At 44.0% G+C, this 72,089-nt stretch overlaps 2 protein-coding genes across 2 annotated transcripts; one reads left to right on the top strand and one right to left on the bottom strand.

Moving 5' to 3' along the window:
* The first annotated feature begins 20,827 nt into the window (after positions 1 to 20,827).
* Positions 20,828 to 32,975, top strand: igfbp5b (insulin-like growth factor binding protein 5b). Its single transcript, XM_030111860.1, has 4 exons — positions 20,828 to 21,161; positions 29,452 to 29,678; positions 29,837 to 29,956; positions 30,285 to 32,975. Exons 1-4 carry the CDS (start codon positions 20,828 to 20,830, stop codon positions 30,420 to 30,422), a joined length of 819 nt encoding a protein of 272 aa, XP_029967720.1. The 3' UTR covers positions 30,423 to 32,975.
* A 13,928-nt stretch (positions 32,976 to 46,903) lies between these two features.
* On the bottom strand, positions 46,904 to 66,872 carry igfbp2b (insulin-like growth factor binding protein 2b). The gene is made up of 4 exons (XM_030112049.1): positions 66,515 to 66,872; positions 56,616 to 56,761; positions 51,395 to 51,535; positions 46,904 to 47,062 (listed from the first exon to the last, which is right to left on the bottom strand). The coding sequence occupies exons 1-4, from the start codon at positions 66,870 to 66,872 to the stop codon at positions 46,904 to 46,906; spliced, it is 804 nt and encodes a 267-aa protein (XP_029967909.1).
* Positions 66,873 to 72,089: the final 5,217 nt, after the last annotated feature.

Here is a 72,089-nt window from a genome sequence, read left to right as displayed (position 1 = left end):
GCAGATATATTTAATGACAAGAGATCTTTACAAATATATCCTAAATGATATGAATGTCAAAAATGATCACAGAATCCAGATCAAATATATTTAAAATGCCGACTTCTTGATAAACTTAATGCCATCTGCATCCAGTTTCACTATATTCTAGTCTTTTGTTCATTTTCAGAGGTTTGCGCAGAAGATACAAGAGATGTTTTTGTTTTGTTTGTTTTGATTTTTTTTCGTTTTCCCCAGTTTAGTTAAAACTTGTGGAGCTGATGGCATTGCTTTAATCAAAATAGCACTGCAAACAGAAGGTTTCTGCCCAAAGCGCCGAATGAATGAAAATTTGACAACCACTCATACTAACTCTAAAGTAAAGAAACAAAAAGATCCCTATTCACTCATGTTTACTTGTCTTCAACTTCTCTGCATGATGAAAAGAAACCAAACTGACTTCAGGATAAGTATTTATCACTTGGTATGTTTTTAAGAAAAAGCCAAACAAGTAGAAAGTAGTACAAATAATTGTTTCATGAGAAATCTTGGGCTCCAAGAGACTTTGAGTTCTGTTTCCTACACATTCTGTTGCATTGGCAATATATTTCCACAAGGAACATTTTACTATGATACATCCACCAATGAATAACCCACGTATTTTATTCACTGGGTAAAAAATGTCTGAATAAAAGCTCACATCCATCATCCATGCATGAGAGCAGTTCAACTATTCTTTTATCACAAACATATTCCCCTTAAAAGCAAAAGGTTTTTTTTTTTCAATAATGCGATATGCATGTCCTCATAACTAAAGACATTCAGATGTTACTGTAATGAAACAAACTGGAGACACTGAGGACGACTTGTTTGCATGATTTGATAATGTTTTCCAAACTTGGGATGAGGTCCGAAGGGCTTTTGGCTACTACTGAATACAGTGAGGGACATTACCTCAAGTGTACTAAAAAGGGACCACTTGCATTTGAGCATGATGGACTGGAGATGCAGCAAGAAAAACTGAGTATTATTCTGGCAGCAGATTGAACTATTTATTCATCGTATTATCATTATTAAAAATGAGAACACTTAAATCAGTGAGGTGCATTTTAGGCTAATAAGAACTTTTCTGAACTTTCTCAAGAGTACCACATGTTCTTGGATTACAACTATAATGCGTAATGCTGCTCACATAAGTTGACATGCTTCCACCTTTTTACTGCGTTATCTGATTTAGGAAGGGATGATCCAAACTGTGAAGGAGTGAAGGCAGGTTATATAACGGACGGATCCACAGTTCATCAATGCAGGGCAAAAAATAAGAACTTTTGTTGCATTTTGGGTGTCTGTTTACATGACAACAGAACTCAAAGCCACTGAAAACACAGCTCGAACTGAACTGAACTGTGTTTGACACCGCTGGTGTAGCGGGCCTTCGTCCGCTGTTAGCTGGGACGCCGCCCCACAACAGCAGCAGGATAAATCTGGGGGTTCAGTGTGGCGTCTTTCCCAGTGTGCTTGTATCTTTGTAGAGAAATCCTCAGAAAAGACAGTAAGTGATAGGATAAGTTATTATTTTGTTGAAACAATTAATTTGATATACGTGTCAAAGGAACAAAACATTTTTAAAACATGTGACAACAGTTGCAGAATATACAAAAAAAGCATCAATAATCACAATAATCGAATGAAATGAACTTGTGAATTACTATTGCAACAACACATCACCAGTAGGGTAAAACAAACCTGTCTCACGACGGTCTAAACCCAGCTCACGAACGCTTGGCTGCCACAAGCCAGTTATCCCTGTGGTGGCTTAAAACCCAAAGAGCCAGAGGGATCGTGAGGCCCCGCACGCCTGTGATGCATATCTAAAATGATTCATTTGTGAGTCTCTAAAACTGCATGAATCACCTCTCCGGGAGTCTTCATCACCATGTATTGGTGGATCTCAAACTTTTCTCCCTATTAATCATTATTTATTAAAAGCAAAAATTCAGTTGATCTCATGAAACGATGAGTCGGAATTTCCACTGTTACAGTTTATAGCATCACGTTACATTTATGTGTTTTGTTTGTTTTTGTTTTTTTTTTTAATACATGGCTTTAATTTCAAGTCTAAAAAAGTCTGGATGCTCACTGAAAGACATGGATCTTCAAGTCCTGCTCATTTTCCTGCTCAGCTGTTGGAGCTGATAGAGCTGCACCTACACAGGACTGCTCCGTGGCCCGCCGCTGCCCACCGCAGAAACAGATGTTCTGCAGGTTTCTCCTCCCTGAAAGGCTCCCATTGTTGGGGATTAAAACGGAGCAAGTGTCCACGCCGGGTCAGGGGTCGGGTTGGGCAAAAGGCGCGAGGTTCGCCAAGTCTCGACCTTTTAAATGAGTGCAATGTGATACAATGCATGGGTCAGCAGTCAAACGCTGAAAGCAGGCCCACATGTTGACCCCACCACCTTAAGGCAGCCCCTTTCGCTGGCGTGACGTGTGGCGGACTGAGACTCCGCCGGGATAACAAGCTGCCTCGGGCCTCTGGGTAATCAGGCGCACCGCTGGAGGAAAGCTTGGCGCGTTCTGATCACTTTTCTCATTGGATTTATAACGAAAGAAGAGAATCTTTCCAGGCCTAAACGGCCACTTATAACTCATTTCACTGGTCTAATTTGACAAATAGCGGAGCAGTTCTGCTGTTCTGCTAACAAAGACATGGATTTGCGCATCATTTCATAATGGAACTGGTCTACTTTTATTTCACCTCATCATTTCTCATCATAGACACGTCCTTGGCTTTCACTTCCTTGAAACTGCTTCGCTATTCGAATTCTATAGTTTTCCTCATTGTGATTGCTCACTAAAACCTCCATTCTGACGTGCGCGCTCGCATTAAGCCTGGAACGATATTTGCTGCTAATTAGGGACTCCGAGGTGACGTATGATGAATGCGTTGTGACAAACCTATTGCGTGGGTTTAGGGTGAAGCAGAGCAGATGCACTGCGGAGAGTCCAAAATAGCCCCGCCACACTGGAGGGTTTTTCTGACTTAATAATGTCAACACCAGAGGCCTCGCAAAACCAGATGGAGCCACTTTATTTGTTGGACTGATTGCACCTACTCAAGTTTATCTCCAGCCGTTCACATGGCGGAGAGCGAGCGAAGGCTTGTCTGGTCCAGTCGGATTTGTAATTTATGAAGTGCTTTTTCAAAGCCAGGGTCGCCGCAGAGGTCTCTGCAACAAAGCGCATAAACGCATGATAACAACATCAGAGAACACTGCATAAATTCAAACATATGAGAGCAGATTATCTCCAAACTTCTCTTTCTCTGAGTGGAAACACGTGAAAGAACACATAAGTGAGCTGCAAGAACATCAGCAATGGTTTTGAAATTATTACCATTATTTAAGTGTACAGTGTGTCTGCTACCTGTTTGATAGCTAAACTGTAGTATCTGTTTTAAATCTACCGAAGCTTCTTTGTGTCGGTTCGAGCTGAGTGGCTTTTATTGAGGCTTTGAGGTCACACATGGCAAACAGAAGAGGTGCGACTCAAAACGCGAGCTGTTACTGTAAGTCACGTGATTTCTAAAAATAAAGCTCACGCTCTTCTTTCTTGGCCTCGAAACACTGGAAACCCCAGTGTTTGTGTCTGACAAGGCTGAGTGATTAGGTGACATTTTTGGTCAGCCTAAGCCACATTAAACCCCTGTATTGTTTTATCCATGAGTCAACTGCATTCAGGTGCATCTCTAAATATGAGTACAATAGAGACATTTGTTACACTGTCATATAATTTATGACATTTACGGCATAGGACATAGTGATCGCAACTGAAATCTGAAAACTTTTTGAAACTTTTTAGTTTTATTTATGTTTTGGATAAGTGTATAAACAATTAACCAAAAGGTTTTGCTTTCATCTTGTGAGCATGTGTTTTTAATCTACCCATCCATCCTCTGCACTGTTTAATCCTGCATGCTGTAGATAATCCCAGCTGACTGTAGGTGAGGACAGGATACAGTCTATCAAATGGCAAACAGACTCACGTTCACTCCAAGGGCAAATTATGGTCACCAATTAACCTCTGCACTACCTGAAGAAAACCTATGCACACACAGGTAGAACATGCAAACTCCACACAGAAAATCCCTCTAGCCATTAGCTAACTTTACTCTCAATTGTACCCGATGAAGCTTCCTGACATGAGATGAAACGTTTGTTTCAAACATTTGTTTGTTGTTCTTCCTGTGGATGGTTGGGTTTTCTCAGGGTTCTTTGATTTCCTCCCGCAGCCAAAAGTTTTTGACACTAGCTGAGGGCTGTAAATGGCCTGTAAGTGTGAATGTGAGTGTGCGTGGCCACCACGCTCTGTGTTTGCCCTGTGATGGACTACTGCCCTGTCCAATTCCGGCACGCTTGGTTTGATAAAATGGCACACAAGATGGACGGGTGGATAAAAAGTCAGCTTTGTTACGCTATTAGACACAGAATATCAGTGCCTTGCTCCATCTTACATGAGTGTTTTCGTTGGGTGATTGATGTTGGTGACTTTTAACTCTATTGTGTATCTCTGCCAACCACTGAGTAGCTAAATCACCCTCTTTCTTCACCAGCAATTGTGTTGATTTATCCTTTGGTTTTCCGCAGTGGAGTTTGGGAGGTTTTATTATTGCCAGAAATGGCTTCCCGAGGTTGCCAAAGGTTTAAAGCAGCGATGGTGAACTAAAACATAAACATTTCACTGCTCTAAACCAGCCATTTACTGCTTTTTTTCAAGCAGTCTTTTCAATCTTATAAAAGTTACCCATAATTGGCCAATTGACTTGCTTTTCAGACAGGAATCAATGTCAGAGCCATTTTGGGCAGAAGACCGATAAATAATTATTATTTGACCAGGTTGCCAGCAAGGAATGACACAACGGCATGTCATCTTCTAGGCCTAATCTCTCAGAAACATCCAGAATGCCTTACGACGACTTAAGGAGCAGCAGCTCTATTTACAATTAGCTTGGAAGGTTTGGTTCTTGTCTTTTTCCATCTGCACAACTGTTCCTTATTGACTGTGACTCTAATGTTGCCATTAACAAAGTATGCTTGTGGTCTTGTGCGAGCACTCGGAGACCACTAGCGCTCAGCTCCATCAGCAGCTCATCCAAAGCAACCAGCCCGGAACAGCATTGACCCAATAGGATTATTCCTCAAACCTTCTTCCTGGACAGCAATGCGCTGGCAAAATCCAGACCAAAGAAACACGACACCTTCCCCAAAAAAACCTAAATAATGGTCACTTGACCTCACCGCCAGCATCCGGAGCTTTCAAGGATGTTCGACAAGGTTGAACTGACCTATAGAGGTCATTAAGTCAGAAGACCACAGAACCAGAAGTCTCAAACAAAATACAAGGAAATGATTTTTGAGGCTCCAAGCTAAATTCTTCTGGTGTATTTTGACAATGTTTTCTCAAAAAAACAGCAAGTTCTCCTAATGATGCTTTAATTATGGTGCTGGAAAGACGATATTCTGGTCGAAGAGCAAAGTTTACCTTGTTAGGAAAATCCTTCGTGCTTTGTTCTCTGTATTTGAGAAATGAGATCCATCAGAGTGTTTCTGCCCAAACTAACACAATGGTTCCATCAACGCAGGCAAGCTCATCAAAGCCCTTCTTCTATCATAACTGAGTCTCACAACTTCACTTTAATTGGCTCCATAACAAGAAACCGCTTCCAGGTACATGGGCTCAGAATTCATATACATTTATTCCCCCCCTTTTTTTTTAAGAGAGCAGCTCTGTTGCTGCCAGAAGCTCCCTTGTAAGCTGGTTTTGAAAATGAATGCCTTTATGTTTTGGTTTAGACCCACTGAATAATTTACTATGTAATTACATATCCTGCAAAAGCCTCTGTGTCCACTCAGGCCCATTTGGGAGATTCTCCTGCAGCACTCCAGTCACAAGCAGAACCTTGACCGAATCAAGAATCAAACCCACTCTCTAATCAAAAAAAAACAAAAAAAAAAACAGGAGAACTCACCTCCAGCAAAGTTTTATGTCTCCAGTTTGCTAAATACCATTGAGGCAACAATTTGGGGTGTAATTTCTGATTGGCAGCTATGCCAAAATACAAAAAACCTCTAAGCCACGGGAAAACAGCACTCAGTTTGTGCTGTTCGGGTGCAAAAAACATGTCCCGTCATTATAGTTGGCAAGAGGAAGATGACAATGTGCTGCTGCAGAGACACTGCTGTGACTGAGGGAAATCCCCAGTGATTTAGAAAACCCAAGCAAATACTTTTCAAAAGGCTTTCGCTGTCACACGGCTCTGGGAAGATGGAGACCGTAAAGCATGGCAGATTATAGGTCAGGTGACAGCAACGATCTCTGAGAGAGTTTTTGTGTGTTAAAATATGGTCTGGTCACATTTCAGAGGACCAATATTGAGGTCATTTAAACCTACTCTTTTCTTTGGCTCTGGATGAAAGCTTGCTGTCTCTCATCCGTCATTCATATGAACAACAAAGTTTCCTTCAGTTTATTTTCAGCTCATTATCACTTACGTATATTCACATCAGCTCATTGAATAAAGTGACAAATATAGGCAGTGATTTGACTATTGGCTTGCCAGATGAATCGGATAAAAGTGACAGGTTAGTTTTGATGCTTCATCTTTCCTCTCTCTGCTGAAAACGTCGATTTCCTGTGGCAAGGCTTGGTCAAGGAAGCTTGAGGATGAAAAAGACTGCAGTGGGTGACTAAGATATCCTAAATGCACTGTTGAAACTCCCTTTCCCTGCAGAATCTGCCACTTGCAGTTGCTGGTGGAGTTCACTGACCCAGATCTTCGCAGAAAAGTAGAGCTGAGCGTCATCTGCATAGCAGTGAAATTGTACGTGATATGTATGGAAATCATGGCCAACGTTTTCCACCAGTATCACCTCATAGGGTACTGATTTGCTTATTTGACTCTATAATGTCTTGGTAATCTTCATCATATCAATTTTTCCATTCATCCATCTTCTTTGCGGCGTTGTCTGCATGGGATGACTGGCAGTATTTGGAGCAACGAAGCCCAGACAGCTATGTCCCTTGCAATTTTCTCTAGCTCTTCTGGTTGGAACCCAAACGCCTCCCAAACCAAATTAGTGTCAAAATGGCTCCAGCTCGTAATAGGCTGACCTCGTAGCCTCCTCCCGGTAGGAAGTTGCCAGTAAACCTCAAATGAGAGGCAACTGTGGGACATCCTAACCAGATGCCCAAACCAGCTCGTATTTGAATTTCCCACCAAAATCTCAGTGCAGGCGCTTGTATCTGTGATGTCGGGTCATGAAATATGAAAGTATGATTGCTGCTTTTTCTTTTGGCGTTTTATGCTTTATGTGATTGATGTTCTAAATCAGGGATGACTGCAGTCATGGCCACCCTGAGGTTCCCGCCTCCTCTTCATCGGGCCAAACACACTCACATGTGCAGCCTTTCTTGACTATGTTTTCACTGCAGGGGTGTTTGTTAAAGATCCAGTTATTTTCCACATGGCTGCACTGATGTTTTCATGTTTTAGTGTTTATGTGGTCCAGTATCTGTTTTCTTTTAAAGGATTTTTTGAACAACTTTCAAATAGTGTTTGGTTTTTATTTGTAGATGCTGACTGGTAGAAAAAAACACAGAAGAGACAAATACATGATTCTCACTAGATCAGGATCTCTTTACATTCATACTCAATAGCTATGGTCCAATCACCAATAGTTGTGAGTAAAAATGTGTGCTAAGATCGTTTTAAGGTTCAAACTATTCTACCTCCTCTGTGTTTAATAATACAGCTGATTAAAAATACAGCTGATGCAAGTGTATTGTAAATCACATCCATATTATGTGCATTACTGCTGCTGACTAACACATTTGGACATTTATTTATAGGCTGTAAGGTGGTCTAGTTTTTGCTCATGCAGCCTTGTAAAAATGGGTTTGTGGTTGATTTGTCCGTAAACTGCATAAACCTGCACATACTAGCTGAGTTACCTCAAGAATCAACACTACTAATGCTTGTTCTGATACTTTTCAGGGTGTAAAAAGGTTATTTCTTCCAAGGAATGTGTCTTTCATCGTGCATTAATGTTGTGCAAAGAACATGATGACTTTTTCTTGGAGATTTGTCTACAGATTTTTTCCCAGTTCGAGCCAGATTGAATCATTTCTCTTTCCCTTTACCATAGGAAAGTACATCAAACTTCACTTTCATCCATATATTTATACATAATACGCCATGACAATAACATGCCAACCGATACTACACTGGAACAAATAATATCTCAGATATTACCTTCTGACAATACCAATACCATTTCTCAATGGAGTGCTGTTTTTCTCAGTATCATGCTGTGTACCTCAGTATACTTCCCAGTTCCATGGTAAAACCATAGCTCTTTATGCCACTGTATGTTCAACAGTACTGTGGTATTTTTAATAGTATTATGATACAGTTGACATTGCTATGGTATAATCATTGGCATTATTCTGCATTCCATTGTATAATTGACAGTACAATGGTATTTTGTCCATTATTCGACTGTATATCGTGGCATTTATGACAATTCAAGGTACGTTTCTTAGTATTCTTTTACAGTCCATGACATATTTTATGACAGATATATTTGTGAGTGTTTTATTTTATAATATGATATATTTTGATGAAATATGCCATATACAGTTATGCATTGGACAATAACATGGCATATACCATTATTGTTCTATCTATCATCATGGGTTTGATTACACAATGGCATTTCTTCCACTACTATGCTAGATATGTTAGTATAATAGACATTAGAATGGCATATCTGTTAGTCTTTGTTGTATACTATGACCTATTGGACAGAGAAGTTGTATTATTGATAGAATCTTCCCACATTCTGTGGTATTTTTCACAGGACTGTGGAGTATTTGTAGGTACTTACTGTGGACTATGGTATTTTTGACAGATGGAGTTGTATACAGTGATAGTTTGACGGTGCTATGGAGTCTTTCATTGTATTGTGGTGTATGCTGTCGCATTTTTGACTGTGACGCCATCAGCAGCGTTATATTTTACTATACTGCAGTGATGTTTTACTGTCAAACATAATACATTTGATAGTATTGTGCTGCTTACATGATTTATTTAATACTACCATGGAACACTTGGTAAAATCATGCAGTATATAGTGACATTTGTGGCATGTGGCAAGTAATAGTCATCCCTGACATTAAAGGAATACTCCACCCAAAAAACGATTTGGCCTCATTTTCTACTCACCCTCATGCTGAGAAACACTCTGGAGCACTTTTTTGACGATTCAAATGCAGTTGGAGATGTTTGGGGATTTTCGTGGTCAACAAACAGGGACCGACAGAGCCCGACAGAAAAAATGGTCCATAAAATCCACAAAACGTTCCCATTTTCCTTCATACTGCTCGTCCGCTGTAATCCAAGTGTCCTGAGCGCGTAACGTCCATAATTAATTCTTAACGAGGTAATTTAGTACATTTTAAGAGCCCAAACAGGGCGCTCTCATACAGCTCCATTGCATGTCTGCGCGCGCACCCTGAACTACGGAAGCCGCGGCAGACCAAGCAACACGCTTGTGCCCTTTCAGCAGGACACCGAATTCAAAGCTTTAAAACAGTAGCCAATCACTTTTGTGATTGTCCACAGCTCGGTCACTCACAGCAGAATATAAACAGCGGAACTTCTTCTTCTACGCTTGCAATTTAGAAAAGTAGTCGCTGAAAGCGCGCAAGCGTCTGGCTTGGTCTGCCGCGGCTTCCGTAGTTCAGGGTGCGCGCGCAGACATGCAATGGAGCTGTATGAGAGCGCCCTGTTTGGGCTCTTAAAATGTACTAAATTACCTCGTTAAGAATTAATTATGGACGTTACGCGCTCAGGACACTTGGATTACAGCGGACGAGCAGTATGAAGGAAAATGGGAACGTTTTGTGGATTTTATGGACCATTTTTTCTGTCGGGCTCTGTCGGTCCCTGTTTGTTGACAACGAAAATCCCCAAACATCTCCAACTGCATTTGAAACGTCAAAAAAGTGCTCCAGAGTGTTTCTCAGCATGAGGGTGAGTAGAAAATGAGGCCAAATCGTTTTTTGGGTGGAGTATTCCTTTAACAGTGACATAATTCGACTTCTACTGACCATTAGCAACACAACTGTTCAGGTCAACAGTTTATAGAGTCAGTGACAGCACACTGTCATCTAAAAGGCTGTCGGTGATGATCTTAATGCAGCCCGTGTTCCCATTTTAACTTTAGTCTTTTAACAGGGCTCGTGGTTTGTTTGTCACAGGAACACAGGGTTCCTCTGGATAATCTGACATTCCTGCAGGCTTACGGTTTAACCACCTGTTTTAGTTATTTCAACGTTGTTTCTGAGAAGCGACGCTTCTTGGGTCACTTCAGCTAGAAGGCTCTAAATACCACAGTGCCCACAAGCATTAGTGACAGTTGCTATAGTGTTAAAAACCAAGGTCAGTAATGAGAATAGTGAGCACAGAGCTTGAAAGTAGAAGAAATTCTGCCAAAATCGACATATTGAACGTAAGCCAGATTTCAAATAGCAAATCATAAAATGCTTCCTCGAATTTGAGTAAATCCTTTTGGACCAAAAAACTCCAACAGCGGAATCATTCACCGCTGTAAATCAGAGACATGAAGAAGTGTTGGTCAGTCCGCACGTTTCATGTCCAGACTGAAATATCTCAGCATGTTATGAAGGTATTTATTGCTTTGATGACTGCCAGAAAACTTTCCAAACGTTGAGGTCGTGACCAAACGCTGACTCCCAGACCAGAGCAGTGTTTAGTGTTATGTGCTAATTAGCTAATGTTGCCATGGGAATGTGCTCAACAAAGGTAGTAAACACAGAAAAGGGCATACCTGCTAATCATCAGCATATTAACATCATAAAGCTGTCATGGCGAGCATACTACCACAGCATTTAGCTGAAAGCACATCAATCTGCAGCCTCACAGAGCCACTACAGCGCGTGGTTTGATTGTTGACGATGTTATTGAGACTGCTCTGACTTGTTATGCATCGCAGCTGCAGCCCGGCTCAGCATGCCAGGATCTCTGGTAGGATCTCTGTCGCACCAGTCGGCCTCCATCAACATGCGCGAAAGTTGCACTCCAACCTGTTCCCGGGGATGTGTGGCATACTGCTCACTGACGGATCCCTCAGCTGTCCGGTATCAAGTCCGACACTCAGAGCTGTTTATGGACCATGAGAAGAACATGTTAACAGAACCTGGATAAAAGGATCGCAAACACCTAGCTGCAGGGGGAAGGTTTTTTTTTTTTTATCCCTCTCGACTGTTGATTTTACATCTATGGAATTTTATATAAAAGCAGTTGACATGTTCAGTTGTTCCAATTAATTTTACATGACAGCAACTATAACGTCATTCTGAGTTTTCTGGATTTTTAGTCCCAACATCTCATCACATACCGGTGATTAATGCAATTTCTTTTCTTTTCTGTTTTTTTTTTTCCTTCTTCTTCTTTGCACTCAGTGCTATCTTGAAACGTTGCCAGTGAAAGAATTTAATTTATAGCCAAGGAATTTTGATGTTGATCTTAGTGCAAGACATTCAGGATTACGGCATTAGCTAAATATTGGAGACATTGTTTGGAAGTGTTTAAAGAATGCTTGAGGAGCACTTGATGCAAAAATCCAAACATTTGCAAGTATGATAAGTCCCTTTTCACCCTTTCTGCTGCTTTGCACACACACACATATTTAATAAAAACACACATTTCTTTTGTCACGTTGGTTTCGTCAGATTGGGGCAAAGCGATTCGGAGCCGCACAGGTGGCAAATAGAAATGTAGCCTTAAGCAAATCCTCCTCGGGGGGTGTAGTTCAACAGCAGCAGGGAAGAGAAACCACAAATACATTAGCTTTTAACAAAACCCAGAGTTAGCTATTTCAAGCCAAAGGCTTGGCCGGGGACCAGGCCACAAAGCAGAACCGTTCCCGCAGGCGCCCGAACGCACCTCGGCCCCGGACCCTCCTCGACATCCCCGGCATACGTTTGAGCGAGCGTTGTTTTGGAAATGCTTTAGGCCGACCATACGTTAATAGACTATAAAAAGACTGCCGCTCGTGGAAGGTTTTTACGCCGCCGGCTTATCTCGATCTGCAGAGTTTCCATCACAAGCGCCCAGATAAGCCTTTCGCACCAACTCACGTTACAAGACCGTGCAGGTCTGCCGGCGGTCACATCCAGGCGCTTCCACGCTAATGGAAACCCGCAGGGCGCCCGTCACCGGAGAGCTCCTCAGTGTGCTGTTGACACCGTCGCCATGGCAACACGGTCAGCTACCAGGAGCCGCGGTCCAAGTGGGAACGACCAGAATTTTTCTCACTATTTGGCGATTTTTCTTTTTCTTTTTTTTTTTTTTTTTTTCTGGACACTTCCATTTAAGACATTTGTAAGATTTATTTCCTTCTTTCAGAAGTGACCCGTGTGTTGCTTTCATTGAGCCAAGGCACATATACAGCCGAAAACCACCGACTTTTCTTCACAGTCGCTCTCTAAATGAGTTTTTGTAGAGTAATGTGAATTTCAAATGTTTCAAGGCTGATACCAGCGCTGCTTGTTTTTGTATCAGAGCTGTCGATAGCTCATATTTTGCACCGATATTCAATACGGTTCATTAAGATTTGACCAAATTCATGGCCAGGAGCGTCAATATTTTTACTCTTGACAGCAAAGAAAAGCACAATTCCTACAGTAATGTGATACTGAAGCTGTCCAGCACTGAAGCCCATATAAAATAATTTCAGATTTAGTGGCTTCTGCTTCACAAATCCAAAAACTAACCATGTCCATTAAGCCTGTAAATCAAATCTCCTTATGAGACCAATATATCATGGAACTACATCCATTCCTTTTTTGTTTTCCCTCTCTGACATCTGCACCTCTCCACATCGTGTCACGTCTCGTTTCTGGCACACTTCTGTCACGGTTTTGACCCTGCAGAGTTTTCACTCTGCACTCTGGGAGACACACTGCAGACGCAGCTCGTGAAATGCTAACAATGCTAGCAGGTTCGTAGCTGGAGCCGTGCTGTCTGGCCTCAGCAGATATACACAACAACACCTTTTGCTGTATGTCCTTGGAAATGGGACTGTTTGTATGCCTGGGAGTGTTTGTGTATCACGCGCCGCTCTTGTGTATATGTAAAGTGACGACTTGATGAAGTGGAGCAAGAAAAATTACGAGACTGCCTTCGCCGGAGCGCCTTGTTTTCCATCTAAGGGGGGGAATGCAAGGACATACAACACAAATACACCTGCCCACACACATAACACACACACACGGGTTTGAACTTAAACACATCTATACGCAGTGGGGAAGTAAACGTACACCCCACGCTGACTGAAGAAATGTTCTCTTAACTCCGACACTGAGAGTATTATGCAGATTCTGCTGACTCGGACATAATACCGTCAGTAACGTCGACGGTAAACAATGTGGTCGGTATTGAGTTAAATGAGAAACAGATCTTGCCAAACAATGCAGACTGTGGGCATTATGCTCTTAAGTTTACTAACTACCCAACTGAGAAAGCAAAGACCGTTTTTCTCCTCCTTTCACTTTTCCTTTTTTTTTTTCTTGCTGCATTTAATCTTGGGCTGAAAAATCACACATTAAAGTTAGTATATTCTGCAATTAGTGCAAAATCGAGTTAATTAATCCAGCTGATGGACGACGGTGCATGGTGCATCATCTCAGCCGCTTCTGATTTTTTTGTGCTTATTTGGCACAGATCAGATCTGCTTTTTGGACAGTTTTAGCAGTAATAAGACGCACACATTCAGATATTTTGAGATCAAACACGGGCCTCATTCACATTTGGAAATAAACCTCATACGAGTGGATGTGTGCCAATGCGACCGCCGTGTAAACAGCTTGATCGGATCTCTTCTCAACACGGCGTCTCTACCGTCGTCAAATCTGCGAGCATCCAGGTTATTTTGTTGCATAATAGCAAACACGTGGTCCATTAATGAGAAGCATGGAGACCATCTGACAGGAGAAGATGAGAAATGAGGAGGGAAATCTGGCACAGTGGTCAGTTGAAGAGGTCACATCTTTGGGGAGAGGAGGAAATAATTGCAGCATATGCATAAGATGCAATTATGGCCCTTTTCCTCCTTCTCTGCCTAAAAATCCTGGCAATGTTTGACGAACTTCTCATGCACTGTGACATTAGCATTAAACTTGTCATCATCCTTTTTTTTTTTTTTTTTGGCTTCAGAGTGCTTGGTTCAGAAGTACTGAAGCTTGTAAACAGTTTGCAGGAGCAATGTTTCTGATGTTGTGTAATCAAGAGAATAAGATATGGGTCACTTGATAAAATATGTGTTGGAAAAAAAATCTGATTTTGGCAGCAAATCCAGTCTGGGCATCAAGTCTTGCAGTGTAAATGCAGCCTCACTCTCACACCAAGTCAAACTCTGTGCATCTTTTGACCCAAAACCATTTCAAACTAAGGCCTGAGCGAGCGCTGAAGTCAAGTCACCCGACAAGAAGCCTCCATCGTGAAAACTGCCTCGCACCGGACACCAGAGAGGAAGTGAAGGAGGGGCCGTCCGAAGATCATGTGATGGCAGATGATAAGGAGAGAAATGCAACAGATGGGACAGATGTGGAGCAACAGCTCAGTCATGGCAGAGGATCAGCAGAAGTGGAGGGATCATGTTGCTGCCCGACATGCCACTCGGCGTAATGGGCATGAGCAAAAGTCACAGAAGGAACATGCAAACAGCATGAATGAAGAATCCTCTGCCTTCTTGCTGTGCAGTGACAGAAACAACTGCACTGTGTGGCCATTTACAGAAATTATACATGAAAAATAAATGCAAATATGCTGAAAATGTCATGATTTTTGTTTAAAATATGGGCTTTCAAGTTGAAGCAATGCATGAGCCACTCAGTAAGAACCCAAACTGAACCAGAGCCAGTCTTATCTCTGACGGCGAGCCACCACACCACCATGCAACCTCTCACTAACAACAGTTATTACAAAATATCAATAAAGTGCCAGAAACAGCTCAGGACGAGGGCTTCAGTTTGACGTCAGGGGTGTCAAACATAAGAGTCGTGAGCCAAAAACGGCCCCACAAGAGGCTCCGATGCGGTCTGCCAAACCACCAAGCAAATTGTAAAAATTTCAAAGAAAACATTTTTCTTTTTTCTTTTTTCTTTTCAACAAATTTCTGAAGAGTGGCAGACACAACACAAAACTGAAAGCTGAACTGAGATATTGCTGATGCTGGCGTGAAAGCTCGCTACCGCTTTTAAAGAAATCACCCAAAATTAGGCTCCTTCTTCTCTCACTGCCTTTGTCGTGAACAGAATGACATCTTCATGTCGGCTGAGACATGGTGTGTGAAAGGCATTATATGTGCAATAACTTTGCTTCAGCCGAAGCGCTCCTCCACATTTTCCAGCTCAACTTAGCTCATCTCGCATAAATCCGCTCATCCTGCTGTCTGCTATAGCTTAAGGTCACGTGCTGAAGGGGGTTAATACGGGACATTTTCACCTCATTTTAAATGAAAATGGTAAAATGCGAATCACTGGAAAACTACACTTTTTGAAAAAAAAAAAAAAGGGCTTCCAGATCGCCACATTTACCGATTACCGGAGGAGGTTGGAGTAGTGAGAAGAAAACAGTCACAGTGGAAGAAGGAGCCACAGAAATCCTGGAGTCGAACCGGGACCCTCTCAGTGTGAGGCTCTACCACTGTGTTTTTTTTTTTGTATGAAGCAGAGAAGCGTGCGGGATTTGGACACACCTTTAACTTTTGAAGCTCCATTATTCACCCCAGTGGTAACAGACAGGGGGCATTAATGAGGCTGCACCACTGTTTCAGGGCGACGCTTCATATTCGTGTTCATCATTGTTAGTTTAGAGGTCTCAGAGAGGAAAAAGCCTCTTGAAACAGGTCTGCAGCTCCAAAACGAACTCCTTAAAAGTTCTTAAAAATGATCTGAAGCCACGTCACCTGGGTCGACTCCATTTGGTGCCGAGCACTGAGAATGAAAACGTGTCGGGGCGGTGCCTTGCTTTTAGCTCTGGAGACCTGAAGCAGCAGTGGAGTGGCACGGAATGCTCCAGCAGCCTTTATGGGGTTATTCTTCCATTTCTACCAGATTCAAAACAAATCCTTCAACAAAATGTCATCATTCATCCAAATGAGAATGAGCCCAATGGACGAAATACACTCACAGTCGACAAGTAGGAACTAACCTTTGAAACGCAGGTATATAATTACAATTACACTTCCCAAAAATGGTTGAGACGGTGTACAATTGCGTGCTTTTGAGGTAAAAGAAATGACTTTCAGTGCATGATAAATAAAAGTACCACAGTCAGCATCGTAGATGTATAAAAGGAGCCTCTTAGAGAGACTCCAGGAATAAAAACACAGGACTCTGAAGACGATGAACAGGTTGCTGAGAATGGGAAAACATTGCATCGGGCTTTCTTCACGCTCTGTTACGACTTCTCAGAATCGAACTGTGAAAGTAAATCAGTGAGAGGTAAAACGAGGTTAGCCGGCGTCTTTTAAAATCCCACTCATTTTCAACGCAGACTGGCTGATGCTCTCGTCAGACGGAGACGCGAGGCGCAGGTTAACGGACTATGTTGTCAAACGCATTGATCCAGTAAAAGCCACATACTTCTGTCTGAGAGGCTCCTGGTGGATTAGTGTTGGTGCACTCGCATCCACACCCATCACCGAGGAGTCAACTCACCACAGCTGCATTACAAACATGGGCTGAAAAATGCAAAGTCTCGATGGCTCAAAGACACTCGAATTGTCCCAGTGAAATCAAAAATCTTTGCCCCTGTCCAACTGTGTTCAGCTGAAAACACAACTACCCAAAAATGTAACCGATTTCAATATGATTTCTCTTTCTTGGCTCGCTATTAAGTTAATGTTGCTCAGTGTGAAGCTGTTTTGCTATAAGATTGATGCTTCAAGCGTCTGTTGGTGGTGTGGTGAGGAACTGGTTCTCCACCCGGTGTCTGAAATCCCCTTGAGGGGGCGCCAGAGATCAAATAGGAGTCTGACTCTTTGACCATGAAGCTATAGAAGTCAAATTTGCACATAAAGCACAGTTATCCTCAGAGGTCCTGGAGGAGGCAGTTGGGGGTCCGGTGATGGCATTTTAGCACAGTTTCCTTTCAATTTAACCTTTAAAGACAGTAGATACCAAAGTGCTGCAAATAAATGTTTGATTTTAAGGATTCAGCTGGTGAAATTACATTGAGGTGTTTGAGAAGTCAAAAGTATTTCTGTCGTGTGAATTTAAAAGACAGGTGATTGATGGAAGAATATATGAAGAACTTCTTGACTAGAAAAAACTATGATAAAATATTCTGAAATAGTGCTGTAAATCTTCCCAATACTTTAATGTTCAAGCATGAGCGTGCGCGCGTGTGTGTGTGTGTGTGTGTGTGTGTGTGTGCGAGCTTGCTGTGCTTGGCTTCACTACAATGTTTAGATAAAACAGAGATCCAATAACAGCCTTCATTAGAGGCAATCTGGGAGGGCTCCAGAGACAGAGAAGAAAAAAGGTTGGGAACCTCTGCGCTCAATAATTCTCTTTGATCCAGTGAACTTTAAAAAATGGCAGCAGTTGAGTCTGGTAGATGCAGCCTGGGAAATTGCAGCGTTCGGTGATGAGCCGTCTTTGGCTTCAGCTCATAACACCACCCAAAGAAAATATTCAGTCCTGAGTTTCTGCTCTAACGAAGAAGAAGAAAACGGTGTTGTTATTGTTTCTTTAATTTTGTGTGTGATGCATGGATAGGAGGAGGCTGGGACAGAGGGACGAACAGATGGATTGATGCATGAACAGATCTGTGGGGATTTAGGATTTACATCGGGCAGAGAGGAGAGGAAGGAAGAGCAAGACGGAGCAAGTGAGAAGAACTTTGCGTCTGGGCTGGTGGAGGCGGTGACATGCAGAGCGTGCATCCTGACCGGCAGCTCCTGACGGGAGCGTGTTTTCCTTTGAATTCGTCATCCTCTCCCCGTCCGGCGTCTCATGCCCAGCTGAGATCTGGTGGATGCATCAATAATCCACGCTGCTTTACCTCTTAATCCCATTCATTATCGCTGCTCTGCTTGGGCCAAAGTAGCAGATTTATGCCTAGAGGGGTTTTTTTTTTTTGCAGGGTTTTGCCTGTCCTGTTAGTTTTGGAGGGAACTCTGACTCACCGCAGCTCTTCGGCCTCAGCCAATCACAGCTCGCTTCGAGCCCGGATTGACGTGTAACCACTTCTTTTTTATTTTTCATTTAAATGTCAGAAAGTGTCCCTTTGTGTTGAACTTTTGTCTCACAGACAAGTATTCTGACTCTCAGATGTTTGCAGCTGAAGGCGGAAGATGGGATGTGATAGCAGTGATGGAGGCGTGCAAAGGAAAACCAGCGCAAAAGCCATGGGGGGAAGAGAGAAAAAAAAAAAACTCAGCCTGGATATGTAAACAGTGGTTATGGATGCTTTCAGCGTCTTCTGTAAACCCAGTTTTAAACAATCATGGCTGAAGTGAAGCGCAGAAAACACTAAACATGTGCCACACAAATGCTTGTGGTGAAAACCCATCGAATCTCTGAGCGATTCCAAAGAAAAATTGGAAATACCCATGTGAATTCAGTTTCATAGGAGCCGGATTATGTAATTATCCAGGCACTAATTCTTCATGGAATTACTGAGGAGATGAAGAAATACCTCCGTTTCCCTCTATTTTTAGATGCACGCTAATCCCTAAACTACATATAGTCTGTGGAACTCGACGCAGGGCTGCACAATCACAGAGGAATCAGGGTTAAGAGCAGAGAAAATGCTTCTTTTCTGTGACTTCAAAGGCGCAGCACACACGGGAGTGCATGAGATGTTCTCTTTATCATTGTTAACAGCGCCTTCTAGTGGCCGACTGCTGAACAGGCGTGATAAATCACTTCTGTATGGATTCCCCCCACGCCTGGAAAAAAAAAAAAGAAAAAAAAAAAAGATAAAATGATAGCCACGTTTGGGAAATGACTGTGGCACTTTATCAAGCGAGTGAATGGAGCCGCTGCAGCCTGACGCTCCGCTGGTGAACCGGAGGGGGAGAAAATCTGCAGGGATGGAAAGAACAGCGCCCCGATCTCCAAGAGCGGGCTGATTCAGGGCGCACATGTGCGAGCGAGCGAGCGCGCACGCACGCACACGCGGAAGCAATCAGACGTTATTCTGCGTACAGGCTATAAAATAATAGAGCCCGGTTGCACTTAAGTTGTCAGACTTGTTGCCTCAAATCTTCAATTCATGACACCCCCCCCCCCCCACCCCCTTTCTCTCTGCACTCGCTGTGTGCGCGCGTGCACGTGCGCGTATGTGCAAAAGAGAGAGAGAAGAGGAGAGAGAGATTTCCCTCCTGGCTACATTTGTAACACAAATGGTGTCCAGTGGAGGCAACAGGTGCAGCATTAAGGGCTGACTTACTGACCGCAGTAGGTATCCCTGTTAGTGTGATCTAAACAAAAAGAAGAGGGGACAGGAAGGCTGCAAATAAACGTGTTTTTACTGGAAAAAAAAATCAACCTTTCCTGCCTAAGTGCGAGCGTGATTATCCCGCGCGCAACTTTTCCATTTCCGACTGACTGTGACTGTAAAGCCACACTTGAGGTTTGCACCTATTTTCTTTTTCTTATGGTTTGTTTTGCTCACTTTACATATTCCATTCATCTCGTGATAATGACTCAAAGAGGAGGTCACCGATGATTTCGTGCTTTATGGCCACAGAAGAATCGTGATGTCATGCAAGAAATTTGTTAAGTTAGTTCGTGCGTGTGTGTGTGTGTGTGCGCGCGCTCGTGTGTCATGAATAAAAAAAAAGTTCCCACCCTCAAGGTTTGACTACCAGTTCCAACGATCAGTTTCGAAGCGGTCCTGATCGGTGCCATTTGCGCGCATTTTACGCACGGCTTTCCAAGCCGGAGACAGAATAAAAATGATAAAATGAGAGTCGTTTTTTTTTTTTTTTTTTTAACTGTGTTGCATTTTAATATGTGGAAGTGGTTGTAAATTACAGTTTTCCCGAGCGTCGAGCCGTTTAAATATCTTTGGGAAGCATTTTAATGCCGCAGATCCCGAGACAGGAGAAATGTGCAGGTTTTGACGGGTGCTCGGTTGAAATGTTTTGATGAAGGGTTTTGTGTTGCTTTCTGCTCTTGCCTCTTGCACCTCGGCATCAGTGCAGCCTTCAGGGTGAAAGAGCGATCCGCCTGCTGCTGAAAAAAAAAATGTTTGGCCGCCTGCCAGGCAGTGGAACAAGTGCGCCTCCCCTCCCTGCTGTTTAGCGTATTCATAGTTAGGGGTTTGGGCTCGGCTCCTTTTTAAAAAGGCAAGGCAGCTCTCAAGTTGATCAGTCTGCAAAGGAAACTTCTGCTGGAGAAAGTACTGGAGTCCAAACTGAAAGAGGGGAGAGGAGTTGAGATTTCGTGCAAAGAGTTGCTTTGCGCCTGCAGAGGACAATATTTCGGGGGAAGAAAAAAAAAAACCCAGCACATGTAGTTTATTTTTAAATTGGCCATTTTAAACTCATTTTGCATGTTGCACGGCTTCAGAAGCCTGTCATTGATGTTTTTATAGATAGCAACACTCTTGGATAAAGACTCTTGGCTTTAACTGTAAAAATCGGATTATCTGACTGAGGCATTGTGTTCATTAGACCAGGCTACTTTTTTTTTTCCTCCCCTCCTCTTCGCATTTGAGGTGTATGCTCTAACCGAGGAGAGAACGCCAACAATGTTTCTGAGCGTGTGCCTCCTGGTGACATTTATCTTGGGGCTGTCCGGGTGCCTGGGCTCGTACGTGCCGTGCGAGCCCTGCGACCAGAAGGCGCTGTCCATGTGCCCTCCGGTGCCGGTCGGCTGCCAGCTGGTCAAGGAGCCCGGCTGCGGCTGCTGCCTAACGTGCGCCCTGTCCGAGGGGCAGGCGTGCGGCGTTTACACCGGGACGTGCACGCAGGGCCTCCGCTGCCTGCCGAGGAGCGGGGAGGAGAAGCCCCTGCACGCGCTCCTCCACGGCAGGGGAGTGTGCACCAACGAGAAAGGATACAAACCTGCCCACCCGCCCGTAGGTAAGACGCGCGCTGCGCTTCCCGGCTGGCACACTCACGGCGTGCATGCATGCTGCTGTGCACATTCAAAAATGACTGAGACTTGAACCAAAAGTCTCCCTTTTCCCCTCTTTGGATCAGTTTAATGACATCTTGTGACTTGTTTGGATTCCCTGCGCGCTGCTGCGCGCAGAGCTGCTCTCCCGTCTTAAAGGAGTAGATACACATATACAGTATCATACTTTATTACAGCCTTCATGTGTTCATTTCGATGAATTATTACTGTAGTGGTCTTTTCTTCTTCTTCGAGACTTCTGCGGTTTCTCTTCGGTTCATTTGGAGACTGTGAGTTTTGAAACGTGAGCAGCCGGTACCGCTGCTCTCTGACGGACCGTTTGTTTGACAGATGGTTTGAACTTTTATCCACTGCCTTGAATAAACTGGCCACGGGAGCTTATTCCGGCTCTGTCGCGTCTCTGCACGGGCAGATAGGCACCTTGGCAGTGGCAGCTCCCAGCTGCTGAGGAGGAAAAAGGTCGATATGAGTTAATCTTGAATATTTAAATGATAAGTGTATGTGTGTGTGTGTGTGTGTGTGTGTGTGTGTGTGTGTGTGTGTGTGTGTGTGTGTGTGTGTGTGTGTGTGTGTGTGTGTGTTGCGGGACGCCTTTACGCGCGCCCCCCTCCCCGCTTTACGCGCACTTGGCGTGTCCCCGGCTGGGTTGCGCCCTCGGTGCGGGGCAGAGGCTGTCAAGCTGCGGTTCAGCCAGACATTATAGGGCGGTTGTGTATAGGATCTAAGCAATCCTCGCTTTCAAGTATTTTAATTTTGAACTTATTCTCTTTTGAGACTTCGCTGTTTTATTGTCGATTTTCTTCTCTCTCTCTCTCTCTCTCTCTCTCTCTCTCTCTCTCTCTCTCTCTCTCTCTCTCTCTCTCTCTCTCTCTTTTCGGCTTTTGAAAAACTTCGCAGAACATAAACTCCTGCCTCAAAAGTCGTGTATATATGGAATAAATCCTGCATGAAATGGTCCTTTTACTGATAATAGCTCATTAACATTGACTATCGAGTAATTTAACAAGTCCAAAGCGCGCGGGGCTGCTGTGCTCTTTTTTGTGCGTTTTGCGCCTTTTCAATATCAGTCCAGCCTAAATGAGATGTGAAATCAACCCGTTCAGAAGGAAAACGCATCTGGCTACTCTATGGGAAGAAATGGGGTGCCACTCTGCAAACTTTGGCTCTTGTTAAAGCAGAATTTAGACAGATTTAGGTCTGCAGGCTACCCCTAGGGTGGTGTTTAGAGTCGGATTACCACTAAATCTGTATGCGTGAGAGAAAAGAGAGGAAGACAGGGAGGCAGACAGAGGGAGAGGGAGAACCGAGCCAGGAGCATTGCATGATTTAAGGCATTTCTTGGTGCGGCAGACAGGTTCACTGTCACTCAGAGCTTTAGCAGCTTGTCCACAACTAGTTAAGTAGCTGGTAACCACAACTAAGAGCACCGCTTCTATCAAATGGGCTCATTTTGACTTTTGAGGGAGACGCCGGGTGTGCTCCCTATCACCTCCTCATCCCTCTTCTTGGCGCCGATCCACAATGTGTATCTGTACCTAATTGTTCTAAAAATACCCTGCCAGCCTCATGTGTGCACTGCACGGATCAATCAGAGATAATGCGGAGACAGGTTTCAGTGTCAGTGCTGCGTCTGTGTGTGTTTGCTCTCAGGTACACCTGGGCGGGGCTGTGTGGGTGTCTGGATGTGCATTGTGTGGGTGATTGCTGTTAGTGATGACACCTCGGGCAGTTTTGTGTCTCACTCTAGGTTTGCACACACACACACACACACACACAAACACACACACACTTGTAGCCACACACGCACAAGACCTGACTTCTTTGTTGGCCCACAGAGGTAATCGGAGCATCTTTTCCTGCCTCTGGCGGTGCATTCATTGCATGGGCGCTCAGTCACAACGCAGTGATTCAGCAGAATGCCTCCGGCTCTCTCTCTCTCTCCCTCTCTTTCTCGTCTGAAGGGCCTTCTGTCAAACAGCTCGGTTGATGGGGGAGCTGGTGAGGTGAGCCTCTGGTTTCCTGTCGTGTGGGGTTGCAGCTGTCTTGTGTGCCGTACCAGCTGAGAAAGGCTGAACGCAAGGAGGAGGAGGAGGAGCTCGAATGTCCGCGATACTCGTGAGGCTATGAGAGCCGCAGCCTACTCAATATTGACTGGGACAGCCCAACAATAGTGGAGAATAATCTTTGCTGTCCGACAGTCTCCCCTCCCCTCCCTCCCTTTGTACGAAAAGGAATCCTGGCCGTCCCTCTGCGTCGGGGTTCACGTCCCAGCAGTGCATTAATTCATGTTTTGCTCCTCGCACTGTGATCCCAGGAGTTGCTTGGATTGTACAGCGCAGGAGGTGGTATGTGCACCGTGGGCACTCAGACTTTGTCAGCCCGCCCCCCTTCACCTCCCCTTTACAGACCCAGGAAAGCTTGCCAACAGATATGACTTCATGGCAGCAGGCCTCTGGTTCTTCGGGCTTCTGAAAGGGCCTTATGTTTTAACAGATTGCTCTTTGCCAAGAAACAAAAGATGATGAGGGAGTGGTTCCAAGTTCAGCATACTCCGCTCGCACATGGACCGAAATACGACGGGCCTTATTAGCATAGCAACAGGAAACTTCTTGCCATTTTCTGACAGCTTTAATACTTCTCATTTGTTTCGGCTCCTTGCGTGTGTGCTGATGCAGTTCCTGAAAACTTTGTGGTTTCTCACATGTCGCATATCTTTGTCATTGATATTCACAGTCATCGGTAAGCGCAGCGACTCGCAGGCTTCTGATGTTAATATTTGCCAGAGAACTGTTGCATAGTCCTGCCGGTTGCCTCCTCGTTCCTAAGCACCGTACAGAATGACTTGTCATCACATACTTTTAGAGGGCTAATCGGGCCTGAACATTACCATCTGCTTTTTTCATGCTCGCGTCGTCAGCGGCACAGCTGGCCACGGGGTCGCAGCTGAGAAACCCAAGTGAGATTCTCTCTGACTGTATTCTGCTCGGACTAATGACAACCAGCCAACCGCACTCTGGACCCTGGCGTAGGTTGCGTGCTCATACGGACATGCCAAGTTAGATATAGCCCCAGTCACGTGTGGTCCCAGCTGCCCCGACGGCTTCATGACGGGGCCCGTGCGAAAGGAAAGACTGTACCGCAGCTTTCCGTCCGTCTCACCTTGAACATCTGAGACACTGAGTGCAGTGAAAGCCTAGCGTGCTGCAACTGATCCCTCGCAGGTGCCGGGGTGAGTTATTGGAAAGGTCATTTTGTCAAGATATCGCGTGAGGTCCGCGCGAAAAAGAGCTCGGAATTCATGGTAAACTCATTGAAAGGTGGAGGGCAGGCACGGACGTTGACTGATCTTTGCTGATGGCGTCTCTGTGGTAGTGAAGTAGGACGCTTGTGTGAGGGAACGGCCGGCAAGCGATCGAGTGGTTGTTGGCACGCACGCAGCCCTTATGGCACACTTTCTTGATTTCTCCCTATAAAAGTTTATAGTGGCATTTGTGCAGCCTGCTGGTCACTGACACCTAGCCTGCCGGTGGCAACAGCTGTGAAAGAAATCACGACTTGGTAGCATGATGGCTTTCAGCTTGACTTGTATGCTGTAATCCCACTCTCTACACCTGGTTATACGCTTGCACAGCACTAAAAAAAAAAGGGTCAGAATCATCTTATTGTCTGCACAGAGTGGTTTTCAGTGCTTGCCACTAGTTAGCAGGACATAATTCTCCTGTTTCTAAGAAGCTGGGAACAATAGAAGCTCCAGTGACTTCTTAGAAGTGCGTGTGACACAGGTCAACTTTTCATTGCTTCCTGTCTTGTTATCATCACTGTTGTTCTGTATCCTAATTGCTTCCTCATAAGTGAAGCCATCTCCTGCTTGGATCCTGGTTTTGACGCATCTTGGCAAATAGAGTTTTTGTCCCATGTCGTGTCAAAGGTGCTAAAACCGGGGCCTGCCATGAATCACTGCACAGCGCTGTAAAGCCCGGAAAAGTGTGAACCGCAAGTCGGTCATGAAGCAACTTCCTCATCTCGTGATGTGCTCCTCGTGTTTACTTTGCGCTTATGTAATAATAGATAATCTTTGTGCAGTAAAACTGGAGCGCTCGACTTGCGCCAAAATAGCTGCTCCTGCCACTGGGGAGCCAGAACGCCGTCACACCCAGCAATTGTCTGGTGGCGATGGGCGAACCAAAAAGAGGTTGCGTCCACCCGCACTGCTTGTTGAAAACCCGAACTCAGATGTGGTGGAAGACCTCAGACCGAAATTAGCAATGCACAGCGGAGCGGCCGTGCGCCTCGTTCTGATAATTTACTGTCCGCATGGCTTTGCCGCACAGACCTGAGAACATTTGACAGAGAGCTGTAAATGGGTCAGAAAGTTTGTCCACCTTTTCTCCTGCTCCTGGAAAAGAATCCGCATCCTCTCACGAGGCCTGTTTTGCGCTTTTTAATCCTTGAATTGTTCTTGTTGCTATTTATACCGCGCACACAGAAAAGCAGGAAACTTTTTGATTGCAATGAACATATTCAACATGCACAATACCATGGGAAGAGTTATTTCCTGCATATTCAGAAGCTGATTGAGAGCGCCACGCCGGCACGACAGCAGAAATTCCACCGAAACAACAGGACATGAAATCTCACAGTTTGAGTTGTTTTGGAGCAGACACTTTGTCCAGCGCTTTATGTAGTCCATGCACCCCTGCAGTGTCATGTCATGTGCAGATGATGTTCCTTATTGGCTGTCGAGCTCCAAACCGTAGTCCTTTAATGAAAAATACTTCAGGCTAAATGGCTATTCATGCTGGTGTTGGAGGTCAGCATTCCCATTTTTCTGCAAAAACCATTTGCCACATTTGACATTTTTCTGAAATGCCTCCGACTTTTCTATTTGTCATCATCATGACTTTGCTTTTTCGAGCTGCTGTATCCATACACATGCATGTATACATGACATGACAAGGCCTTGGCTCAGCTGGTAGAGAGCGGCTCATCTTTCATCTGACTGTCTCGTTGAAATGTCCATGGGCAAAACACATACTCTCAAACTGCTCATGATGGAGGGTGAGTGACTTGCATGGCAGGCGTGACCATTGATGTATAACGATCATGACCATTTCACTGGAATACAGTGATTGTGACTAGACTAAAACGCTTCTATGTTTTTTGTGGACAACACATTGATTTACAATTCCTACATACTTCAAACTCAGCTGTTATGATTACTTGTCAGACTTTTACCTTTGGCCTGATGCTTTGGACTTTCCGGTCCAGTGTCAAAAAAAAAAAAAAACACGTTATGTTTTCTTACATCGTAAAGATTTACTTCAATTCATGTTACACGGATGTACTTCAAACTCTGCTAACTCACCTCAGTCCAGTGCTTAAATTGCTGTCCCCACAGTTACACAAATCCCCATAGGCCAGCATGCAAACAGGTAGACATCCCTACCCGTGCAGCCAGGGTTCCCCCCCTCCCCCAGCTTATTCACACCTTCCTTTCTGCTCCAGAAACGGTGGGGTTATCAGGCCGTGGCCTGCCTTTCAAATATTAAGCAGCGGAGGAAGTGTGACGCCGCAGATCGTTTACTAACTTTATACGGCGTTCATTTAGCCCTACAATTATCTTGTCCTCCCCCCCCCAGATGAGAATAAACAGCACCTTACATTCACCAACCTCTTACATCTTGCGAAGATGTAATTTCAGATGCGGCACGGGGACCAACTCAATCAAAGGCAGGACGCAACAAACCTCCTGCTGATGCAGGAGAATCTAATAAAAGGTGACAGAAAGCTTTAGCTTTTTTTTTTTTTCTTAACCTAAATTGCGTTATTAAAGTCTTAAAGATCCAACGGACAGACAAATCCAAAGAGGTAGCTTATCTTTCATGCTTGGACTGCCGCCTGCAAGAAACTTGGGATATTCATGAAGCATAATTGTGTGCAGATGTTAATTTTTAAACAGTGAAGTATCAGGTGCACCTCCGTTGGCTACTCCGCTCCTCTCGTCCTAATGAAATCTTTAGGCTCAGGCGAGAGGGAGCGGGAGAGGGAGAGACAGATAGCGGCACAGCTTTGGGCTTGGCTGAATGGACGAGCTGCACATGACTTGGCTGAGTTGGCTGGCGTCCAGCCCGTTGGCGGAGTTTCAGAAGTTAAACACAGACCCTCTGAGCCTCCTTTTACAAGCTGGTACCCTTAGCATGGAAAAACTGAGTTTCTGTGGCCTAACTGAAGGGCCCACATCAGAGAGGATGCAATTGGTGATTCTGTGACTGGAGGAGAAACGAAGTCAGACACCATTGTCTTCCTCTGGCTGCCCTCACTCCCTCACTGCCCCCCATTTCAGTAGTACTACTAGCTAAAAGCTAAAACCAGATTTCTTTTTTTCTCAAACTGAGTGACTTTCGAGATGTGTATAATGGATGCGCCACAGCTCGAGCGTTGTTTTAGTCTGGCCTTTTATACGCTCAAATGAAATTACACATGAAGCAAGAATGCATGTTAAACACACACACACACACACACACACACACACACACACACACTCCGAGCACCATATTTCACTGCCAAATATGTGGCATTTTAATCAAGTGCCCTGAGAGAAAATTATTGGACTGCAGGGTAGAAATAAGGAGTTTTTTTCCGCAGTGGTCACATGCGTGGTGTGCACAGGAATGCTTGTTTGACGTATTTATTTATAGCGAGGAATAGGCTCGCAGTCTGAGCGGGGAGACACAAGGACATATCTAAACACAAACCAAGGCCTGCCAAGTCATGAGTTGTGAGATTAATTTCAAAGAGACGGGAGTGCAGCGCAGAAGCCAAAGACCCAATTCTGGTAATCACCCTGCCCCCCCCTCTTCTTCTCTTCCCCAAACACCCCCACCTCCCTCCCTCCCTCCTACTTTATGCCGCTGACCCCATCTCCCTTCCTCTCCCTCCCTCCCCTCCTGAAGACTCCCAGACGCTCATGCTGTGTCAGGCTCTTTGAACATCAGTTTTCTCGGCGCTCGCGTCCTCTCCATGTCCCGTCGAGCCGCCGGAGAAGTCGCCCCGTCGGACGGGATCCTCCGGACCGTCTCGGTGGAAGTCGGTTCAGTCCTTCGGAAGCTGCTGGCTCTGAGGCCGCAGACAACATTCCTCTCCGGTTCAGCGCGTCTGGCCCCTGTGCGCCGCGGCGGGTTTCCTTGTCAGATAAATATAACCAGGGTCATCCACTGGCACCATCGCTGCAGCCAGTCAGGGCCTGGCAAAGTCCCCACAATAACTCTGTCCTACTAAGCCAAAGGTGGGTGGGTGAGGGGGGAGTGGAAGGCTTCTTTCTGTGGCCTCAAAGAACCTCTGGCTGGGGGTCCAAGCTTAAGAGGCTGAGCCCCGGAGATAGGGAAACGGGGGAGGAGATGGACTAGGTTAAGGATAAAGGACCTGAACCTGTAAATATCCAATCAAGACAGGCTCCCAGTTCTCTGAGTCTGCAGTGCCCCCTGGGGGGAGCTGAAATTACACCTCAGAAGTGCATAAAATGTGACACAAATGCACAAGCATTTATATGAGTCTGCAGAGCCAACCGGATTTTCCTGAGCCTGACATTTGAATCAGTTTAATGTGGGACGCGTCGCTATAAAGTTACGACACTCCAGGGCCTCACTGCCTGCTTGCAGTTCAGCAGCCCAGATAATGTATTCACACATTTTCCAGGCGAGATTTGAGGCGATCACGCTGCATGAGATGCAGTTTTTTTTTTCCAAGATATAGAGGTATGCATGCTGACAGATGCTGCCCAGTAGTTTTTGTTTGCTCAGGGAGCATTACAACAGAACTGTTTGGAAGCTTATGAACATTTGTCTTGTTATTTGGGGCCTTGCGGTTGCACATCAGCTTAATCTTTGTTTTGATAAGTAGAAAATAGTAAGAAGGGCTCTTAGATCAGAGTGAGAAAAGGTGAGTGGAAGCTATTGTCTCAGCTGTTGCGCTTTATTCTCGCCCCTTCCTTAAGCAACAGTTGGCATTCAGCTTGGGAAAAGGACTCACCTGTTGTTGCACATATGTGTGAGAAGCAATGACAAAAACCTGAATTTGACCGGTCTGTGAAAATGGTAATTTATACAGTAATGTGTGAAAATGAGATGATTGCATTCCCGCCACTCACACTGCATGCATATGCTTGAATCCAGGCTTGCTTTACTCTTAACTGTAACTTGACGTTAACGGACTTCTTTTGTCGTTGTTCTGGTTCAGATCGTGAGTCTCGAGAGCATGAAGACACCTTAACCACAGAGATTACAGAGGAGCTGCAGCCAGCTAAAGTGCCACTCCTCCACAAAGACAAGTCACAAGACATTATGAATACTAGAAAAGTCCATGCCGTGCGCAAGGCGCAGAAGAGGAAGGAAGGCAAGCAGCGCTCCATGGGATCCCCCATGGATTACTCCCCGCTGCCCATCGACAAGCATGAGCCTGAGTTTGTAAGTGCACCAGCAAAACTCAATATTTAGATGCATTTTCAGAGGTCAACTTTCACTTTTGTTTTTAAGGTTTTAAAAGGACACAGTGGAGTAATAGACATATTTATTGGACACCTGCTGGTCATTGCTGTGGCTGATGTGCTGTCTTCTGTCTGAAGGGTCCATGCAGAAGAAAACTGGATGGCATCATTCAGGGCATGAAGGACACTTCTCGTGTAATGGCTCTGTCTTTGTACCTTCCCAACTGTGACAGAAAAGGATTTTTCAAGCGCAAACAGGTAGGTTTTGCTTCCAAAGCAAATCTTGATAGCCTTTTTGGTGAATTGCAGCAGTCTGTCATCGAGCCCATTCATCTAGCTGCTAGCTTAGCCTGGTAACACTTGAAGTTGCCTCTCAGGCAACGATTTGAAAACCGTTCACATGGAAATGGCAGAAAGACAGAAATGATGTAATTTTCATGTTGGGCCACTAGTAGGTGCCTATCTTGTTCATTAACACATACAGGAATCCACTACAAACATTGAGCATATTGGCCCTTTTAGCTTTAAGTTGTAGGTGTTGGGTTTTTTTGGATTTATTTCAATCAATGCTGTGTTCCCTCCTCAGTGCAAACCGTCCCGTGGCCGCAAGCGAGGCATCTGCTGGTGCGTGGACAAGTACGGCGTGCAGCTCCCGGGCACGGACTACAGCGGTGGGGACATTCAATGTAAGGACCTGGAGAGCAGCAACAACAACAACGAGTGAAGCCGGGGAGGGGCAGAAACACCAGCCTGGACTTTCCCCTAACCCCAGTTTCCCCCACTACGCCCGCCCCCTCCTCACCACCACGTGACCCAGGGCCCACGCCTCCTCTCCCAGTCACACCTGTATGCTCCGCCCTCCGTTCACTTCAACATTTGTTTTCTTTTTTTTTTTTTTTGCAAAGAAGAAGAAAAAAAACCCAAACAAGAGGCTGAAAAAAGACACTTGTATTTTATTATTTTTTTCTTTTTCCGTTTGTTGACCAAGAACTCTTCTCCAAATGAGGGGAAAAGTCTCAGAAGATGTACCAGATCCCCTGACTGTTGTCTGCCGGACCCCTTCAATCCCCCCACCTTGTACGAGCTGGGTGATCCATGAAAATATATGCACAACAATGGATATATTTTTATAGAAGCTATGGGGGTTTCGATACAACACTTTGTATGATGTAAAATTAACACAATGCCGTTGTGACGACAAGAGAAAAAAAAAGAAGAAGAAGAAGAAGCATCAGGCGCATTGATCGGAAACAATTCAGTTTTATGCCGTGGGAAGTGAGGTCGCTGTGGAACTGATGATTGGCAGAGTCGTTTGCGTTTATCTGTTTTCCAAAAGAACTAAAAAAAAAAGAAAGAAAAAAAAAAGAAACGAGATAGGAGTATGCTGTAACAGTTGACTCTATCTGGGTTTGTGGTTCTGTCAGAGCACTTATGAATAGGGGAACCTGCTTAGATATGTGTGACTTCACGAGTCGATGCATGCGTGGGTGCGTGCGTGTGTGTACAGTTCGAATGCGTGGTACGTATGAGCCTATGTCGGCGTGTGACGGAGTGAGCCTATTACAGAAAAAAAAAGAATGTCCTTTTTTTTGTTGTCTTTTCTCTTTTGTTTTCACTTTGTCACAAGTATTTGCTAGCGCTTGAGGCGGTCTTGGGGCTGGCCTTCTCTTTTTGTTGTAAAGTACGTCTTGGGACACAGAGCGTTCAGAAGCGAAAGAGCGAGCGGATCGTCAAGGATGAACCTATTGTAAGTGGCTCTTCGACAATGTAGCTAGCCTGATATGCCAACTGTGCCTATTTGAACAGACACTGCCATGCAGGGCGACACAGAGCTTAGAGAGCGCCGACTCCACTGGCCGAATCAAGGTTTTTTTTTTTGTTTTGTTTTTTTTTTTTACAACTCCAGCGACGGGACTCAAGTTCGACTTTTTCCGGGTTGCAAATCGAACTTGCCAGCCGGGTCGCTCCTCTGATTTGTTTGTGTGAAGTGTAGTTTTGTATGGTTTTGTTTGTGCTGTTTTCTTTGCCTTCAGTGAAGTACAGACCGCCCACTTTTGAGCCATGTTCCTTTATCAAGTGGTTTCCCCTCAGTACTGCTACTACAGTGTAACCATGGTGTATTACATTACTTTTAAATATAGTTACTGAATGTTTTTTTTTTTTTCCTGTAGAAACAAAATATGTCAATAATGTAATTGTGCTTGGGGGGGGGGGGAGGATTTTTCACCTGTAAAGAATTTGAATAATTCCTTGAAGCCTGTAGGGAGGATGACCCCGCCGTCGTTTGACTGCAGGGTGGTCAAAGAAGCTAACCCTCGGCAACCCTTTTGCTCACATGCGTCCATGCGGAGGTTACCTGTCTGCATCCGAGCGGGGGCGTGAGGGAAATCAAAAAGGTTACAGGTTATGACAGGGTCTTAAAATACGAGTCGTTCTCTCTCTGTGTGCAAGTCACAGTGCCTTCCTACATGCAAATACAATATAAATGCTGACGTGAAAGTGACACGGATATCACAACAGGGCAGACGGCCCCCCCGCCGGGGCCGCTCACTTGATAAAGAGGTCTGGGATCAGTTCTGAATGTGGCAGGTTTCTGTCAATGGTGTCCGGAGCGTCACTTTCGTACACCTCTGCCTTTACCTCGGGGTAATTCTGGACGAGAATGACGTGTGAGGAGCCGCTGTGTTGCCGTACTCAGTTCAACCTCCTTCTTCTCTTTCTTTGACAACCAATAAGCTAAGATTCTCGCTTTTTTTTTTCATGTGAATGCCAATGTATATGATTGCCAGAGAGGGGAAGCCAAAGGATGATAGCGAGGTGAATCAAGCAGTTTATTTTTTGTTTGTTTGTTTGTTTAGTTTTTTTCCCGACAGTAATGTTAAGTGCATCCTTAATGGCTTCCGGTTGTGAATATCTTATCAAGGCTCCTTTGCCCAGAACTTCCAACACCAAAATCCCCACTACCACTTTCGAAAAGAAAAAAAAAAAAAAAAAAAAAAAGAATTAAAAAAAAAAAAAGCAGCTTGCACTTCTTCTTTTCAGTTACTCACTATTGATATTGACACAACAACGACATCCTGAGATGTGGTATCATGAAGTTAGTGGAACAACAAAGCAAAGCTAAATGTCGCGTCGTCTTGTGCTTACCTTTCCAAGGTGGTGCTTTTTTTTTTTTTTTGTTTTTGAGGTAGCAAAAATTTGTCGACAGGGGCCGTCGAAGCCCACGCCCGGGACCTCCAATACGGCAGCAGCATCCTTGAGCGACTACGATCGGTGGGTGGGGGGTGGGGTGTGGGGGGGGGGGGGGGGGGGGGGGGACATTCAGCTGGAGGTGTTCTCATGGCCTATTGCACAGAGATGATAGAGAGAGGTGGAGGAGAGCGAGGGAGAGCGAGCGAGCGCCATGGGCGGTGGTCATGATCAGCGCCGAGCCACTCCCCCGACGTGGGGTCACCAATCGCATGACTTTAGATACAGTTAGCAAGACAGTTACCGGGAGTCTCAGGAACCTGGGGAACGCGGCGCGACGAAACAGGAACACACCGACTTCAGCCTCGACTTGAGCTGAAACAAAACCGTTAGTTGAGGAGGCGAGTGGAAACTACTCAAATCCATGATCATGTTCAGGATTTCAGATTATTTTGAGAGCGTGGCGCCGTTCCGTTAGCTTGCAGCGGCGTCCTCGGGTTTCTCGTCTCCCACTTGGTCGGATCTCATATTCACATTTCATACTTCAGTAGCGCAGTAACTACAGTTGCAGCTTTTTTCTGAATACATAACACTTTTTTTTTTTCGGATGTAACAAGACACACTCAATTGGTCTTTCATAATTTGGTGTTCACTGGCTTATGAAATACACCCATCGGTGGCTGGAGGATAGCGGGAATTTTAAAAAAAAAAAAAAGAAAAAGGAAAAAAAAAAAGGTCAGTATTTGGAGCTACATAAGACAAATAAAAAAAAAAGACAAAAAATCTCAAATTATTAAAGTGAATATCACTGTGTAATATTTATTCAACTTGTAATTTATGTACTCTTTTAACCTTTGTCTTTTTTTTTTTTGTTATGACAAAGCATTTATTTAAATAAAGTTATGTATTCATTTAAGCACTCTGCCCAAGTTCTCTTTTCTCGCGCGGGGGTTATCTCGGAGGAGCGAATTGGCTGGAAACGTTGTGGGTTTGAAGCGGAATCACCCTGATAGTAAGCGCTGACTAATCTCCGAGGCACGAGCTGATAAACCTCTTAGACATAAGTCTGAGACACCCAGGCGAGCCCACAAGGATCTAATGCAGCGTGCAGGATGTGACTGTATAAAGCCTGGCCTCAGGGCAAGTCACCTGCTTTTCAACACTGTAGTCTGAGAGATTGCACAGGAACAAGGAAGTCATTTAACCTGAGTTTTGAACTTCGGGAGGGAGGAGGGAGGAATTACATCTACTGGGGGCCGGCTCGGTGTTGAGCTGACTGGGATGAAGAGGATTTATACCCTGGAGGGAAGACGTCGTCAGGTTATGGAAGAGCCGTCATTATTGGCACGTGAAGGCGGAATGGGCTCCTGTAAGGCATAAACACAAAGACTTAAGCAGCTAAACACGAGCAGACAGAAGGTAAAATACAAAAACAAGAGGAAGAAAAGGTCTGTTGACTTCAGCGTGGAGCAAGCTGTCAAACACATTTTAGTTCAGGAGCTACTCACGGTGTAAATTCATCTTCAGCTGGCCAGACCGGTATAATACTGCCACAATAATCTTTACATTTTCACTTGAAAGTTTTCTTTGCTGTGGTGCAGTGTATACGTCTGCAATGAAAATGACCATATTTCCACAAAACCACACTGATAACTGCATTCTCAACATGAAGCCAATTTCAATGAAATCCTCTAATGCAAAATACTGTGAAATGTCCAGATAAAGCTCGTCCTTTAGGCTGGTTTGGTCCATGGTTCTTATGTTTGACAGACCTTTTCATCACATACACTCTGCACCACGACAAGTTTAGATCTGAAGGTTATTATGGCACAATATTTTAGCGGTCCGGCCCACTCATAATGAAACCGGGCTGTATGTGGCCCCTGAACTGAAATGTTTTGGCGTTCTTGATCAAAAGAGTCATTTCTTTGCAGCGTGTCAATATGTTCTCTGAAACGTGCTGTCAACTCACACACACGAACCAACTGGCCTCTCTGATTAGTTGCAGTGAAATTCCAGTAACTTTTTTTTGGTCCTTATTTTCATTGTCGAACTGCAATTTAGTTTCAAGTATCTCTATTATTTTGAATGGCCTGACAAATTTTTTGCATTGCTGTTTTAATAGATGGTTAACTTCGTCAATGTGGTCGACATTCTTTTTTCTTCCTTTCTTTTTTTTTTTTTCTTTTTTGCTTGTTGTTAATCACAAACAAAAAGCAGTTCACTGTGGAATTCACACTAAAACAGCATGCTACTTCTTTCACTTTGATTGCACAGCGTCGCTCCGGCATCCACATCTGCCAGTGTTTTACAGTGAATTGCACTCAGTTTTTACAGTGCACACAAAAAATGTCAATGATAAAGAACTTGAAGGGATGTGAGGATATGAGCTCTGAGGATGGGCGTCTGGTCATCTTTAGCCGTTGGTGGGTATCAGGAAGTGACAGAAGGGGACTTTTTCTTTTTGGGGGGGGCCACCGAAATCTTTCCCCGGGGATCGTTGGGACTTTGACCAACTCCAGATGTGGGTGACTGAGGCAGGGCATGAAAGGGCGCAGGGCCCAGCAGTTCCTGTGCAGCTCGCACATCAAGGCTGCCGTAAAGGCTGCTGTTGTGGTATGCTTCCATGTGTGTGTGTGTGTGTGTGTGTGTGCACGTGGCGCAGACTTTGACTTCAGGGAGGAGGAAACACGTGTAGAAGATTTGATTTGTGGGGCACTGAACATGACAATTACTATTTGCCTTCAAAGAAACTGACAACTGCACTTAGGACTTCAAAGCATTTATGCTCCTTTTATTACATAATTAAGCCACGACGACGCTGGACGTCCACATCGGGCATCGGCGCACGCACTCAGCTAGATCCCCAGATCCAGCCGGCCTGCACGGGGCTCCAAGTCCTGCAGGTACGTTCCACAATTATTCTACTTTTCAGTCATGCCGATCTGATGTGAACTCCAGAGTCTTCTGGGCTGCTTCGAGCATCAATCTGCCCGTTGCTCACGCCATTAAACTCCAAGGAAAAAAAAAAAAAAAAAAAAAGTTGGGATACTTACAGACATAAACTTACAAATGGCATGCAGATGTTTACACTGCATAATTGAGATCTGTGCAAATCACCGCTTGTGCTCTCATTTAATGCCGTCTCCTCAGAGGTAATGGTGGCTCTTGTCATCACTGAGACAGAGATGAAAGGAGATTTGAAAGAATGTACGGCGGTCGGGAGTAAATCACATGACTTAGCGGTGGAATCCTCCGATGCCGGCGGTAGAGGAGAGTAGACAAGTGTCTGCTAGTTTTCATCCGGGCCCTTTCATCACTGATGGACTTAGAGCTGGAATCTGTAATGGAGGGTTCTTTGGAGCGGATCGGATGTGACTGTGAGAACCACAACTGCAAGTTACATAAACTAATGCTGAGATTAAGATTCAACGTCCTACAAGCTATTAAACCAGCGTTTTGGTTTCTTTTTCGGTGCGGTTATATTGCTGCTGCTGTGACTGCCAGGACTCATCTGTGAGTGGGACAGTTGTGAGAGCAGAAAATTCCACATGACAGCAGAAGAAGAAAGTCATCAAATAGCTTAATACACGGTTTTTTTTGTTGTTGTTGTTTTTAACTGTGCAAGAAAACCACAGTGAGAACATGTAAACTCTGCATAAAGAGGCCGATCAACTATATAGACCTTGACCTCTTCATGATGACTGCTCCCAAACTCCAAGACTCTCAAAAACAAACAAGAAACTGATTTAGTTAATCTCTTATAATCACTAATAATTATCGATCAGACAATAAATTTGATCCCTGACAAACCTGGTCAACCCAAACTGTTCACTGAGTTCATCATTTAGGAGGGACACATGGACATGCAATGTAGTTCACACTCTCGCCTCACAGCAAAAAAAAAAAAAAAAATCTGGGTTGAAATACTAGCCAGGACCTTCCTGTGTGGAATTTGAATTATCTCTTCATGTGTGCCTGGGTTTGTCCTGTGACGAATCGGAGACCTGTTTATGGTGTATCCTGATTGTCTATAGAGCCCTAGAACCCTGCACAGGATAAAGCAGCATAGAAGACTGATGGATGAATGAAGGGATCCAGTAAAGACACGGACACCCAGTGGTTGTTGTCCCCAGACAGACGCTGCGACCACACAAACTAAGCCCCTGGACCAATCTCCAAAAATGACAGTATTGCTAATTTCAAAGCCACTGGTAGCATAAAACTTGTTTTATGCCATCCCTGGTCCTGGAGGGCCACAGTCTCAATCTGTCCTCACTTCAGCTCACCTGAGAGTAATGTCTGGCTCATTTTCAGGCTTTCTGCAGAGCTTCATCATGAACCATTCATTAAATTCAGGTGTGTTGGAGGAGGGGAACATTGAGCTCTCCAGGACCAGGAATACCCATCCCTGCTTTCGGCCCATCTGAACTGGGTATCAAGTTACAGCACCTCTAAGCTCATCAGGAGGCGGCGCACCTCTGGAGGTTGGTGACATGGGCGTATCTACCGCCACAGGAGAGGGGATGGGCTGAGCCGTCATGAGGCCCCCTCTGGACTGCAGCATTAGCGACAGGACCCCTCTTTACGGAGTCCTTGTCAGACTCCCCTCTAGACGACGTCGTTGTGGAGCCCACTTGGGTCGTTGTCTGGGCCTCCCTTGGAGACAATGCAAGGCGGCCTGCTGCTGCTCCCCCTTGGATCTGGCCTCACCGCTGCTCCCCATGGACCCGGCCTTGATGCCATCCTGCATCACAGTCATGGCCACCACCACGTCTGACTCCACCGCCCTCTCAGAGACCAGGGCTGCCATCCCTTTCGTTCCTTTCCCCATGTGCTCTGCAGCATCCTGTTCTGCTGCCGCTTCATCCTTCACCTGTCGCAGCGTTTCTCCGGCTCCTCCCTTTTATTTTCCATGCTGCCGATTTTTCTGAAACGCATAAATGCGAAAACTATGCGTTTTCACTCAAAAAACAGGGCTTTAGTTGCCCTAATGTATACAGTCATATGTGAATAAAGTCAGGCATCCCTGCAGCTGCGTTCTAAGACCATTGAGCATAATTCAAACCGTATCATGCCATGATTGTCTTTTTGATCAAATGAGTGGATATTAGACGTTATCACCACGTCATATATTGAGGCCGTACCTTTTCTGCACAGATTCCCACCTCTGCCTTCTCCACTACAATGTGATGAAGTGCGATAATTGTTTTTTTTTACAGCGATGAGTGTCTGTATTTCCTGTTCGCATCAGAGCACCTTGTCATTTCAAGTAAGATAAAAACAACAATTATTTTGTTAACATTCAACAAGTACAGCTTCCGCGAGTCTTAGAAACAGACCCACCATCAACATATCAAGGGGAGTTGTTGAATGCTAACAAAAGGATAGTAGCCTGAAAGTAGGGCGGATCTTGTACTCTCTGTGCCAACATGCACGCACACACACACACATGCACACACACCACTGAAAGGACACACATTGTTATTTTGTTTTCCAAATTTTGTTTCAAATTTTAACCTTTAAACCATTTTAACCATTATCTAACGAGCCAGCATTTAAATATGCAGAATAATTGAGTAATTTGGACCCACAAATGTATCAACTCAGGCCTGGAGTCCCACACAATTGGACAAACTGGAAAAAACACACACACAGTCAATACAGTACATCACGTGCATGGTCAGTCATGATTTGACGTCAGAATATCTAATACTGACCCGAAGGGTTGTGGTTCAGAATTATTATTTTTTTTGGACCCCACAACTCTAGTAGTCTCCAAGTTTTCAGATCTCACAGCATGGGCAAAATTAAACACACACACACACACACAGACACACACACACACACACACACACACACATACACACACACACGCACACACAGAGGCAGCACAGATACTCACCCCCACTCTCACTCCCACTGCTTAACTACCCTCCTTGGCCCATTGTGCCTGATCTATTAAACCCAAAACAAAAGAGACTTGTTTTGATTTGTTTTCAGGAAAAGGCCAGCCTCAAACTCAAATGTGCTGAACAACCCGAGGATGGCTGAGGTCCAAGTGCAGCACCAAGCCAAGCTGTCAAACATACTGCAGATCGTCTGCAGAGGAAGGCAAATAATCTTTTTTTTTTTTTTATTTTCCAAATAAATGAGCAGAAAACCTCCCAACCTGTAACCAACACTGAGCAGGAGCAGCATCCATATTTTACACGGCGACATTTGCAACACAGCCCCAGACTGGCACTCAGCGAGCTGGCACACTGGCGCACGTATAAGGTTACAAGGCCAAAGCCAGTCAGGAGCTCTTTCATGTGATACATATGACCTGGCCAGAACTACAAAGAAGCCTCTCTTTACACCCAAGTCCTGAATCATTTTGACTCCCTGATGACTTTTATGGGGGATATTTGTCAGTTTTTTTGCCATTGAAACTCTTTGAAAGATGTACCGGGGCTGCTTGACACGTAAGAGTACATCAAAGTTTCATGTTTGGTTAGACGAAACGCACAAGCACTGTCTGTACTGAAAAGAAAGCGTACTCTATTGATGCCCTTCTTGGGAAAATGACTTGTTTGGATTTAACCATTTCTCTTCATAGGTAATCTTCATGACACATACTAATGGCGTTGAGCTCCCACAGTGCAGTGCATGGGACGCTGTCCAAGTTAACCAAATGAAATAGGTTTCCTGGAGCTCACAGCTCTGAGAAATTTCAACAGGAAGAAAAATCTTGGGCAAATATGCAAAAGCTGCACCACCAACAAGTCACGACTGTCACAAGCCTGAGCTGCACTATGGCATCCAACTGTTGAGGTGGAACCTTTAACGTTATTGTTAAAAAATGTTAGTTAATGAGACTGAGGTAGATGTTGAAGATCTTCATCTGAATCCTGGCAAAGTGGTTTTGGATCATGACAAACAGGGGTTTTAACAGTTGCCGTTGAGCTGGGGTTCCTCAGTCGGTTCTTTGTTTGTGCAGCTGCTTCTGCTAATTTAATCTGCAAAAGACTGCAAAAGCTGAGGATTCAGTGGACGTTGAGCTCAATTATTCTCAATATTGGATCAGAAAGTCAGTTTATGGCTCAATAGGTTTACTTTGGGAGTATTAAGATCTATGATCATTGATTTACTGTTCCTTTAATGATCATTCAGTGATTTTGATTTAAGTGCTAGGTTTTCATGTTATTATTAGAATGGGATCGTAATTACTCCTTTCAGATTTAATGTAGTAAACTTCCACTGGGTGATCATACCATAAACAGTATTACATAACATGTTGGCGGCTCCATTCTCAGCGTCGTCCTCCGTACACTATCTTCCTTCTGTACTTGACCAAACCATTTCAGCCCCCAGATCTATTTAATTTTGTCTATTCTGCTCAGTCCCTGTGAAAAATATCAACATCCTCCAGTCAGTCTCATTTATGAACCACACTGAATGGCTGCTCAATACTATATATACATATTTTCGTTCAGTTTTTATGTTCTCACATTGCGGTGACCCTTGTGCAGCTTGCTGCGGTCACTTCCTGACTCTCCGTCTCTCCACTAAAATTCACATCAGTCTAGCGGAGTTACCACGTAATGATGAGCATCAGAAAGTGTTGACATCTAATACTGACATGAAGCCGTAAGGCCATGAGGCAGAAATATTACAGACGCATATCTGAATGTTTTCACAGTAAACATGTCTCCGTCCTGCACTGCAGTCTGCGTAACAGATGACAATGAATTCTGATATTATGGTGCATTTTTCTGTGACTGGCATGTGGGAAACGTTCCCATTCCCACTGGAAAAAAAAAAAGAAGAAAAAAACATTGTCAAATTAGGAACATGGCAGTAAGAGCATTATTGGATGTAAAGTTTAAGAATGCAGCAGGACCTCGTTAGGTGCACGCAGCGGTCAGCAACGTTTATTCAAGTATTGGTGTATTTACCAAAACTGTACATTATGGAATTTAAGAACTTTTCATCATTTTATTAAACAGTTTTTAGTCCATTTTAGTTATTTTAATAGTTTCAGCCTTTATAGAAACTTTAGCTGTTTTCTGTCACTCAACACTTTCAGTCATTTTTGGTGGTTTTTTTAAAGCCATTTTTGCAGCTTGAGGGTTGGACACTTTCACTTTTTGCGGTTTGGTGACTTAATGATGTGACGCATGTTGACAAACTGCTAATTGTTTGTTTTATTTATGGCCCCAGTCACGCAACAACATTTTCGAGAGAAAACACAAAACTTTCATCGCTTTTTTTGTGCTTGGAGCCACTGAAAATGCAACTTTTCTGAAACGCGTTTTCGTAGAAACTGAGGGAAAATGCAACTTTTAGAAAAATTCTCCGACTCTGTGTCCTGTGACGACAACTGCTTTCAGAAATACCCTCACTACACACGCAATACGGCCGTACTGAACAGTTTCGGGAGTAGATAGCCATAAATAACAATGGTAGCATCCATTACTCCCAGTCCATACTCTCCTGGAACTTAGTGGTTTTAGAGTTGAGAGTCACTGCGCATCAATCCAAATTGGTCTTCCGTGCACACGGATGTCGTACTCAACACTGTTAATATTGTATTGTTCTCTGCCCCGTGGTTTCATTAGAGAGACAAACAACAGCTCCCTCTAGTGCCCAAACATGAAAACTACACCGTCTTCAGTGTTTGTGCCGTTTCCATGTAAACGGCTTTCAAACTTTGAAACGAAAATGCAAAAATTCTGTGTTTTCACCTGAAGCATCACAGTGTAAAAGCGGCCTGAGAGTCAGGAGTTCTACCAATGAATACAAAACATAGAAATATTCTACAGTTTATGTTACACGCCACATACACTAGATAAATAAGATTTAATAACAATAATACATCACACATTGACATTTCAGCATTCCCTTTTGAAATCTGATGCAAAAAAAAAAAAAAAAAACATTCTATGATGTGATTTATCTTTCTCACTGATGAGAACCTCCTTGGCAGAAGTGCAACTGCACAGCCTGCAGAAGCAAGGGGATCCCTAAAGCCCACCTTATGTCACGATGATTAGGAACATCCCCTTATAACCTCCTGCTAAGACCGGCCTCCGCTCGCCTGCCTTTCGGCCTTGATCTGCTGCACAAATATGTATATGCGTGCGAGTATGCGCCCGCCTCCGTGTGTATTTGTGTGCTGGGTTCGGTTTATTCATAGACACCTTTACCCACTTAGTACCACATTTGTCAATGTCAGCCCTCCATCCTAATCCCGCCTTGTGTCAACACTTCATTAGTAACCCCAGCAACACACGGGTACACACACACACACACACACACACACACACGTTAATGTCAGCACCCGCGGCAGTGATAGAGCAGTGATGCCACACAGCACTTTCCAGCATGATTATCGTAACCACACCTCTCTCTCTCTCTCTCTCTCTCTCTCTCTCTCTCTCTCTTTCGATTGACACTTCTTTGGATTTGTTGAAAGTGTTGAGAGGAAAAGTGCTTTAGAAAACGACCACAGCAGCTTTCTGCAGCGTATCAGGATGATGGGTGTGGATTCATCGGAACGGAATGAAGGACATTCAGAGGTAAAATGACAGTTTTTTTTGTTTGTTTGTTTGTTGTTTTCTGTAGCATGCTCCAAAAACTGCAATAAACAAAAACTTCATTTAATGTTGAAGCATTTAATTAATTTACTGCAATCACTGGAAAGAAGCAAAAGTTGGTGCCTTGCAGGGAAACTTTACCAGATTTCTAAAAGTATGAAAGAACGAGTTGGAACAAACATTTAATGATCTGCTTGCAGAATACAATGAAAACAAGTGTTTCTGATCAAATTGGTTGCAGATATATTTCAGGATTGTCACCTCAACTTGAAGAGAAACAGGCTTTGGTGCTTGAAGTCCAAAATGTGATGAAGTCTCCCAGATCCTCCGCTGGCCTGGAACGGAGCCTGGCAGGGGCAGATCTGCCCGGGGCTGGAGGGGATCCAGGCACATCGTGTGACTGACTGTTGCTCGCTTCGTGCCAACTTATTCATGTATTAATGTCGTATCAAAAAGCAGGTCAGACGTTAGACTGCTGACCTGTCCGGGGTGTACCCTGTCTTTAGCCAGATTTCAGCTGAGACTGGCTCGAGACCCCCCCACCGCCATGACCCCACTTTAGATGAAGAAAGAGCAGAAAAGCAATGGGTATCATGTTTTTTATTCAGGCTAATGTAACAGTTGCAACACATTACTGAACATAAAGGAATCAAGACACTGTAAGCTGCAGCACCAAATGTTATTTTCTGATCCACACATACATAAGAAAGGTTATTTGGGGGAGTTTAATATGCACATAAACAAGGAGAAAACAAAATTTTACAATTAGGGATTCATACCAGTATCTGGTCTGGTTTGCAGCAACACACAGTCTTCTGGTGTCATTTGCATATGAAGTATAAATTTGACTTTTTGGCATTTTATAAGAGTATTATCATTGCATCATTACTTAGAATTAATACATTTAATTTGACAACATATGTTTTGTTTTCATGATGTAACCCAAGTTTAACTTTCATAAGTTTACATATTAAAACTGAAGAACAGAGATGTGTGGCGACGCAGTGGTGAAGTGGTTTGCATTGTCACTTCAGAACAAGACATTTTTAAGTTTGTATTATCAGGATTGTCCACTTTCCTGCCATTTGAGGTTAACTGTTGTCTTCAAAGTATCAGTGTGAGTGTGTGTGTGTGTGTGTGTGTGTGTGTGTGTGTGTGTGTGTGTGTGTGTGTGTGTGTGTGTGTGTGTGTGTGTGTGTGTGTGTGTGTGTGTGTGTGTGTATCTCTGTTTGTCCAGGCTCCAGCACCACTGAACTGGTCAAAGATGAATTGAAGATGGTTGAACAGAGATGTCTGAAGGTGGCATGATGTCTCTCGTGTTCTGTGCTGGAATATTAATTTATCATCATGCAATGCATGCTATAAATTCATGTTTTTGCAGCTATGCCATGTGTGACTGACAAGTGATGAATTTTTTTTATTTTATAACAAAGGATTGCGTCTCTCGCCGAAAACTCTTTCTCTCCAAAGCGCTCCTCTCACTAATGGCAGCTCGTTTTCCAAGATTTGTGACTGGTCAGGAGGTGGAGCTTTAAAACTGTCTGATCTCTTATTCAGAACATAAACTGCTCTGGAGCAGGTTACTGATCAGTGTAAGTTACTGTGGTGATTTATCCTGGGAAGAAGTGAACCAGAGAGGAAAACCAAGGGTTTATCCCTGAAGTTACTCCGATAATTAAAAATCCCACAGGCCACATGTGTCATGTGCAGGTTTAGTTTTGAGATTCTGACTGTGTCTGTGGTTTCAGGCCCTGATTGCTGTTCCCTGCCCTGATGTGTTTCACCTGTGGCTGAGTGTGTGACTGTCTTCACCTGGTGACCGTGGTTTATACTGGGCATTGTCTGTGTGCTATCTCTATGCTGGAAACTTTCCAGTGTCTCTTCGTTTTCTCCTATGTTTTTGAGGACTTTTTGATTTTGGCCATTTGGATTTTTGAATTATTTTGGAATAAAATGAGCTCCTGCTCCACCGACACCAGGGTCCAGCAAGCTTTTAAACATGTCGAGCTGGTAGTTCGATATTGTCTTGTCAGTGAGTAACTGCCAGTCAGCTTCAGCAAAATGAAATCACCTAAATGCAAGCGCTTGGGCTTTAATGCATGAATTAAACTAACTGAATTGAAAATGTTCACTTGGTTTGTGACAAGTGACGGTGGTGGCAAATTCCTGCTAGAAGGAGCACAAATGAGATCCATGCACAGGGATGTGAAGGACCCGTGGCGGATTGAGTTGCGTGCGGCTCCTTTACGACTCCTTTACATCCATACACGTGGATCTCATTTGTTCGCAGATTTTGGCAGGAATTTCTCCACAATAATGACTGATTTTAAACAATATACACACTGAGGGGGCCTTCTCCAGCGTGCCAGTGATTATGTTGGGGCGTGCCAACTGTGGCACCCGTGCCCGAGACTGCCGACCCCTGACATAGACCATTACCCTCCTGTCACCGCTGCCAGGTTTGGAAGAGACCCTCGTCCACCTGGTTGGATGGCTTTTAAGAACAAAGAGGCTGTTACTAAAGAGTTAAAAAATATTTTCACACGTGGGGGACATGTGTCAGTGACCTGCGGTCCCTGACCCAGGAAACAATTTTTGACATCTATGAAACAATGTTGGAAAATCTTGGACTGACTCAAGACTTTTCAAGCAATGAGTTGGTTGAAAGGCAGGATATATCCAAGACAGGTCAACAGAAATAGCGAGTAACACAGTATTTGTATCTCTTTTTTATTATAGTTTCTCTATGAAACCTATGCTTTTCTTAAGCATTCATTATTCCAAGAACTTCTCACTGTTACCATCTACATTCAAAGATCTATACTCTACTGGCATCTGCAGTAATGACAATGACACTGGCTGAAAGCCAAAACTTTTCTCATTTTAAACATCAAAATTCCCCCCAAATAAAAGTTATTGATGAAAATCACAGTGGAAATCAAAGCCATGCCAATTTGGTATGTGTTTTTCAAATTGTTGTAATTAAGTTTCTGACTCAGCGACTATGATACTAGTTGAATCTTTCATGAATAATGATCAAGCTCCTGACAAACACAGAATTTCAGAACTATGTTGGTACTTTTAATACAGCAAAGAATTTTTTACTCCTAAGTTGGTCTTTATATCTAACTTCAGTATGTAGAGAATCTGTTTTGGGTGACTCTGTCGTGTCAATGCCAGGATGTAGCACACTTAAGATAGAGAATAAGTTGTGTGAATTTTCCAGTCCAACATGTATGTATGGATTTTTAACAGAGTAAATTTTGACCCTGCACACATTTACACAACACAGGTGAAAACGGAAACTTTCCATTGTGTTTTGGGTGCCAGTTTACATGACAGTGGAGCCACTGAAAACATAACTTTTTGAAAATAACTCCCAAGGTGGGGCTTTTTTTGAAAACCCTCCGACTGCATGTAAACGGGGAAAAACACAACTCTTTTGAAATGCTGCTGCTCCACATGAACACCACGACCGTAGTAAACAGTTCTTCTGCGCATACGCGACTAGATGGACAACAGCAACAGTGGCAGCCTCAGAGTGTCACGGCCCCCGGTCCATATTCTCCTGGGACTCTGTGTGCTCATTAATGTTGATGGGGTTTTGTTCTCTGCAGCTTGATTACAAACCAGCACCCACTGGTGACACCACATGTGAACTGCATCAAAACATTCCCGTGCAAACTTTTAACTTTTGTGAAACTAAAACACTAAACAATATGATTTCACTTGAAATGTTGTGTAAGCTTGGATTTAGTTTATCACTCATTGAGTGTTATTCAAGCTGATTCTGTCTGAGCAAGTATCAATGCCAGTATTCTAATCTCAGTGAGAAAGAAAATGCATTAATCACCAAAAAGTTTTTGGTGATTTATGCAAAACATTTTTTAAGTTTCGGGTGAATATCAGAGGTTTGCTTCGATGTCCAAACATAAATCTAAGAGTGAATTCAAGTTCTGTTTAATAAAGCAAAATTCAGAGTAAATCAGCATGTGGGGTTTTGTCTCCTTCCTGCGATGCTGCCTTCTAACAGCAAAGAAATTGGTAACGAATAGATGCTACCAACAAACATCTCTGTAGGATAAAAGCAATGATCAAAGTGTTTTTTGATTCAAAGTTCTGTCAAATCTACATTTGATTTAGTTTGATTTAGTTTAACTAATGTTTGCATGAAAGTAGTTGAATGGATGAAACTGCACGTTTTTCTTGTATAAAAATATCACAGATGGTGAAGAAGATGACCCAATGCATTATTTTGGTTCCTTCACCATGCATACTCTGTATTGTCCTTACATTGAACTTGAGCAAAGTGTCAATTAAAAAAAAAACAAAAAAACTGAAAGAGTCTTTGAAGATGGGGACTGAGTAATATAACCCTCCACTGGTCTGGATTCCAAACGACACCCAACCCGGCCGTGGTGGAAGTCCATGCGTTCTAGCGAGACGGTGCGGCAGTGGGCATGGCTCGCAACAGCTCCTGAAACTGGTCGCAGTTGGGATCTCCCCTGACTATCGGCGTCTCCGGGATGTGGACCCCCGTTAAGGGGTTAACACACCAACACTCGCCCCGCTGGCCGTGGGTGGACATGTTGCACTGGGAAGAGAGAAGAAAAACACAAACTAGACAAGTTGGAAAACACTGGATGAAAAGAGGAGGGGGGCGGCAAGGATGCACAGTGGGAAGCAGCGGATGCGTTAATGAAGCATGGCGTACGGTGGCTTGAGATGCATGTGTGTGTCTGTGTGAGTGTGTGTCTTCTGATGGCGGGGGGCGATTGGACGAGAACATGGGCCATGGTCCGGGTGGGACGGCCCTCACCCAATAACAGGCCGTTCCCGGGTCATGCCCCCTACACACAACCCCGCAGCCCCTGCACAGCCTCACATGTCATCACAAACACACACACACACACACACACACACACACACACACACACACACACACACACACACACACACATACAGGGGGCATGCCAGTAGACCGGCCCCCCCGCAGAGCCCTACTCAGAAATGAGGTCGTAATTGAAGTGGACACAGTTTACGCCGCGCACGCGGGGCAGCCGAGGAGGGGACGGACGAAAAGAAAGCCGAGCTGGGGGGAAAGAAAGGACTTTCCATTTTCTTCCTTCGATGAGAAAGAACAAAAAGAGTGACAGTTACAGTAATTACCGCGCGACAAGGAGGGACAACTCCAAAAGGGAGCCGAGTGTTGAGGAGGTACAGTGTTCCTCCCTGGGAACCGAGGACTCCAGTCCAAAACAATGCTGTTGTTTGTGACCAGTGATGAAAATTGGCTGAGTGGTTGAGAGCCCTGCTTTAGGAAACTGTGGCGCCTATTCAAATCCTTCTTTTCTGCTCTACTATCCTCGCAAGAAAACAGTGGATATGTGACCTTGTTTGTCCTCCCCCGTCTGATTTCTATGGATGAGCAGAGTTCAAGCCCCCGGTCGGAAGCACAGCTCGTTCCTCGGCTTAAACAAAAAAAGCTCTTCCCATGAAGTCCGCCAAGCACTTCAAGTGCCTTGTAACCTCAAGCTCAGGAGCTTGTTGCCTCGTTCATGATGACAACATCTCCCCGCGCATTGGTGTGTGTGTATGTGTGTGTGTGTTTAAGCACAGGGTAAGAGCAGGAGGTTGTGTGAGTGTTGGTAAGAAAAACAGACGAGGACAAGGGGGGGGTGTGAAGGAGGGTGGCAGGTGGCAGAAGTGAGGGGGGGGCTATACGTGCTCGCCAGGAGGATTCTGCCAGGCTGATAGAAGAGTTGTGTGTGAGTCATGTGAGTATGAAAGAAAACTGGGGAACTCCAACTGTACTAAATGACACGCTTGCAACTCTCAGTGAGGGAAAAAAAAAAAAAAAATCGACAAGCAAAAGGTGAACGAGCAAAACAAGAAGCATCAAAGATCAGGTTGCATCAACCGAAATGTGTTGCACATGCCCGCACAGCGATCTCCACTGATACCATCATCAAAGCCAGTGGTCACTACTCGCTGTAGCTACCGGCGGAGCTTCTAAACCACTCCTGACATCTGCAACCACTTGAGCCTCTCCGTGACCAGCATGATGCAGCGCGGCGCCCGGTGAATCCCACAGGCCAGAGAAGCGCTGCCGCCGCCGTTCTCCGCACGCCCAGATCTTTCAAACATATCACGGTCATGGTGGGGACCTAACGAGTGAGCTCACGGCTCACGGCAGGTGTTTCGGCCTGTTTGACAGCAACTGGAAAACACCTGCCGTGACACAGCTGATGGGGACGAGACGTTTTGAAAGGTTTCCACCCACAGACTCTCTCTTCCCCGTGACTCAGACTGAAACTCAGTTTACAGTTAGATGTGATACAAATTATCCATCATCTCAACAGCGGAATTTGAATAAATGTGTGTGATGAATGGAGGTATTTTTCCAGGGGAATAAAATACACCGAGAGACGCCAGACTCAGTCAAACAACACTCTATTATCCCAGGAACTGTTTATAGATTTATTTTTTTGATGTGCGTCATTCCATAAACACTCCTAGAATTGAGCATGACATACTGTACTTGGCTATATCTGGAAACCGTGGGGAAGTCCAGTTCTGTGGGTTTGAACAATGCTTATTCTAATCTGGGTTTAAAATATTGTTAATTTTGACCGAGTTGCTGTGCTTCTGAGCTCAGTTGGAGGGAATATTTGGCCCTAAAATAAGATGGTTTTCATGCTGTCGTTTCCTCACAAGTCTTATTTGGCGGCAAAGTCCTTCTCTACTGAAGTCAGATATATGAAGTCACGATAGCACAACCCACTGACAAATTGGAAAGTCCTCGAGGCACATGTGACTCAGGTAGGTGCGTCTGTTTTTCTCTCATCTCCAGTTTGACTTCCCGTCAAAGGATCCAACCCTGTGAATGTTGCCAACCAAGACAAACAAGTGGATTGACGCAATTTAAAAAGAAGATCTTCTTCTGCTCCCAAACAAGACCTGGTGGGGAAGTAATGCACTAGAGAACTGCCACATGACACCTTTTTCCTTATGGAATCTATTTGTGGTGGTGTGCAGCATTATGTAGTTATATAGTCTTTCAATGCAGAAGCATTCTGTCTTTTCTGGAGATGCATCTTCCTATAGTTCGATCATCTAAAGCACTGCTTAACCAACAACGTTTTAACTCATCATTTTTGCGTTTTCCTTTCAAAAAGTTACGGGTGTACACGACATAGTTAGCATGTTGGGCCACTAGTGGGTGCTGTTTTTGCCATGAAACAACACACGCACTGGCAGTGTGCCACTCGCACATGCTATAAACAATGGTGAGTACGTGGACATTCACATGGACAGACGACTAAGTTGGATTGCTTTTTCAAGTTTCTCTCATAAACTACCAAGTCCCAGGAAATTATGGACTGGGAGTCATAACACTCAGGAGACTGCCATTGTTGTTATTGTCCATGTACGCAATTGCTTTAAACAAACGTGGTGTGCAGCGTTTCAGAAATGTTGCAGTTTCCAACATCTACAAAGCAACCGAGTTGGAACATTTTCAAAAAGTTCCACCTTGGAAGCCATTTTCAAAAAGTCTCATCAGAGATTGGATTCAGTACTCCGTAACATGAAGTTGGATGAAGTGGTATGAAGACAGTTCTTTGGATCAATCTAAAGCCAGATTCACAGTATCCTTTAATCTATTCTCCTAGAACATCAGATATGCAATGCACTGCCTTTTCAGCACCACATCAGCAGCCAGGGAGCCGTTCATCCACTCCTTTAACCATCTCTCTAGCCCACCACCTATTCACCTGAATATGATACTGCTGTTATAAAATTCACCTGAGAGTCGTCAGCGATGTGTGATGGATCTTTCTTTCCTGTCACCTCTGAACTACAGCAGAAGACAGTCTTTTGTTTACGCCCTATAACTGATGTGATAGACCACATGAAGATTATCCACTTCCGAGCCATTTCATAGATAGTGAATTTGTTTCTTGAGGTCTGTTTGGGTTCAGTTCTGGAGCCCCTGACCTCTTCCCGCTGCTCAGAAGGTAGGCTGCATCGGCTCACAACTGAGTCGACTCAAGAACTGTCCTGGGCAATCTCTACGAAATGCTACAACTCTCCATGAACATGTGGATGAAAACGGAGTCACATCTATGGACAGCAGATCCTGTCCAAGAACTTTGCAATCACACCTTGTAGTGCAAATCCGAGAGCTTTCTGCAGCTCAACGGCTCAATCAAAGGCAGCATTACTGCTTGTTACCATAAATCTCGATGGAAAATGGATGATTAAAATCTATAATGGCCTTTAAAGAAAGTTTCCATGATGCAGACATTAAAGAACATAATCGCCACAGGCACCGTGGGGCTCAGAGGAGCCTCTGCTGTTACAGAAATAATAAACACGATAAGGAGAAGAGTGACTCTGACTAGAAAGACATTACAGTTCCTCATCCCTGTGGAGACAGCCGAGCATATATTGCATTGTATCATTGTGAAAAGTGGGTCAAGGGTGATTTGATGACCCCCTTGAGGTGTTAACTTGGCCTTCTGTTTCCACACATCGCAATCTGGTCCAACATCTGTTGGATGTGCTGGACACACACACTAATCTGCACAGGCTTCAGCTTGCAAATGCAGGACTTAAAGGCTCTGCTGTTAACATATCGGTGCCTCACAGCGCAACACACCCTCATAGCTCGACGCCTCAATTGCTGGGTTTGCATTTTTCTTGGCTCGTGTTGGCGAATTGTACTCCAAAGAGTAACAAGGTCATGAGAGGTTAACACACTCAGCCGGTTTACAAGACGACATTTCAAATGAAAACGCATCATTTTCACACCTTTCATTAACATTTTTGAGCGAACTCCCTTCAATTTGTAACTCAGCACAATAAAAACTGCTTTCATTTCTCTTATTTTTCAGCACTACAGGTGGATCGTTCAGTGGCTCACCTGTTTGAGGTTGTACAGTCCATATCTGTCACAGTTTGGAAACTTGAGCCCGTACAGGTTCTCCATCGGGCCTCTGTTCTCCTCAGAAGTCATTCTGGAGATCTCCTTTAAGACCTTGTCCAGTTCCTGCTGACAGGCGCTCTGAAATGATGAAGGGGAAAAGTATTAATATCGGCACCGGCTTCTCAGCCCTTATTGAAGCAGACAGAAAAAAAAAATGGTCGAATTAGTTGTTGTCAGAGTTTATTTATCAGTATAAACCACGTCGATTGGCTTGTGAGGAGACCGGGAGGAGAGCTGGGTGAAGTCTGCCTGAAGCCGGAGGCCCAGGAATGTGTTCTGTCCAAGAAAAAGAACGGCGAAACCAAATACCTCTACATATCTTGTAAAAGTGTCACAAATATACACATTTATAGCTAAGATTTTTTTTTTTTTTTTACGGGGCGCTGTTCGGCGACCGGCGTGTTCTAACAGTGTTATTGATGTGAGTCTGGCTGAGTGGAACATGAGTGGCCCGACGGCTTAACCCATCCGGTGGCCGCGGCCACACACACACACAAACCTGCACACACACAGAAATACCACACTGTTACACTGGGAACACACCTTTCCTGCAGTCATGTGTGCACAGTAACACACACACACACACACACACACACACACAGAGGGTATCAGTGTTTCTGTGGATCAAAGCGGTCCGACAGTTGGCTGAGGATGAGAGAGAAGTGCAGCAGGAGGACCGGTCTGCCCTGAACCTTATCACACATCTGAACATATGGATGAAAAGTACTCTTTCTCTCACTTTGCTTCTTTCTTTCAAACTTATATCCTTTTACTGCTCCCAACTCGCTTATAAAAAAAAGGCAATTCAGTGCATTGAAGTCATAGTTTGAATGACACTTTGCTCCCACACTAAAGCTTCTTCAAAGCAAATTCAGTTAAACGTTTCTGTTCGTTTTAGTTCGGGTGCCGCACACAGCCCGGAAAGGTGTCATAATAGTAGCGTCATAGTGACATAACAACATTTAGTTTAAATTTTAAAGTTTATCTTATTTGTGGTATGAAGTGTACATATTTTCAAAATAAAAAACAAACTTAGTACTGAAAATTGTTCCAATTTCAACATAAAGCAAATTTTAATGAAAACTTGTGGTGCACAATATAGCGAAATGACCAGAACACTTCTATAGCTGTTGCATTATGGGTGTTTTTACTAATCACCCTGACAGCATTCTTAAGAAATTTGTTTATAAAAAATTGACGGCTATTACAGCAACACTCGTGTGACCATTAGAGAGTCACCCTGAAATAATACGAGGGAATATCAGTTTTTAACTATATGATGGTGAAAGGTGAGAGTGAAATGAGAGTGAAAGGTTTGGACTGTGTGAATGCTATTTTTTTGTTTTTATATTGTATGATTTTCTATTGTCTTGTTCCTTGTCTTTTTCCTCTTGTTCCATGTGTCATGTGTTTTGTCTTCTTTTTGTTTCAACTGTTAAACTTTAATGTAAATGTTTGTCTCTTTTATGCATTGTATTCCCTGACCCCAGCCCGTTGGGACTACAGATGGAAATTAGCCTCTTGGCTACAATCTGGCATGTTTACTTTTATGTTCATTAACATGCACTGTCCCAAACAAATAAATAAATAAATGAAATGAATGAAATGAAATGATTTATTTAAAATGTTTTCAATTTGTTTTGTGGGCCAGTTTTGGACCACGAGCTTGATCTCGACACCCTTGGTCTCGAGCTGAAATTCCTTTAAACTTCCCAGCATTTGCAGCCTTGCTGTAAATGGAACGAACAGGACACCATTTTCAAACAGCTCTGCTTGTTTTACAAGTCTTGCTTCCAATCTGTTTCACTTGTAACATAGTTTCCCTGCACACCGTGACCCTGTCATCAGGGCCGGCTAACTTCTCTCAGGACCATGTATTTTGGACAATGATTCACCAGTCTGTGACTATCTGAACACCCACTGCACCAACCGAGTCACGGGGCCGCCCTTTGATTTGAAAAACTGAATATTTTGTTGCGAACTGGCTTTCAGAAGGCGTCACCAGAACTCCTGGGAGATTAGGTTCCACGTTGAAAAGATTACATTACATCATTACTGTAGCCTTCGTGTCAGCTGCACATTCATGCAGCCGATCTCCCACTCAAGCGTTTCCCAGCGGTGCAGTTCTGGATCAGGTGTGGCGGCTGTGAAACAGGAATGACGCAGCCTTCGCTCGGGTTGCACTGGACTTCTGCTGAATGATCGGTCGTCAGCGTGACAGCAGGGGTGGGCAGGTGTCCATCATGAGGAGACGAATATCTGGCATGGGTCAGACTCTGAACGCTGTGTTCCGTCCACATTTTTCTCCAACCTCACATGACCACCCACAATGCAGAGCGCCCATGCTTGACAGCAGCCATGACACCCCCCCCCCCCCCCCCCGCCCCCCCCTCTGGTGACCAGCTGCACGACTCCTTTTACTGCATTCCCTCTTTTGTTGTTTCTAATGATGTTGACAATTGTATCACAACGCCCCGCATTCTTTCTCCTTGTTTGCTTGATCTTGTTTTATTTTTGCTGCAAGCGAGAGCTAAGTGAGGGAGAAAATGAGCAAAGCATATCATTGTTTACCTTAATGGAGGATATATACGGGCCTCCGCATGCATGGCCCCCCGGGGCCCAAGCTCATTTGCATAAACAGATTATCTGAGCTTGTATGCTGCTGCATTGAGGCGCTTTCCAGGAATTGTTTTTTATTTTTGTTGCATAGCTGTGTTACCGTTAAGCACTGAGCGGGGGCGGCGTTTATAAGCTATAGATTGCATCAAATCACCCGGACTCCTTCCACATGGGGAAATACAAACAATATCGCTGTTCAGACTAAAGAAGCACATAATGAGGACGACTGCGCATCTAATGCTGTTATCCACGCTTACTGTGGAATCTGTGTATCTGGAAAAAAAAAAAACAGCATAAATGAAGGCCCTGAGGAAGCAAGCTGTGGTGAAAGTGGAAAAATATCAGTCAAACGTCAGCCGTGATATTCTGATGGCTGACAGGTGAAGTGAATAACATCTCCTCATCACGTCGTCTGTCACTGCGGGAAACATCAACCAGACAGTGATCAGCACTTTGTCCGGAAATTCATCTTGTTGGAACCAGGAGAGCAGGTTATGATGGTTAATCGACCTTCTGTATCCATCAAAAGTAGTGGAAGGAAGGAAAAGCAGTGGACCAGTCATGCTGTAAGATGTATCAGTCCAGTTAGTCCAGGGGCGCCAAATACAGTTTGCTTCTGGTTCCACAATCAGATCTTTTTCATCTAAGTCGGCCGAACCAGCAAAATCGTCCCATAATTACCTTTAAATTCAAACTTTAAAGAAGTTCTTCATCAAGATACAGAGCACAGGTCAGAAAAAAAAAATCATAAAACCAAACAATTAATACTTAAAATGATTTCAGCCTCAACATGAAGCCAGTTTTAATGAATCCTTCACGTCATGCACGTTTAAATTTTTTTTTTTTTAATCAATTTTTTTCAGTGCAATTTTGACAACTTGCTTGGTAGTTTGGTGGACCGGATTGGATCATCTTGTGGGGCAATTTCGGCCCACAGGCCTTATGTTTGACACCCCTGTTTGTTCATAACTTGACAGATTGGTCTCATATCATCGAGCTGCTCTGTGTTTCACGTTTCTGCCATGTCAGTTTTTCATTACAACACTTAAATGTGTCTTTTGAGTCATTTAAGCCCATTTTTCCACTTTCTACCTCAAAGTTTGCCTGGAGCGATCAACCACATTTATTCTTCCATGACACAGTGTGTGAACGTTTATATAGGCTTTAGATTTGGTGTAGAAATGAAACATGTAGGTTTATCGTTAAATAAAAGCCATTGAGGCTGTATTACTGCATTTAGCTGCTGGAGTCACTAATCATTCTCCACATGTCGAGCTCACAGGTAAGCGAGCAGAGTTCGCCTTGATGACAAATGAGTCTTTCCATTGAACGAAACCTTCTCTCCTTTTTTGGATGTATCGGTGGTGAGCTTATGGAGGGCTGGCGTCACGACCATAAATCAACCGCTGACAGGTAGTATGTAACGCATATTTTAAATGACACGGCGATGAAATATTATTTTATTTAAGTGTCACATTTGTCACCTCAAACTGTCAAAACAGAAATCCTTTTCGAAGCAACAAAACTGAAGGCGAAAAGTACAGTTTTCTTTTGTGGAAGCAGAGAGGCTGATCAGACGAGGGGCGCTTTCAGAATCAAAACAGATTTATTCATCGCATCTCTGATTCATGTGATTACACTTTCCTACAACTTCACAAACATTGCACATGCGAACTTGTACCGTTTACTAAACTTTGGGCTACTTCTGAGTGAATGACATCTGTATCCCATCTCAAAATGTCAGAATGAAGGCATCTTTTTCCTGCTTAGACGGTCCAAAAGCAGATCCAATCTGAGACATTCAAGTGCAAAAACAATCAAAATTGGATCACGTCACGCTGACAGTGTAAATAAGAGCTCTGTGTCTGTGTGTGTCTGCATGAGTGTATGTTTGTTTGTGTGAAACAGCGCCCAGAGGAGGGCACCACTGTACCAGACTTCATTATCTCCTGCTACAGATAAATGACCCTGTGTCCCCAGACCGAAGAGTTCACAGTGACAGGAAGAAATGCATCATGAAGAACTCCTATTCGGTCCAAAGTATTAAGTCAATCTGGCAGTTGTTACTTTGCATGGGGGGGGGGGGGGGCATGACTCAAAAGATTTTCACTTAAGTCATTTATGTACAAAAAAATACAAAGTTTGTGAGATAGATAACAAGTTTATTATTTAAACATTTAATCTGCAGCATACAGGGAGAATAAATGGCAAAGCGTTGGGCTAAAACGAAAGGTGAATCGACCAAGAAAGAAAACCAGGGAGCTCTGGAAGAGTTTCATGGAACATGGCTTCATTGCTTCGTCATAGTAAAGGAACTCGTCGTTACAGAAAACAACAAAGAAAAAAGAAACTATTTTACGCTCAGGGTGCGATGGAGGGTTATTGAAGTTTATAATGGTAAAATTTGGGTCCCTCAAGCAAAATGTTGGGAACCACTGTTATGTAAAACCGGGTAGGAACTAACAAGGTTTACCCATAAGTCAATGGGGTTTGCAAGATTCCTTAATAATGGGTTTTAAAAAAAAATCCTAGACCTTACCTGAAGGACCCACTGAGTTCGAGATTCGTCCATCTGCCTCATCTTGGTTTTGCGATTGATCTCCTCCTGTTTTTTGGCCGACTGCTGCCAGATCCATGCGTCTATGGCCGGTCTCCTGGTGAACGGACTCTCGGTTCCAACGACTTCTGCAACATATATTCAAAAAGAAAAAAGAAGCATGCAAACCAAATTAGACACGCAACTAATCTGCGGCATATGTCTTAAACATATTCCAGCCTGAAAACAGACTTCGAGTTCCAGAGAAAGCCGTTCAAAGCTCATTTAATCTCCCTGGTTCTGATCTGAGTGGAACATTCAACACTCGACATGTTCCTAGAAATCCTTTATTTTCACTGAGAGACAGTTGTTGGAGCATGAAAGAAATCTCTGTCCTACTTTCAGGCCAGACGTTAGCAGGCGGCTAGCATTTTTCTAATAACAGGCCCGTTTACAAGTCGTCTTAATCCTGGAATTAGAAGACAAAGTCGTTTGGTGTCCTCGGGGCATCCTGTGTCTTTCATACCTCATGCAACTAATTCTATGCTGGACGGTCAGGCGTCGGAATGGCTGTAATTACTATGGCGACGGCGCAGCGTCTCCTCTGCTTTTGCGTGACATCAAACCGGCTCTCTTCTGAGCAGACGGGGGTCAACGGGCAAGCGTGTTTCCATTCGCCGCGCCGAAGTGTGTTCGGCATTTGGAGGTAGGCAAAACACGGCGACGGGCTAGCAAGCTAATTCAGAACAGACGCGGAGAAAGATCGCAAACAGAGTATTGAAAACACATTGCGGGGGTTAAAGCCGCGCCGGCGTTTATCAACCTGGGAGTCGCCGGCCGTGACTCATTGAACCGGGAAACCCGAGGAAGCAGTGATTTATGGGAGAAGAGCGCGAGCGCCTGTCACTGCAGGTGAGTCCAGACTCGTGAGGATGCACAGCTGATGAAGACTTCTCGTGCTGAGTCAGGATTCTTTTGGGTACCTAACCTAACACGCCAGAGGCTCTGTGGGTTTATGTGAGTGTGTATGTGTGTGTGTGTGTATGTGAGTGTGTGTGTGTGTGTGTGTGTGTGTGTGTGTGTGTGTGTGTGTGTGAGCGTGTGTGTGTGTGTGTGTCTGTAATTAGTGCTGCAGCAGACCTCTGAGGCTGTAAATCACACCTGAGGGAAAGCCCGCCCCCTCCCTCCTCCACCATTCTCAGAGCGCCTCACACAAGCTACTGCTCCGTCTGCACGTGTGTGTGTGTGTGTGTGTGTGTGTGTGTGTGTATACGCTCCAGCTGTATGAACTGAGGAAATGCAGTTTTTAATAAAGAAAGAAAAGTTTTATTTGGTGTCAAAATTGCAGTCGATGATAGAATTCCCTTTGTCCACACCGTTGTTTGTAGATATTTCAGGAATGTTGCCCAAACCAATGTGAAAAAAGACTTACATGAAAATAATGACTCCATGTCGGATTGAAAATATTTCTTACATCTCAACCATGCAAACTTCTGCAGGATGAAAACTTGAAGTCGTCTGTGCAATAGGTGGCAGTAGTGAGTTATTGGAGTTTTGACAGTTTCTCTTGTCGCTGATTTCCAAGAGCTCCATCCTCCGTTGTGTTTAAAACTAAAATTCCTTTTTTCTTTCTTCTTTATTTGTTTCACTGAGGACAGAATGTACCCTGCATTGACAAGACTGGATGGACTGAAGCTAACTTTGTGAGCACCTGTGATGGTCTGGCGACTTGTCCAGAGCGTATCCTGTCCTCACCTTTAGCTAGGGGACTGGCTCCAGCAGCTCATGTCCCTGCACAGGATATAAGCAGTATGGGTGGATGGAGGGATGGATGGAGGTCAGCGTACTTCAGTAGCATGACAGCTTGATTGTTGTTTGCCTTTAACAAAGAGCTTTCAGTGTTCTGTATAGTGGAATATATTATGTTATTTAGACGTTCAAATAAGAACTCACCATAACAGTAGCCTATACAAATCTAGAAGATTCAGAACACATCGAACTTTCAAGATAAATGGATTGTATTTTGTCTCACACCTTACAAATGAGTTTAATTGATTTTAAACAGACAACAGCTCTCTGTTGGTGACAATCAATAAGTCCAAGTATTTAAATGGTTTGATGTGGTCAGTGGGAGCCATGTTTGGTGTGTGTGTTCGCACGACGCCGATTCACGAGAATAAGAAGGTAAGAATGGTCTGAGCCAGAGGAGTTCTGGGAGGACATCATTTCCAGTGCTGGTCAAGGTAAAGGCTGCAGGAACACGTCCAAACATGGGATGATATTCATGTGAGCAGAGCAGATAACATTACTGAGACGCTTATGAGAGCAACTAATCACACTGCACAGGGTGAAAGGAAAAAAACATGGAGAAAAAAACAAAACACAGAAAGTAAAAAAAAAAAAAAAAAAATCGAGTCCCAACAAGTTATTTGATGACTACAATTAATTTCAAAGTAATAAAATATTTTTATCGTTGCATGTTTTCTTTTTTTCTCGTGGCTTTATCAAAGTGCTTACTCATTTGAATTCTAGCCAGAAACCACAAAAACATTTAAGTCTATTCCAATAGTTCTAGGAATTCTAATTTCTTTCTGCAGAAGAACCTTTAAAAAGCCCCGCCCCCGAGAAGTCCGAATTCCCAGTTTGAGCAACTTCAAGGACACTGAGGCCTCGGTTAGAAAAGGCTGTAAAGATAGAGATTTTGTAGTGGAAGGTCAGGGGAGTTTGGTGAATTGTCCCACAATCCATCTCTTCTCAGGATCAGAAAGCATTCCTTCAGTTGCAGCCATTAAATTAAAGAGAATTTGGAGTCATTTGCTGAAGAGAAGTGAAAGCCAAACTACCAGTTAGAAAATGTAGGAGTCTCCTAAAGAGCTACAAATGGAGCTTGATTGGGATGATTGCCTTGAAATTGTGTACTGCAAAAGACAAGGTTGAGCGATTGATGTGTGTGCCAGTTTCAAAAGCTAACTGTCTGTTCCTTCAAAGACCCAAAAACAAAAAAATGTTGATTCCAATTACTTTTGTCAGTTTCCATGAATTCAGGAGAATTCTATGAATTCTGGGTTCTGTTTGTTTGGTTGATGAATACCAGTGAGTTTGGCCGTGTCTATGATCGGTTTGGAATTCCACGTCAATTAATAAAGTACACATGTGTTTGTGCCTAATTTCATGGTAATCATCCAATATCCAATAAGATATGTCTCATTGGAGAAGCGGTGGACGGACTGATTGGCCAAACTTCCCATCCTCCGAGTCCAAATTCAAGTGAAGACTCCAACATTCTTGCCATTTTGCAACACGCTGCAAAATCCCTCCAATCAGATAAAGTCCGTTCCTTTTTATCAGATTGGCAGCGCGCATGTGGCACTTCACTTCTGCAGACAGTGCGGCCACGAATAAAACCTTAAGTTTCACGAAGTGAAGTTCTGCTCACCGCAGCATGTCAGCGACGGCTGTAAGTCACAGATTCCAACCTCCAGCTGAACACACACACACACACACACGCAGCTCAGACTTTTGTTCCAAGTTGTGTTAAGATGTGCACGATGAGTGGAAGGATCTCTCACATGGGACGCTTTTCGGAGAACGCATCAAGAAAGAGACAGGTCGCTTTTTTATGAAGTTGCTGTCAAAAATACATGAAACCACTTTGAAACCGATCAGGTTTTCACTTCCCATCAGAAGTGTTGAATGTTTGGGGGTTTTTTTGTTGCAGGAATGCTATGTTGTGGTCAAGCGAACGACGGCGTAGACATGCTGTAAAGGTCTTCAATGGTTGTGTTTGAGTCCCTGCTTTCTATAGACACTTATAGGAACGCATGACAGCATTTTCCAAAGAGAAAAACACACACACACACACACACACACACACACACACACACACACACACACACACAAGCCATTAGCCAACAGCTGTCATCTAAAAACTGTGTTGTTGATTCTGTCTCAGTGCCATAGAAACTACCTGTCTCGAGCTGTTGGGAGTGTTGGCGTTGGGTATTGCCTTTAAGCAATGCTTTCACAGTTCTCTCACAGCGCAGAGTGAGTAATGTCTTTCCAGAGGTGCTTAAGCATTAACGTCTTTGCCTTGTTATCGTATACAGTGGGGCTGTGTCTCAAGGCTCCGCCGGTCTTTGATGGCCGACAGACTGACCCTGCGCTGCCGTCAGCCATTGTCTGCGCGGAGGGTTCCTCTTAAGGCTTCCACCACTTCAAACGCCGTACAGCTGGCCGATGCACAAAAAGCAACAGAAAAATGAAGATCCCCTTCAGACCTTTTACGGTTAGCTCACTCTTTCAACTCCTGTTGTTGCTCCGCGTCTTTGTGAGTGTGTGTGAGCGTGTGTGTCATCTCGGCCAGCGGAGCTGCCTTTGTAGTTGTTACAGGGAAACCTTTGGCGCGTCTGCATTGTTTGTTAGACTTAGAAGGCTAAAAGGTCAGAGTTGAGTCTTTTCTTTCTTTCTGTATACATACAGAGCATAGAAATGTGTATATTTTCACAAAGCCAGACAATTACAATGCAGAATGACTACAATGTAAACATAAAGCTAATTTTAATGAAACCTTCTGGTGTAAAATGCAGTGAAAGGTCCAAAAACAACTTGTCCGATAACTCTTTAGCATTCTGCGTATTTTTCCAAACTCACCCTGATAGCATGGCATTGAGGCTAATGCTAGTTAGCCATCTTTTCAGTGTTATATCCACTACTCATAAGAAATTTGCTTTTAAAAATCAAATTTTCCTTTGAAATTCTATGTTTGACACCCCTGACGTAGACATAAGTGCAAGCTGAACTCCGTGATGACAACCTCTGATCTGTGATGTGTGTGTGTGTGTGTGTGTGAGAGAGAGAGAGAGAGAGAGAGAGAGAGGGAGGATTCCAGTTCTTTGCTCTTACCCGTACAGCATATTTTCTCGGCTGCCCTCAGTTTGACACTTGTTCTGTCTGCGACCCGGCTCTTTGGAGGTTCAGACACCTTCCTCACCACGATCGAAAAGGAAAGTTTTGGCTGGAACAATCATTAGCATAGGTGGGGAGGCGCGGTTGTCACTTCTGCGAACGTCTAAAGTGTAAGAATGAACCCTGAAATGTTGAACCGCCGCCGGACGCCTCTGTAACTGCTCCTTCTTACAATAGTAAACTCTCCATGTTTGACTTTCTCCTGGTTTGTCTCATTGTTTTTACAGTTAACCTCGCGGTCGACCAGAGCGAACCCTTCCAGGCTGTACTTTGCTTTTCAGCCACTGTCAGCTGCGATCCACGTCAGATCCCAGAAACCCAAACTTTGCATAAACAGCATATCACAGGCTGAGGACAGTCTGTCTGCCTTTTGAAACACTTCAAAACCCACCAAGCCTCGCTCCAGTATAAATACCAACACCTCCTTTCTCATTCAGAAGAAGCAGTTGGTACCAAGGTAGAGGTAAACTTCACCTAGAGGTAAGCTTCAGCTCGGTTAATACCACTTTTCAGAAAATACCCAATCCAGCAACCTACACATTTGTCCCACCCAGTCCAAGTCATTCCAGAGGAAACACTGCAGGTTTTCTTGGAGGGGCAGACGTGTAGGTTTTCTTAAAGGAAGGGCTTAAACTCCCACATGTAAATGCCCTATCAAAACTAATTCTCCCAGACACTTAAACTGCAATCCCAGCAGGGTGTACTTAGCACCACACAAGACGATTGTGATTGGGTTAAAGAAATGAAAACAAGCCGTAACAGGTTGGCTTTTTTTTTTTTTTTTTTTTTTTTTCATTCTTCATAGCAGAATGATATATGAGTGCAGGCAGGCCGCTCTCCGGCAGTGGCACACAGCGGTGGTGATAGGTTTACAACCGACACCCACCTCTGGGCAGGGTGGTCTACCGTGGATTTCGCAAAAAAATCCACAGATATGTATCGCTGTGCACCTTCGGCTGCGAGGCCGCAGTCAATCACGCCGCGGTCTTTCTTGTCATGTGTGAACAGGCTCTTTTTGTCCCCGAGTGGGACCCTTCTGGGCCGCGCTCGCCGCCGGGCCGCCGGGCGAGACGGCATCGGTCTGGGGAGAAGAGCTGCCGGACGGACACATGAGCCAACGGCCCCTTTCTTGGCTATCCCTCAGAAACACAGCCAATAACAAAGAGGCTGTGTTTCTGCTGTGGAGGTTGGGTGGAGCAGAGTAGGATGAATGAAGAGTGTATGTGTGGACATCATATTTTAAAATATATCAATATATGGAGCTGATTATATACATGTTTCCCTGTGGTAGTGTGTAATAAGTTTATATGACTTAACTTAGAACAAAAAAATGAGCCAATCTGTGGAGAAATTAATATGTACATGCTGCATATTTGCAGTGTTAATGCATTGACTAAGCTCTGAAATACTTGTAAAAATACATTAACTGATTTCTAATTTTTCCTCTTATTAGATATTAGTTCACAATCAAATTAAAAACATCATGTTTTTATCACATTCCATTCATCACCTGAATCGTTTTAGAATTTATACGCAAGAAAGTAAATATGATACAGAAATATTAATAATAACAAATCCTGACTCATTGTTGTTATGATAGGTATTGAGGGAGTTTTATTAGCAATTGATTATGTGTGTTAGCTGAGTTAGGCCCCGTTTAAAAAACATTTTATAGTGAAAACAGAAAACGTTCATTGCGTTGTATGGATCTGTTTAAACAACAACGATGCTCAGAGTCACTGAAAATGCGCCTTTTAGAAGCATTCCATCACTGTTTCTGTGGAAACCTCAACTTTTCAGAAAGGTTGTTATTGTTAGGCTCAGTCTAATGACTCCATTCAGCTAAAGTTACATCAGTTAGTAGGAGGAAGATGCTCTATAGTCAGTATGTTGGTGCGAAATGGATTTTATGGCTCGTGACATTGACAAAAAGAAGGAAAAACATGCTCGAAGTTAAGCTTATTGTGGGTTAGGCCCAGAAAAATGAGACGGTCATCCTCCAGTGGAGAAGTTAAAAAATCAGATCATGGTAATGCTGAACTCAGAGACAGCAGCTCTGCTGCTCTTCAACAGCTCATTTTAACAGTGCTATAAAAGTCATTACAGTAATCAGTTCCTAATGTGTTTCTGCCAACAGTAACAAACTATTAAATAAAATAAAAAAATTCCCTCCTGAGGCTCCAAAATTATGCAAGCTGTAACTTCTGAACTCTAAAGATCAGGAGAAGGAAGGAGGGTTATTTACATCTCAGGGTGAGTTTTCTCAGAAATGCAGGCGCCCACATGCCAACTCCCACCCATCCCGGCCCCTGATGGCTTCGCCTCTTCACACGTACTGGGTGCAGAACAAATCTGCATTTAATATAATTAAAGAGGTGAGAGCGAGAGAAGGCATGTCTCGGCAGCGGTTCACCTGCAGGGCGACCCGGGGCGTCACAGACCACCGACGACACGAGAATACAGAGAAGGAGGGGAGAAGAGGCTGAAAACACCAGAAAGAGTGAAAGAGTTTATTTACCAAGTGATTCTTGGCCTTATGGCGATGCCGATACGTGGCTGCCGACACGTGGTTAAACGGAGGAGTATGCTATGGTGAAATTAAGGTAGAGGTTGGGGAAAAGTGGCAGTTACAGTTCACAGGGAGGTCAGCGTTAATTGCAGGGCCGGGATGGGGTGGGATGGGATGCAAACTCCTGTCTCCTGCACGTAAACCTGGCTCCCCGTGCGCCCATCAAGTACTTAGACAGCCACACCTTCACCTTTTGCAGAGCTACATAATAACACGCCACCCCCGGCTTCAGGGTCAAAGGGTCGCGTGGGGCAAAAGTTCAGAGTAGTCCAAATAGAGGGCTTTAAAAAGCAAGTAGAAGGGATGGATGGATGATTCCTCACTGAAGCCTCTCTGTCGCCATTTCTCCACTACATTTCCTCTGATAAAAGAGCTCAAGCTTGAGCGCATCTAGTGCTATTCACTCAGTTGTAATGAAATAAAATTGCACTCAGGATCACAACAAACCTCTCCAAGCAGAAATGTGTCCAGCATGTCAAACAAACTCGGAGCAAACCGCAGGCTCCAAAGATGCTCATTTTCAGCGTCCTTTAAATTTTCGGACTGCTTTGAATACCAGATCACAGCAGCGGAGTCCAGACGAGTCAGAAGCGCTTTAATAAAGTTACAGCAGCTTTAGCCGGCTTTGTTTTTATTACTCTCTCCTATTAAAACCTTGGAGTCCATAAAAGATCTGAGAAAGATTCCTGCACATGAAATGAAGAAAACACTCCTGCTCTGTGTTTTATTATGTGAGAATGTTTCTGTATGAGGCCCGAGTGTGTGAGCATCTACAGAAAGGATTGCTTTGAGTAATTAAGTTTTACCTGTTGCAATGGAATTATTCCCAACTGCAGACATTGCAGTTTATAGCCCTCTCTGAGTGTTCAGGTCGGAGAAAAATGAACAATTTCCCAAATGTAGGCGGTAAAATACCGCTTGATGAAGGGCATTAGCTCCACTCAGAGGTCTTGAACTGTCAATTCTGTGTAGAACCGTCCCGCTCCAGCACCATTAACAAACGCTCACATCAAAATAAGGCGCTCCCAGCAGCAGGGCTGTGGGGATATGTGGGTTACAGACGTGTTACGGGTTCATCGGAGGGATACTGCCTGTTTGCGCTCCCAGATGTGGGCCTGCCACTGCCTGCCAAACGCATCGCATGTGTCAACATTCATTTTCAGGAATCAATAGTGACCCTTTGTCCCTAATAACTGTAATGTGGGAGAGCAGAGCTGAAAATTTCTGAGTCCCAGCAGGATTTCAGGCTTGTTTATTTTGGTTAAGTTACTGTGACGAAATATGTTTGATGTCCATGGTAGGTTTTTTTTTTTTTTTTTTTTTTTTTTTTGACATTTAAAAGAGTTCTTGGGACTCGGTTCAGCTTCTTGGTGAAATGTTCTCGCCCTGGTTTTTACCATCATGCCCAGGTATGACAGCAGGTCAGGACTGGCCAGCAGGCTGATGCTGGCACACAAAACACAAATTATTCATATAAGAATACTGGGAAGGTTTGTGTTAAATTATAGTATGGAAGCGACTTGGCAGAGTGGATCGATCTACAGAACGGGTTCATACAGGCCCAAACACGGCCTGTTCTGTCAATATACTATTGGAGTAACACTGACAAAGATAAGATTACATCAGAATCAATACATTCCTGAATGGAACAAACCTGAACCTGCAGTGAGGGGTGAGCTGCCAAGTGAGCATCAGGCGACTTTATACCCAGAAAAAAGTCCTGATGTTGTGAAAGTGTAAGAACGTCTGATAAGTTAAAGAGCACATCCTCTTTTTGCAGCATCTTAATTCAAAGTCTTTAAAATTCCCAATGGAGACAGAAAGAAAGGAAGGTCATTGTTAGTCGGCTGACATTTTAATTCTCAGGCGTCACTTTATTTTACTCTCCTATGAAGTTATTAAAGAAAAACACTTCTGCTGTGAACGTAGTTCTGATGGGTTTTTTTCCTCGTTTCCACTGTTGTCGTGCATTTCTGCTGTCTGAAGTTGTGGATGGTACCGAGATAACCGTATCCAACCAGTCAGCATTCTTGGTCGCTCCTCCGCTGCGGAGCCTGGCACATCAGAACGGTTACCATAAGGAGGAGTGACAACGCCGCCGTCAGCTGATTGGTAGTGACGGCCGTCACTCTCGACCGACCCGCCATGTTTAAACAGGTCATCTGCTGTACAAACCCTCTGCTGTTGTTTGCACGTGCCGCTTTGTTCACACTGGTTTTGTTAAAGTCGTGGAAAAAAGCTATATCCAAAATGCAACAAAAGTTTCCTGTTTTCACATGAAAACGCTGAAATCTGCACGTAAAAGCGTCAAATCAACAGAGACTCATGTCCAAAGTTTCATTTGTGTTGATGAAAAAAATGAACTTACCATTTGCTGCTTGGTGATCTGTGGCAGACACATCTACGTCCACCTTCTGTCCGCAGCGGCCCAGGCCCTGGATGAGCTGCCGCAGGGGCAGCTCAGCGTCGACGCTGGGGTAGCAGCGGAGGCCGCTGGAGCAGCGCGGCGTGTAAACCCCGCACAGCTCGCCCTCCGTCCGGGCGCACACCGGACAGCAGCCGCAGCCCGGCTCCCTCACGATCTCCGCGCATAGCGCCGTCACTTTGGGGCACGTCGCCAGTCGCTCCGCCGTGCAGCTCGGACAACGGAAAACTAGATCCCCGAGTAAGACCCCGGGCAGAGTAACGTACGCAAACAGAAACCCGTAGGTGAAATATATGATCATTATAACTTAGGAGAAGCGTTTAGTGACTACTGAAGACAGAAATGAGCCATGGGAGAAAACAACATGAACCGAATGATCTCCTGAGAGGCGACTGCGTTTGGGCAAACATTCAGATGACACTGGCAGGGTCCTGTTTGCTCTCATGTTACTGGCTGACTCTGAACCAGAGGACACATCCTGGAATTATTGATTTTAGTTTGTTTATAGGAATTTTGAAAGAGTTATTCTGTCTTTATAGGATCCAAAAAGGGTTCTAGTAGCTCATTTTTGTGAACAAATATATGCATTTTACATGAATATGGTTCCATTCCATGCAATATAAGTGACTTATATTTATATAAATGACCTATGAAGATGAATATTCATGCATTCCATTTCAGCCATATGCTCACAGCTCTTACACCTCAAAGCAAAATACTGAAAACTCCAGTTAGTTCTAGCCTGATCTACTAAGCCGACTATGCTAAATTGCATGTTATTGCATACGTATCACACTTTCAGCTTATGTACATTTTTCAAGTTTAGTAAAACTAATGCAGTGAGTGACATGAAACAGTGGGTGAGTGAACTGCTTAGAACAGATGAGTCAAACACGGTTTATTTGAGGAGCCACATGCAGCCTATTTTTCATCTTGGCTGTGCTGGACAGGTAAAATACTACTACAATCAACTTCAAATTTATACTTTAAAGTTTTTCTTTGCTGTAACACAGCATGTGCATGATGAAAATATCAGTATTTTTGCAAAAAAAAAAAACATTTATCATGAAAAATTACAACAATCTCATCATAAAACCTTCTGGAAATGGCATTGCTTCCATGGAGTGACAGGACTAAGCTTCCTCATGTCAGGTTTCATGTTCATGTTCTGTCTGGGTCTTTTTATTCTGAATTCTAATTCAGAATTCTGTCTTGATTTCAGGATCCTTGTCTTCCCCTCCTCGTTGCTGTTCTCTGCCCCGATGTCTCTCACATGTGCCTGATTGTGTGATTGCCATCACCTAGTGCCTTAGGGTTATAATGGGCTGTCCAGGTGTGTTGTGGTTTTTGGTTTGTCAGTGTTTGACTTTGCCTACATGTTGGCTGTTGGTTTGTTGGGTTTTGTCAGTTCTTGAGGACAATAACATAAATTTTGCTTTTAACCACAGAGGTGCCTGGCATTTGAGTCAAGCAAAAAAAATGAATCATGACATGGAGCTGGATGTGTTGGTGGAGAAAGCCATGAGACATACTGAAAAATCAGAAGAAAATATTTGAACTTGCTGAAAAATAAGACAAAATAACAACACAATATTGCAATGTATTGGTCAGAAAGTCAAAAATTGAAGGTGAAGAAGAGAAAAATATCTCTGAGTAGTTCTGAGAAGTTCGCAAACAAAAGTCATGGTGGGCCAGCTGAGAAGAAAACCTCTCACTGCAGAAACACCTGGCTCTCTGCTAAATACTGACTGACTGCGTGTGTACATACCTTCTTTTTAAATGTCCGGCCATAAACATTGCAAGTGTTTTCATATTGAGTCACACTGTGCATTGTACTACTGTTCTATTAGCTTTAGCTCCTCTCAGAAGTTTGGAACGCTCTGGAACACATGGACAACTTTCCATATCCATCTAGGTCAATGGGGTTTTGTGCATCTGTGGGATGCAATCCACAGAGCATCCTATTGCAGAATCAACTTCCATGTGTGTGCAAATTATATCATAAATGTGCTGGATGATTTATCCAAAAACCTTCAGTAGATCAGGATCTGAGTGCTTGTGATTTGGCCTTTTAATATTCTTTTTCACATTCTGTAACATTTGCAATCGAGTAATTTATCTCTCTAGTCCCACAGCCAGCATTATAGTATGTGACAAAATGAATCAGTAAAAGTTCCTGTGATCAAAGCCTCACTTTCCAGTTGGACTGACATTCTTTCCTGCACATTTTGATTTTTGACGTATCCGACTATCATGTCCGGTGATTGAAGATAAACACAGGTTCTCAAAATTCTGAGAAGAAATGGAGGATCTGCCAACCTGGAGCCGAAGAGGTTCGGAAATGTTGAAGAAAACAAGACATTCTGACGTGAGTGAAATATCTAATGACAGCTAATTAGGTGGATCTTTCATAAAAAGATCAGATTAACTTACAGTTTCATAGCTGCAGTATTGAGGTGATTTTAATTTACTCTTCAAGCTAAGCAATCGCTACACATTGTATAAAGTGGTTTCCTCAGTTCTCTAACAGGGCTGTGCTCTCACAGATGAGCACTGTGCCAGTGGGAAGCATATAGTCTCCAGCTGCCAAAGGAGGAAATAAAGAGGGTGTGATGGAGAAAGGAAGACCTGTCCCAGTGCTGCGTCCGCTTCAGTCTGTGGAATCGCTTGTTAAGTGTAGAAATCACAAAGAAAACAGATTTCCCTTTAACGCAGCACTGAAAAACAGTGACAGTTTCCCCAAATAATTCATAAAATCAGATCCAGTTCACACGACAACATTTTCAGGTTAAAACAGAATGCAACTTTTTGATAAAAGCTCCAAAGGTGGAACTTTTCAAAAATCCCCCCTGAAAATATGGAGGATTTTTGGTATCATTTTTCCCAGACTAATCTCTTGACTAAACATGTCTTGCATTATCATTCATGCACTCTTCCCATCGTCCTCCAAACACAGACTTTCTATTTCCTCCATATTGGTGACAATCCTATTGCTTTCTTTTTAAGCGTTAATCATGTAGTAGAACAGTGGTAAAACTTCAAACTTATTTCAAAACTTTTGCAGAAATTCAATGAATTTCAAGCTTTAAAAGATAGATGAGGTGAAAAATTAGTGATTTTTAATTATTTCAGCACATGTTATGTTTAAATGTGACATCAGGGTTAATTTTTTTTTTTTTTTTTTTTTTTTTTTCGAGATTGGATCTCCATTAGTTGCCACCAGGGTGACAACAAGTCTTCCTGGGGTCCATGACTACTTAAAGGTGCCTTAAGGAGTTTGCACGTTTTATGCGAAACAGCGCCCCCTGCAGGCCTTGGGCGTAATGCAGCTTAGTGAAAAACTCGTCCCTGTGGCTCGCGTGCACGGAAGAGGAGGACTCCGTCTTCGCTCGTTTAGAAGCGCTCAAGTAAGATTTAAGTTTCTTTTACCTGGTGGAGTCTGTGCTGGAGCTGTGGCAGTGCTGGAAGCCAGTCTTTTCTTACTTTCTGGAAGATCCTGCTCAGTTGTTGCTCACTAAGCATCTGGCGGAGTAATGGCGGACAAATCAAAACTCAAGGAGCCGTAGCGTGCATTACGTCATTCCTTTCAAATTCTCCCCAAAAAAATGCTGGTGCCGGACCGGCACTGCAACTTTCAAGTGACAATTTAGCGCTGTTAGAGGTACTTGTAATGAATATGTCAGGGCACATTGAACACATCATTAAAAATGTGTAACATATTTATGGTGGAAAATAAGTATTTTTAAGGTTGTGAAACTCCTTAATGCACCTTTAAAGCTAGGGTCGACGATCTTGGAAAACTAGCATGTAGCACGAATGTAGCGTCTCCCCAAGGCTCCGCCCAGCTCCCACCCCATTGGAGGAGCTCCCGTTGGGACCGAACGCACTGGACGCGGAAGTGCAGCACGCGCACGGAGTTTGTGATCGAACCTTTCCGACTGCCCGCACACAACGCGCATAGGAGCGCAGCGCGCCCGCTCCGCTTCGTTCTTTTTTCCACGCGAGCCGCGAGCGCCTTGGCAACGCACGCGCGCAGTGAACCAGGGCCAGTGCACGCCATTGAAATGTACGCGCAGGGGGCTGGTAGAACGGCGAAGGGATTTAATTGGTTCCTTAAGAGCGGTCCACGCCTTACGATTGGTCGGAGTTTTTACACTCCTGTGGCCGCTACAGTGGTCAGATTTTTTCCGCACCTTTTTCTGTCCACATAATGTATTGACTTCTCCCAGGGGGCAAGGAGCATTTCACTCAGTATGACAAAAAGTGCTTTTGGACATCGTCTACCCTAGCTTTAAACAGTCATAAAGTTTAATAGCACACAAGAATAAAAGTTACAAATTAAAAAGACATTGTCCAAATCTGTCTTGAAACTTTCTTTTTTTATAATAGCAAAATCCACAAGTGGTCAGATTGGGACTTTTTTGCACTTTGGGAAGCTTACTTTTCTGTACATGTCTTACATGAGGACTAATTTTAGATTTTATTTAGGCAAATAACTTCTCGCATTCAGTCCTGGCTGAAGAAACCGGACAGGTGTGGCTTTCCCCACACACACACACACACACACACACACGCAGGGTGGCTGTCTCCTGGTTTTATTAGGGAAACTTAAAGAAAGATTCATATTTAATGCTTCGTGTTTCATCCGTTCACCGATCCAGAAAAGTTTGGATGACAGGACTGGACTGTCGGCTGTAACACGGTACAGCGGTGCGTGGACGGCGTTACGTCGTGGCACATGATGTAATGATGGATCAACACACAGATGAAGCGTGTGTTGCGCCTCTCGGAGACTCTTGCACTAACAGGAAACTTCTCACCCATTACATGAGCGAGATATTTCCTCTCCTGTGATTGACCCTCAGATGCATGCTGGGGTTTCCAGCCACGGAGCGCAGATCTAATGTGAAGTCAGGGCGGCACACTGTGTGACTTTCTTCAACCGTGCTGGTCTGAGTGAGTGAAGTAATGTCTGTCAGGACCATCTATCCTCACTCGACTGCAGGGAGACTCTTGAATAAAGTCTCAATGCTGGGGGGTGGGGGGTATTTTGCCACAAGACCACTGTGAAAAAGCAAAACATGAGTGTCCTGTTAAGAAAGCCTGAAACCCTGTTTACATGACGGTTTCAAAGTGAAACTTTGAAAATATAACAATGAAAATTGCCAAGCTTCCAAGTGGAATTTATTTAAGGAGGCATTTGTGTGTGTGTGTCCCGTCACAGAACCCTGTGGAGCTCCACAAACACACATCTGTGTGATGAAAAATGTTTAACGTTTATTCTCTTCAAATCTAAGATTGTGGAACAGTGGTTAGCACTTTGCCTCATAGCAAGAAGGACATGTGTTCAAGTACTGTTAACGCCTTTCTGTGTAGAGCTTGCATGTTGTGTGTATGTGTGTGTGTTTCCTCCCATGGTCGAAAAACACACCGGTGAGGCTAATTGGTGACACTAATTTGCTCCTAGGAGTGAGTGTGTGTGGTTGTCATAGCTGAAGTTGGCGTCAGAGCCCCGTGA

The sequence above is a fragment of the Salarias fasciatus genome, chromosome 16 (genome assembly GCF_902148845.1).
Source record: "Salarias fasciatus chromosome 16, fSalaFa1.1, whole genome shotgun sequence".
Taxonomy (NCBI): Eukaryota; Metazoa; Chordata; class Actinopteri; order Blenniiformes; family Blenniidae; genus Salarias; species Salarias fasciatus.
The sequence above is the reverse complement of the archived record's forward strand: the minus strand, read 5'-3'. Positions and strand labels throughout refer to the sequence as shown.

What these genes read in the sequence shown, in the direction of transcription:
- igfbp5b (XM_030111860.1), top strand. Translation starts at nt 20,828, where the DNA reads ATGTTTCTGAGCGTGTGCCTCCTGGTGACATTTATCTTGGGGCTGTCC. An exon ending in ACCTGCCCACCCGCCCGTAG is followed by an intron (nt 21,162 to 29,451) that starts GTAAGACGCGCG and finishes GTTCTGGTTCAG; the next exon opens with ATCGTGAGTCTCGAGAGCAT. An exon ending in GATTTTTCAAGCGCAAACAG is followed by an intron (nt 29,957 to 30,284) that starts GTAGGTTTTGCT and finishes TTCCCTCCTCAG; the next exon opens with TGCAAACCGTCCCGTGGCCG.
- igfbp2b (XM_030112049.1), bottom strand. Translation starts at nt 66,872, where the DNA reads ATGATCATATATTTCACCTACGGGTTTCTGTTTGCGTACGTTACTCTG. An exon ending in AGATCACCAAGCAGCAAATG is followed by an intron (nt 56,762 to 66,514) that starts GTAAGTTCATTT and finishes TATATGTTGCAG; the next exon opens with AAGTCGTTGGAACCGAGAGT. An exon ending in GACTGTACAACCTCAAACAG is followed by an intron (nt 47,063 to 51,394) that starts GTGAGCCACTGA and finishes CTCTCTTCCCAG; the next exon opens with TGCAACATGTCCACCCACGG.